The sequence below is a fragment of the Triticum dicoccoides genome, chromosome 6A (genome assembly GCF_002162155.2).
Source record: "Triticum dicoccoides isolate Atlit2015 ecotype Zavitan chromosome 6A, WEW_v2.0, whole genome shotgun sequence".
Taxonomy (NCBI): Eukaryota; Viridiplantae; Streptophyta; class Magnoliopsida; order Poales; family Poaceae; genus Triticum; species Triticum dicoccoides.
Window position 1 is genome coordinate 562,180,922 of NC_041390.1, and position 71,653 is coordinate 562,252,574.

A 71,653-nucleotide genomic window follows, 5' to 3' on the forward strand; every position below is an offset into this window, starting at 1 on the left:
AAGTACTTCTAGTTTCATACTTGTTCTAGGTAAAGCGAACGGCAAGCGTGCGTAGAGTTGTATCGGTGATCGATAGAACTTGAGGGAATATTTGTTCTACCTTTAGCTCCTCGTTGGGTTCGACACTCTTACTTATCGAAAACTGTTGCGATCCCCTATACTTGTGGGTTATCAAGACCTTTTTCTGGCGCCATTGCGATCCCCTATACTTGAGGGAATATTTTGCCATACTTAACTATTGTTATGAGAATTATTCTTCTAATGCCTATGTTAAACCATACATCGAGGTCTCCTCCGCTGTCCAAGAAGAGACTAATATTTTGCAGGAGTCTATGGAAGAAGAAATTGATGAAACTGTGAGCTCATTGGATGAAAAAGATGAGGAGGAGAGCGAAGAACAAAAGGAGGAGGAGCGGATTAGCTACCCGTGCCCACCTTCTAATGAGAGTAAGTCTTCAACTCATACATTGTTTAATTTCCCTTCGTGCTTACCGGAGGATGATTGCTATGATGATTGTTATGATCCCGTTGATTCTTTTGAAATATCCCTTTTTGATGATGCTTGCTATGCTTGTGTCCAAGATGCCAATATGAATTATGCTTATGGAGATGAACTTGCTATAGTTCCTTATGTTAAACATGAAGTTGTTGCTATTGCACCCACGCATGATAGTCCTATTATCTTTTTGAATTCTCCCAACTACACTATATCGGAGAAGTTTGCACCTATTAAGGATTATATTGATGGGTTGCCTTTTACTACTACACATGATGATTTTGATGAATATAATATGCATGTGCTTGCTGCTCCTACATGCAATTATTATGAGAGAGGAACTATATCTCCACCTCTCTATGTTTCCAATATGATAAAATTGCAATAAACTATTTATACTATGCATTGGCCTTTACTTTGTGTGCATGAATTGTTCTTTTATGACATGTCGATGCATAGGAAGAGAGTTAGACTTCGTCATTACATGATATATGTTACCTTGTGCTCACCACTAAATTACAAAACATTGTTAATTAAAATTGGCTTTGATATACCTTGGGATCCAGGTGGATCCATTACTTGAGCACTATATGCCTAGCTTAATGACTTTAAAGAAAGCGCTGCCAGGGAGACAACCCGGAAGTTTTAGAGAGTCATTTATTTCTGTTGAGTGCTTTCATATAGTTTAAAAACAACAAAAATAAAGAGGGGAACCCAAAACTTTTTCAAAAAGGAAAGCAAAAGTGAGAAAGATAAGCATTGTTGAAGTGGGAGCTAGCCTTGAACTTTGTTCATGCTCACGAAAACTTTGTGAATCTTGATTACAGAAACTTTTCAATAAAAATAATTATCCCCTTGTACAATTCTATTGTATTATAAAAATAATGTGCCAAGGTTTTCCTTTAGGATGTTTACATTTGCTTGATGGTTTGTACGGTGCAGGACAGAAACTTTGGCTGTAGTGCGCGATTTTACATTTTTAGTTGGAACGTTAAATGGTTCTGATTCTTTTTGCAATGTCTTCCTATACAATTGTTTATTTTTCCTAATTTTGGTAGAATTTTTCAAGTATCAGAAGTATGGTGAATGTTCAGATTATTACAGACTGTTCTGTTTTAGACAGATTCTGTTTTTGATGCATAGTTTGCTTGTTTTGATGAAACTATCGATTCATATCAGTGGATTTAGCCATGAAAAAGTTATATTACAGTAGACACAATGCAAAAACAAAATATGAATTGGTTTGCAACAGTACTTAGAGTAGTGATTTGCTTTATTATACTAACGGATCTTACCGAGTTTTCTGTTGAAGTTTTGTGTGGATGAAGTGTTCGATGATCGAGAAGGTCTCGATGTGAGAAGAAGGAAGAGAGGCAAGAGCTCAAGCTTGGGGATGCCCTAGGCACCCCCCAAGTAAATATTCAAGGAGACTCAAGCGTCTAAGCTTGGGGATGCCCCGGAAGGTATCCCCTCTTTCTTTGACAAGTATCGGTATGTTTTCGGATTCGTTTCATTCATGTGATATGTGCAGATCTTGGAGCGTATTTTGCATTTAGTTCTCATTTTTATTTTATGCACCATGCTGGTATGAGATAGTCCTTGGTTGATTTATAGAATTCTCATTGCACTTCACTTATATCTTTTGAGTATGGCTTTATAGAATGCTTCATGTGCTTCGCTTATATCATTTGAAGTTTAGATTGCCTGTTTCTCTTCACATAGAAAACCGCCATTTGTAGAATGCTCTTTTGCTTCACTTATATTTGTTAGAGCGTGGGCATATCTTTTGTAGAAAGAATTAAACTCTCTTGCTTCACTTATATCTATTTAGAGAGATGACAGGAACTGGTCATTCGCATGGTTAGTCATAAAATCCTACATAAAACTTGTAGATCACCGAATATGATGTGTTTGATTCCTTGCAATAGTTTTGCGATATAAAGATGGTGATATTAAAGTCATGCTAGTGGGTAGTTGTGGATTGTAGAAATACTTGTATTGAATTTTGTGATTCCCATAGCATGCACGTATGGTGAACCGTTATGTAACAAAGTCGGAGCATGATTTATTTATTGATCGTCTTCCTTATGAGTGGCGGTCGGGGACGAGCGATGGTCTTTTCCTACCAATCTATCCCCCTAGGAGCATGCGCGTAGTACTTTGTTTTGATGACTAATAAATTTTTGCAATAAGTATGTGAGTTCTTTATGACTAATGTCGAGTCCATGGATTATACGCACTCTCACCCTTCCACCATTGCTAGCCTCTCTAGTACCGCGCAACTTTCGCCGGTACCATAAACCCACCATATACCTTCCTCAAAACAGCCACCATACCTACCTATCATGGCATTTCCATAGCCATTCCGAGATATATTGCCATGCAACTTACACCATCATCATAGACATGACTCGAGCATTCATTATCATATTGCTTTGCATGATCGTAAGATAGCTAGCATGATGTTTTCATGGCTTGTCCGTTTTTTGATGTCATTGCTACGCTAGATCATTGCACATCCCGGTACACCGCTGGAGGCATTCATATAGAGTCATATCTTTGTTCTAGTATCGAGTTGTAATATTGAGTTGTAAGTAAATAAAAGTGTGATGATCATCATTATTAGAGCATTGCCCCCGTGAGGAAAGGATGATGGAGACTATGATTCCCCCATAAGTCGGGATGAGACTCCGGACTTTACAAAAAAATAAAATAGGCCAAAGAAGCCCAAATAAAAAAAGAGGCCAAAGAAGCCCACCAAAAAAATGAGAGAAAAGAGAGAAGGGGCAGTGCTACTATCCTTTTTCCACACTTGTGCTTCAAAGTAGCACCATGTTCTTCATATAGAGAGTTTCTTGAGTTATCACTTTCATATACTAGTGGGAATTTTCATTATAGAACTTGGCTTGTATATTCCGATGATGGGCTTCCTCAAATGCCCGAGGTCTTCATGAGCAAGCAAGTTGGATGCACACTCACTTAGTTTCAGTTGGAGCTTTCATACACTTATAGCTCTAGTGCATCCATTGCATGGCAATCCCTACTCACTCACATTGATATCTATTGATGGGCATCTCCATAGCCCGTTGATACGCCTAGTTGATGTGAGACTATCTTCTCCTTTTTGTCTTCTCCACAACCACCATTCTATTCCACCCATAGTGCTATATCCATGGCTCACTCTCATGTATTGCGTGAAAGTTGAAAAGGTTTGAGAACGTCAAAAGTATGAAACAATTGCTTGGCTTGTCATCGGGGTTGTGCATGATGTGAATATTTTGTGTGGTGAAGATGGAGCATAGCCAGACTATATCATTTTGTAGGGATAACTTTCTTTGGCCTTGTTATTTTGAAAAGACATGATTGCTTTATTAGTGGGCTTGAAGTATTATTGTTTTTATGTCAAATGATAGACTATTGCTTTGAATCACTCGTATCTTAATATTCATGCCATGATTAGATATGTGATCAAAATTATGCTAGGTAGCATTCCACATCAATTTTTTAATCATTTACCTACTCGAGGACGAGCAGGAATTAAGCTTGGGGATGCTGATACGTCTCTGTCGTATCTATAATTTTTGATTGTTCCATGCCAATATTCTACAACTTTCATATACTTTTGACAACTTTTTATACTATTTTTGGGACTAACATATTGATCCAGTGCCCAGTGTCAGTTCCTGTTTGTTGCATGTTTTTTGTTTCGCAGAATATCCATATCAAATGAAGTCCAAATAGGATAAAAACTAACGGATATTTTTTTGGAATATATATGATTTTTGGGAAGAAAAATCCACGCGAGACGGTGCCCGAGGTTGCCACGAGGCAGGGGGGCGCGCCTGCCCCCTGGGCGCGCCCCTGACCCTTGTGGGCCAACCATAAGGCAGTTGGTGCCCTTCTTTCGCCGAAGAAAGCTAATATCTAGATAGAGATCGTGCTAAAATTTCAGCCCAATCGGAGTTACGGATCTCCGGGAATATAAGAAACGGTGAAAGGGAAGAATCTGGGAACGTAGAAACAGAGAGAGACAGAGAGACAGATCCAATCTCGGAGGGGCTCTCGCCCCTCCCATGCCATGGAGGCCAAGGACCAGAGGGGAAACCCTTCTCCCATCTAGGGAGGAGGTCAAGGAAGAAGAAGACGAAGGGGCCCCCTCTCCCCTTCTCTTCCGGTGGCGCCGGAACGCTGCCGTGGCCATCATCATCATCACCGCAATCTACACCAACACCTCCGCCATCTTCACCAACATCTCCATCACCTTCCCCCCTCTATCTACAGCGGTCCACTCTCCCGCAACCCGTTGTACTCTCTACTTGAACATGGTTCTTTATGCTTCATATTATTATCCAATGATGTGTTGCCATCCTATGATGTCTGAGTAGATTTTCGTTGTCCTATCGGTGGTTGATGAATTGCTATGATTGATTTAATTTGCTTGTGGTTATGTTGCTGTCCTTTGGTGCCCATCATATGATTGCGCGCGTGGATCACACCCTAGGGTTAGTTGTATGTTGATAGGACTATGTATTGGAGGGCAAGAGTGACAGAAGCTTCAACCTAGCATATAAATTGATGCATACGGGATTGAAGGGGGACCAATATACCTTAATGCTATGGTTGGGTTTTACCTTAATGAACATTAGTAGTTGCAGACGCTTGCTAATAGTACCAATCATAAGTGCATAGAATTCCAAGTCAGGGATGACATGCTAGTAGTGGCCTCTCCCACATAATACTTGCTATCGGTCTAGTAAAGTAGTCGATTGCTTAGGGGCAATTTCACAACTCCTACCACCACTTTTCCACACTCGCTATATTTACTTTATTGTTTCTTAATCTAAATAGCCCCTACTTTTTATTTACGTGCTCTTTATTATCTTGCAAACCTATCCAACAACACCTACAAAGTACTTCTAGTTTCATACTTGTTCTAGGTAAAGCGAACGTCAAGCGTGCGTAGAGTTGTATCGGTGGTCGATAGAACTTGAGGGAATATTTGTTCTACCTTTAGCTCCTCATTGGGTTCGACACTCTTACTTATCGAAAACTATTGCGATCCCCTATACTTGTGGGTTATCAAACCGTTGTTCATATCTGACGAGTCCAAAGAGCCGCTCGACGAGGGTACATCGAGATGAGCTCGGGACGGACTGCATAATCATGTTCGGCATGAGGAAAGGCAGTACAATAAAACATACCATGAAGCAATATGGTGTTCGGACACTTACGACTTCGCCAGGGGCTTGTCCCTGGGTAGCCACTTGTCGCCGCTGTCGGCGGTCGTCGTGGCACAGTCCGGAGGGAGGGTCTTTCCCGTCTTGGACCCTTCGGCCTCCCAGGATGGGTCGGCCTTCCTTTTCTTGTCTCCCCCGGCTGGGGGGGAGAGCTTTTCTCCTCCTCCTCATTTCCGTGGGAGGAGTGCGTGTCGGAGTCATCGGACGATGAGCCTGATGTAACCTTGCGCCGGAGACCCTTTTGGGTCCCCGTGGCCTTCTTCTTGGCCTTCTTTTCCGGCACCTCGTAAGGTGCCGGAGTCAGCATCTTCGTTAGAAGAGCGTCTGCAGGATCTTCGGGCAGGGGGCTGGGCAATCAAGCTACTCCGCTGTCTCTGTCTTGTCCTGTTAATGACATGAAAGCTTAGATCCAGCACATAACTAAACCAGGGCGAATAAATACCCTGAGAGATATAAAAGCCTACCGGATGGGCGCGGCGCTTTGCGCTGAGTCCATAGTCCTCGGTATGGGAGGGAGACATCTCGGCGCCCTTGAACAGCACCCTCCAGACGTCCTCGTGCGTCATGTCGTAGAGCTCTCACAGCGTCTGGTGCTTGGCCGAGTCGAACTCCCACAAAACAAATGCCCGTCGTTGTCACGGGAGGATCCGGCGGAAGAGCATAACCTGGACCACGTTGACGAGCTTGATTTTCTTGTTCGTCATGTTCTGGATGCAGGTCTGGAGTCCAGTCAGCTCTTCCACGGAACCCTAGGACAGTCCCTTCTTTTTCCAGGAGGTGAGCCGCGTGGGGATTCCGGATCGAAATTTGGGGGCCGCCACCCAGTTGGAGTCGCGCGGCTTGGTGATGTAGAACCACCCCGATTGCCACCCCTTTATGGTATCCACGTAGGTGCCCTCGAGGCAGGTGACATTAGGCATCTTGCCCACCATGGCGCCTCCGCACTCTGCTTGCTATCCACCCACCACCTTCGGTTTGACATTGAAGGTTTTCAGCCATAGGCCGAAGTGGGGCCTGATGCGGAGGAAGGTCTCACACACGACGATAAACGTCGAGATGTTGAGGATGAAATTGGGGGCCAGATCATGAAAATCCAGCTCGTAGTAGAACATGAGCCCGCGGACAAACGGGTGGAGAGGAAATCCCAGTCCGCGGATGAAATGGGTAAGAAAAACTACCCTCTCATGGGGTTCGAGCGTGGGGACGATCTGCCCTGCATTTGGCAACCGATGCGTGATATCCGCAGCCAAGTATCCGGCTTCCCGTAACTTTTTGATGTTCTCCTCCGTCTTGCCTCCTGCTCCGGACATGATTGGAGTGGTTCGAGAAGAAGAATGCGAGCTTGGGCGCTAGAGATCAAGTGTGCGGGAATGGGTAAGCGAGAAGGAAGAAGGCGTGGGTGAAAAAGTAAATCTTTGTCCCTTTATAAGGGCGGAGGAGGCGATGAGTCTCCCCACTTGCCTGGCAAAAACCGCTTATTCCCCAGGCGCCGTAATTGATGGCGTGGTTGGGTTACCCACGCCCGTATTGATGAGAATCTCGTGATAAGGGGAACATGATCTCTGCTTTGACAAGACGTATCAAGAAAACCGCCTCGCGATATGTGCGGAGCTGGTTGAGAAAAGCGGTTCAAATAATAACCGGGCCATGGTGTGATGTCATGTTGTCAAAACGTGTCAGCAGATTAGATTTGTGGAAATATTATTCTCTCTACGGTGGTATGTGGAACTTATTTTGTAGGGTCGGACACTATCCTCATATTCAAACTCTTCCATGGTGTATTCGGAGGAGGAACTCGCCTTGCAATGCCGAAGACAATACTGCGCGCCGGACTCATCGTCATTGAAGCCTGGTTCATGGGCTACTGAGGGAGTCCTGGATTAGGGGGTCTCCGGACAGCCGGACTATATCCTTTGGCCGGACTGTTGGACTATGAAGATGCGAGATTGAAGACTTCATCCCGTGTCCGGATGGGACTCTACTTGGAGTGGAAGGCAAGCTAGGCAATACGGATATGTATATCTCCTCCTTTGTAACAGACCTTGTGTAACCCTAGCCCCCTCCGGTGTCTATATAAACCGGAGGGTTTTAGTCCGTAGGACAACATACAATCATACCATAGGCTAGCTTTTAGTGTTTAGCCTCTCTGATCTCGTGGTAGATCGACTCTTGTAATACTCATATCATCAAGAACAATCAAGCAGGACGTAGGGTATTACCTCCATCAAGAGGGCCCGAACCTGGGTAAACATCGTGTCCCCTGCCTCCTGTTACCATCCGCCTTGGACGCACAGTTCGGGACCCCCTACCCGAGATCCGCCGGTTTTGACACCGACAGTTACTATCTACAAAACTTGAATTGTCGCAAAGTGTTTTCGACAAGTTCAAGGTGTTGACTACGATGAGATTTTCTCACTCGTATCGATGCTTAAAAGTTTGTCCGAATCATGTTAGCAGTTGCCGCATTTTATGAAATCTGGCAAATGGATGTCAAAACTGTATTCTTCATGGATTTCTTAAAAATAAGAGTTGTATATGATGCAACCAGAAGGTTTTGTCGACCCTAAAGGTGCTAACAAAGTGAGCAAGCTCCAGTGATCCATCTATGGACTGGTGCAAGCATCTCGGAGTTGGAATATATGCTTTGATAAAGTGATCAAAGTATATGGTTTTGTACAGACTTGCGGTGAAGCCTGTATTTACAAGAAAGTGAGTGGGAGCACTACAACATTTCCGATATGTATGTGTGAATGACATATTGTTGATCGGAAAGAATGTAGAATTTTCTGGAATGCATAAAGGAGTTTTTGAAAGGAGTTTTTCAAAGAAAGACCTCGATGAAGCTGCTTACACATTGAGCATCAAGATCTATAGAGATAGATCAAGACGCTTGATAAGTTATTTCAATGAGTACATACCTTCACAAGATTTTGAAGTAGTTCAAAATGGAACAGTCAAAGAAGGAGTTCTTGCCTGTGTTGCAAGGTGTGAAGTTGAGTAAAGACTCAAAACCTGACCACAACAGAAAATAGAAAGAGAATTATAAGTCATTCCCTATGCCTCAGTCATAGGTTCTATAAAGTATGCTATGCTGTTTACCAGTCCTATTGTATACCTTAGCATCTTTTTGGCAAGGGAGTACAATAGTGATCTAGGAGTAGATCAGTGGACAACGGTCAAAATTATCCTTATAAGACTAAGGAAATATTTCTCGGTTATGGAGGTGATAAAAGAGTTTGTCGTAAAGATTTACGTCGATGCAAGCATTTTACATCGATCTAGATGACTCTAAGTCTCAATCTGGATACATATTAAAAGTGGGAGCAATTAGCTAGAGTAGCTACGTTTAGAGCATTGTAGACATAGAAATTTGCAAAATACATATAGATCTGAATGTTGCAGACCCGTAGACTAAACTTCTCTCACAAGCAAAACATGATCACTCTTTGGGTGTTAATCACATAGCGATGTGAACTAGATTATAGACTCTAGTAAACCCTTTGGGTATTAGTCACATGGAGATGTGAACTAATCACATAAAGATGTGAACTAGATTATTTACTTTGGTGCAAGTGGGAGACTGAAGGAAATATGCCCTAGAGGCAATAATAAAGTTATTATTTATTTCCTTATATCATGATAAATGTTTATTATTCATGCTAGAATTGTATTAACCGGAAACATGATACATGTGTGTATACATAGACAAACAGAGTGTCACTAGTATGCCTCTACTTGACTAGCTCGTTGATCAAAGATGGTTATGTTTCCTAGCCATAGACAAAGAGTTGTCATTTGATTAATGGGATCACATCATTAGGAGAATGATGTGATTAATTTGACCCATTCCGTTAGCTTAGCACTTGATCGTTTAGTTTGTTGCTATTGCTTTCTTAATGACTTATACATGTTCCTATGACTATGAGATTATGCAACTCCCGTTTACCGGAGGAACACTTTGTGTGCTACCAAACGTCACAACGTAACTGAGTGATTATAAAGGTTCTCTACAGGTGTATCCGAAGGTACTTGTTGGGTTGGCGTATTTCGAGATTAGGATTTGTCACTCCGATTGTCAAAGAGGTATCTCTGGGCCCACTCGGTAATACACATCACTTAAGCCTTGCAAGCATTGCAACTAATGAGTTAGTTGCAGGATGATGTATTACGGAACGAGTAAAGAGACTTGCCGGTAAAGAGATTTAACTAGGTATTGAGATACCGACGATCGAATCTCGGGCAAGTAACATACCGATGACAAAGGGAACTACGTATGTTGTTATGCGGTTTGACCGATAAAGATCTTCGTAGAATATGTAGGAGCCAATATGAGCATCCAGGTTCCGCTATTGGTTATTGACCGGAGACATGTCTCGGTCATGTCTACATAGTTCTTGAACCCGTAGGGTCCGCACGCTTAAAGTTCGATGCTAGTTATATTATGAGTTTATGTGTTTTGATATACCGAAGGTAGTTCGGAGTCCCGGATGAGATCGGGGACATGAAGAGGAGTCTCGAAATGGTCGAGACGTAAAGATCGATATATTGGACGACTATATTCAGACATCGGAAAGGTTTCGAGTAATTCTGGTATTTTTTGGAGTACCGGAGAGTTACGGGAATTCGCCGGGGAGTAGATGGGCCTTATTGGGCTTTAGGGGAAAGAGAGAGGAGAGGCTGCCCCCCCAAGGCCTAGTCCGAATTAGACTAGGGGGAAGGGCGGCGCCCCCTCCTTCATTCTCTTCTCTTTTTCCCTTTCCTTGTCTACTACTCCTACTACTTGGAAGGACTCCTAGTTCTACTAGGAAAGGGGAATCCTACTCCCGGTGGGAGTATGACTCCCCTAGGGTACGCCATAGAGAGGGCCGGCCCTCTCCCACCTCCACTCCTTTATATACGGGGAGAGGGGCACCCCTTGAAGACACAACAATTGATCTCTTGATCTCTTAGCCGTGTGCGGTGCCCCCCTCCACCATAATCCACCTCGATAATATCATAGCGGTGCTTAGGCGAAGCCCTGCGTCGGTAGAACATCATCATCGTCACCACGCCGTCGTGCTGATGAAACTCTCCCTCAACACTCGGTTGAATCGGAGTTCGAGGGACGTCATCGAGTTGAACATGTGCAGAACTCGGAGGTGACGTGCGTTCGGTACTTGATCGGTCGGATCATGAAGACGTACGACTACATCAACTGCGTTGTGCTAACGCTTCCGCTTTCGGTCACTCTCCCCTTTCGTTGCTATGCATCATCATGATCTTGCATGTGCGTATGAAATTTTTAAAATTACTACGTTCTCCAACACATTTGTGCCCCTATTTTGTTTGGTCGTAGTTGAGACTGTCTTCTCGCCCTCCTTGGTAGCGATTTGTCCCGATCGTGGGTCACTATCTTCTTTTGGTCTTAATCATTGACTTCTCGACCGCTGATTCTTAAAGCTTGTGGGTTACAACAAGATTGCTCCAGTGAGACATGGGCCCATAGATGCAACGATTGGTCGCAATGCGCCAATGGTGGAAGCATAAGGAAGGCAACAATGATTTCTTAAAAGACTTGCCTATAATTTATTATTTTTAGAAAACTCATGTAAAGGCTGATTTTATCTACTCCCTCCATTTTTCAATACAAGGTCATTCCGCTTTTCGTGTCAAAATTTGACTTGTAATTTTGGTCAACAAATATGGGTTTATGTCAAAAAACATCATTAGAAAAGTACTTTGAAATGTGCATCCAATGACATACTTTTTATGGCACATAACTCACATTTTGTTGTTGTCGGATGAGATAAACAGTTTCCCTCCATGCGACCTCCGAGTTAGGGTTTCCTTGCCTCTTGTCGGCCGCGCCACCGGTCCGCTTCTTCTCCTATGGTCCTTGGATCTGCGGTGGATTTCGGGCCTTGCCGGCGGGAAGGCTCCGTTTTTAGTTTTGCTAGAGTTTGTGCCATGCTCAGGAAGACGAGGCGGCGGGGGCTTCTTGAAAATGAAATAAGGTCCTCCCCGTCTAGCCCCCGCCCTGACAATGCTTCTAGCATCGTTGGAGGGCATGTGGTGGTTTATCTCCAACGGATCTCGTGGGATCGGTTGGCCTTCTTCTTCGGTGGATTCCGCCTTCGTTCGTCTACGTATATGTGTTTGCAGGTTGGACCATTTCGATCTAGGCTTCTCTTCATCGGCGGCGGCGGTTGTTGTTCTAGTGCGCTGTTTCTATGGGGTCTCAGCACAACAACTTTTCGACTGTCTACTACAACAAAATTTGCCCTGCTCCAATGAGGGAGGGGCGATGACGGCGGCGCATCTTCGGCTCGTTCGAGTACTTGTAGTCGTTGCTAGGTGGTCTACGGACCTAGATGTAATTCTTACTTCTGGTGTTCTAGGTACTACCTTGACAATTGATGAATAGACCGGAAATTTCTCAAAAAAATCACATTTTGCCGGTGAAAACAATGGTCAAAATTAGACATAAAAATATGACACACCGTGCTTTTCTTTTGAGGGGTTACACACCATGCTGCTTTGGATATGGGCTCAATCACATGGGTGATGACTTGTATCCACACGCCATGCTAGGCCCGCCAAGGCCCAACTAACTTCTGGCGAGCCACGTCGGGCGTGTCAAATTCTGCTCCAGTCTTCCCTACGAAAATAGACGGCGAAAAGAAAAGAAAAAAAAATCTAGAACCTTCCCTGGCTGCGGCGAGCCCACGAAATCCAACGACTGCCAGACCGCCACGGCCCTCCCCGGAAGGAAGGAAGGAAGGAACCAGGGAATCCACACCCGCGGCGAAGGTAATCCCCGCGAGGGCGGCGAGGGGAGGCGAGGGAATGTTGTGGGAGTGGGAGGACGGCGACGAGGCGGCGCGGACGGGCGAGGAGGTCCCCGTCGATTTCGACTTCTTCTCCTTCTTCGCCAAGCCCAAGGTGAGGAATCGCCTCTGCCCCTTCGATTCATCGCCGGCTTGGTTTCCCCTAGGGCAGGCCGCGCGAACCCCCGCCGCTTTTCGGGTTGTTGGATTATGCGTTTTTATTTAGGGGGGCGGATCGTGTTCATGGAATGCTGTTGCTGCCAATCGAGTCCCTAATCTTTTTCTGTTGGATGAGGTTGCTGACGGCGAAATTTTCGCGTGCAGGATTACTACAAGATACTGGAAGTTGATTATGATGCGTCGGAGGAGACAATAAGGTCGAGCTACATCCGTCTTGCGCTGGTCAGTGTTTGCCCCAGCACGCCATTCTACATGTTTTCCCCTTCGTAAAGCGTGCGGTCTGAAATCCTGCGACGGAAATCGCTTACCTGAAACTGTATTGATGTCAATAGTTACAATCTCAATAAGGAAACCTTAACCTAGAAACACTGCTTTAATTTTTTTGCTCATCATGCAACTACTTCTAGGTTTCTATTATAGAATTTTTACTTTTGTATTTCGCATTGACGCCTTCACCGTAGTGACCAATCTACTATTTTCTCCTGTAGAAATGGCACCCTGACAAGAAACAAGATGAAGAAAAGGCAACATCCAGATTTCAGGACATTAATGAGGCATACCAAGGTGCGCTTTGGTAGTTGATAAGTTATTCAGTATCCTCATGTTCAACTCGGAGAATCTACATAATATTTTAACCGTTTTATCATGATGTGCAAGCAGCATATCATCTAATCACTTGCAGTTTGCCCCCTTCTTTTCTGCTTGCTTCTAATATCCAAATTTATTAGGAACATAGCAAATGTGATAGTGTACTAATGCGCAAGAGTTCATCTACGAGTAATCCTAAACATTGCATTAGATTACATGGGAAGTTCATTTGGTCCCTTTATAATTTAGACGCTGCTGAATTACCTGGATTTTGCAGTACCTGGTGGAGTTTTACGATATGACTGCCATAAGACTAAGAATAATTTTGGTACCATTCGTGAGTTAGAAGATGTCAAGCGTGGTTTCAAATTGCGATAAATTTGTTTAGGGACTAAATAGTTCTGTGTTGTACAGTTTGCACTTGCTTGGGGGCACATCATCCTGTGTTAAATCAGTGAAAGATATCCCCAGTTAGCCAACCTCTTGGAACTCATCTACGTCCATTTAGGGCAAGTCAGTCATTGCCTCACGCAAACAGGCCATCAAACTATGCATTTAGATCATACTAAGAAACTAGTGGAAACGATTTATTTGGTCATGACATTTGAGCCAGACTTGTTGCACACCTTGGAGGGTGGTCGCATGCATTAGTAGTAAAAGCTGGCCATCATTTGTTGATCACTGCGCAATGTAATTATTTGCGGTTTTGCACTGACTGTCAAAATACGTTTCTTATATAACCATTTTTTTCGCTAAAGAATGTTCTTCCACGATGCATCTGCTTTAGCCTTCTATCTAGAAACCGAGATAAACAAGGATGATACATCAGGTGCTTCATTCATGACATCTCTTGTTTTTGACAGTTCTTAGCAATCCAGTAAAACGGCAGGAGTATGACAAGAAAGGTGTTTTATACGTTCAGGATCAGAATGCAGCGGTGAGTACCCCCCACCCCACCCCACCCCACCCACCCCTGACCATCACCACCACACGCAAATCTTCTTGTGACATTTTTTTTTTACTTTCAGGATTACCTGAACCGACACAAGGGTTTAATACTTACATGCAATGGCCTTGGTGTAAGGTACTCGGTGTGGTGAGCTTTTTCAGGGGTACAAGGGTCTGCGTCTATGTGCTTTCGTGGCTGATGTGTGTAGTTGTAAAATCCCACCTACTTCACAAAGTTTAGCACAGTACTACCATCTGGTGGGGGCTTAGCGTTTCATCCTACGACAGACATGATTTATATTTGTTGATTGTCTGTTGTAGGTTGCAGGAGGCATAGATGCCCTATGTTGCACATTTGCTCCTGAAACACTGTTCCCATCCTATGAAATGAAAGCATCTGTGTTCATGAATGCCTTGCCATTTTACTCATAGCATTGAGTGTGGTTGGATGTCAGAAAATGCTTACTGTTTACCGCTGTGTTCTTTACTCCCCAAATTTCTTCCCTTACAAGGGAAAAATAGATATGGTTATAGTCCTGGCATTGTATTTTCCTTTTCACTTACTCCCTCTGTAAACAAATATAAGACGTTTTAGGTCACTAGTGAACTAAAACGTCTTTATTTGTTTATGGAGTGAGTATCTTATAGGAGTGATAATTGGTCACCAAGTAACTTATCTTTTACTTGGAGAAATGCTCAGTGAAATGAATCAGTTTTCTCTTACCTTATACTCCCTCCGTTCCCAAATGTAAGTCTTTTTAGAGATTTCAATAAGTGACTACATATGGAGCAAAATAAATGAATCTACACTCTAAAGTATGTCTACATACATTCGTATGTTGTAGTCCATTTGAAATGTCTAAAAAGTCTTATATTTAGGAACGGAGGGAGTAGTACATTGGTGCTTATTATTCTGAAGCTCGAGTGCTTGATTGGGCACCAATGCTCAAGAAGTGGTTATATTATTATTATTTTTGCGGCAAAGAAGTGGTTATATTTAACCTGTACTGTTGTACATAAGCACATCTTAAGAGTATGAATGCATGTGATAAATTATCTAAGCACCAACGATGAGAGGGCTCACATTGGAGCAGATAAAATTTACAAGGTGGTTGATCATGTGGCTATATTCTCGCACACATCTAGACACGTAGTGTACAGGCCCTCCAGCCCCAGAAATCATGAGGCCCTCAAACTTTGTCGCCCTGCCTCATTTTCAGCTCAGAACTTTGCCAACAAATTTGGAGGGTTTAACATTGTAGATGGTTCTGAGTGACTGTAAATCTTGCCAACAAGACTTAGGAGAAACGGGTGAAAAGGTTGCTGTGCTGAAGCAAATAATCCATCCGACATTTTAACATTTTGGCGCTTCTAGTCAGGATCATGAACGCTGGGTGAGCAAACACAATTGGGAGTTTCGAGCAAGCACACTAGTAAAACTCAGATCTCTCATTACAGTTGATTGATGAGAGGAAACAGCTTACAACACAACTTGTTTCTTTCTTTCAGCAATAGTTGAAAAAAGAAGACGGCCTAAAATAATAAGCTGGCTGTGAAGCCTAAACGTATGCTAAAGCATCATCACTCTTCCCCTGCTCAAATGATATTGTTTTTCAGATCTTCAAATTTCGCAAACAGTTCGTCTCTGCTTTCCTGCGCATAGTGAAAGCCGATCATTAAGCGCGCGCACCAGGCATGACTGACACTGGTTCTGTAATGATATAATTGGAAACATACCTTAAAGAGGAGGTACCGTGTGATGAACCAGACTGAGTAGCCAGTTCCTACGATTTCCAGCACATTTGGAAGCTGCAACAGGTAATTCGCATGGTTTATCATACGTGGAGCAGTAAGTTTTTGAGTACACACAGATCTATCCAGCGATGGCATAACCACGTACCAGGGGAACAGAATCAATTCCAGAAATGATTTTAGATAGGATCAACAGAGCAATCAAAGCACCGCCTCCGAGGATGACAGTAGTGGGTGTCACTTGGATGTCCAACTGAAATGAGCAGGCCCAAAGTAAGTGTGACTGTGTGAGCAACAAATAGCAATCAACTGGTTCCAAGACTGCAGAATGTATTCAGGAACATACAAAGGTACATAATATCTTTATCAAGTTCAATCTGGAAAGTAGAAAACTGAGGTTAATGTATTTCAGCAACAGAATATAAGTTATTTTGCGTGGCGTCTGATTAGTACAGTGCAACTTCATAACAGTTTGTGCAAATGGAGCTCTAGATCTCGGCATATCTTGCATTAGATCCTAGCCACCCAGCTTAGCGATTCTCAAATCACATTTGCATGTTGGCGGCATAGCCATTTTCGCACAGCCATGTTGTACTTTTGTGTGCTCCTGAATACTAGATTGCAATCCAAGGGAGGCGTCTAATTGCAGTTGTTAATATGGCGGTCGATATTGAATTCTGTCCATGTTTCCAAACGTAGGAGTGGCCCTGAAGCTTGCATATCCTCTACTCTCTTTTTTTTTTTTTTGCGGGGATATCCTCTACTCTCTAATAAATACTCCCTCCGTCCCGAAATACTTGTCATTGAAATTGATGTATCTAGATGTATTTTAGTTCTAGATACATTCATTTTCATCCATTTTGATGACAAGTAATTTCGGACGGAGGGAGTACTAATAAACAGATATATAGAAGCAAAGCAGCAAAGGAGGAGTAAACCTTGCCGAGTAGGTCGTCCACGCCGCCATCCGCCTCGGGCGACGACACCGGCGCATCTTCCATCGTCACCTCCACAAATCCACCGGAGACCTCCCCGTCCGGCGCGTCGGGCTTGTCCGTGACGACGGTAGTGGTGGCGGACCCCGACGCCGACGCGGGCTCCTCGGACGGCACCGGGTCAGGCCTGGTCGGCGCGGCGGAGCGGCAGCGCCAGCCTCGTCGGGCCGGGGCGCGGAAGGTCACGGAGGCAGGGAGCGGCCGGCGGTGGACGCGGGCCGAGGATAAGGGAGCGGAGGCCGCGGTTGTGGAGACGAGGACCTCCATGCTTTCCTCTCTCTCTCTCACTCAACACTGCTTTTTTCTTTTTCTTTTCTGTGGAGGGCGACCAGCTGGTTTCTGGGGTTTGAGGTTTCGGCGAGCTCCCGGGGAGGATGAGGGGTGGTGGGCTGGCTGCCTCGCTGACGCACAGCCGTGTGCTCCACGGTCCACACTGAGAGTGTGTAGTGCAGTGCCGGTGCTGGTTTGTCTTTGCCGCTGGAAACACAGCAGGCGCCGCTTTCCTCGGCCCCGCGCCCGTGCTTCTCGTTGCGCTCTTTGGCTTTGGCCGGACCCCCGGCTCTCCTTTTCTCCGTCTTTGCTTTTGGAAATTAATGATGTTGGTTTTGGGATCTGTATAAATCAGCGTACGGTTCGATTGGCCTCTCGAATATGCTGGAATTCATTCATTCATTCATTGTGCCAGAATACAATGGCGTGAATAGTGGTTGTGGTGGTAGTACAGGTGGAGCGTCATGGTTCCTCTGTTTTGAAAATGACTTGTCTGGCTTTACCAGAATTCGTAGAAACCAGATACACAACAACCATACAATGCAAAATGAACATTTCGATCTGAATTTAATTGAGGCGACCTCCTCTATACAATGCAAAATGGACACTGTATGTAGGCTGCGTCGTTTAATTGGAACCGGAGGGAGTAGCTTTTTCTTTATGTAATATCTTGTGTACTTGCGCCGACGCATGTACCTCGTCGGGCAGTATGAAATTCATGTCATTGGCGGGCCTGACTGCCAACATTAACAGAAAAATTCATGTCCCTTGAGGCGACTCTTGGAGATCCATAAATATGGGCGATCGTCACACATGCAGGCTACCAAACAATATGTACAACATTGTTTTTGGCCTGTATTTACTCGCCCAACTAAGTCATAGACGCAGAGACTCCAAAATACAACCTATCAAACACGCCCTTAGGCCATGTTTGGTTCAGAAGTCCTAGGACTTTTTTTAGTCTCAACTTATAAGTCTCAAATCCCTAAAAAGCCCCTACCTGTTTGATTCCTGAGACTTAACATGGACTAAAAGACCACATTACAACTATAAGTCCCTTCTTGAGAGTCTTATTTCATAAGTCCCAAATGCCCTTTTAAGTCCCTAGGGGTTGTTTGGATACGGGATTTATGCCAAACCTGTTTTCACTATTCACGTTCAGGATTCTAACCGCCTAAAACTATGTTTGGTTGATCCAACAAATCTCAGGATAAGGAAAACTTGGTTTCCCATAAACCAGGAAAACGAGTATTTGGAAAAACGACTAATACTCGTTTTTCTACAAACCAGTTTAGCTTATCGTTCGTTTCAATCAGACTCTAGCTTCCATGAGACATGCGCCGGTGGGTAGCGTTCAAGTACGTCTACTAGGGCAAGGTTAGCCCCGTTCCAGGTGCCCTGACTGCTCCTCAGCGAGGACGACGACCGCGTTTCTCCTGTGACCGTGGGAGTGCTCGGCGCCGCTGCGGTCGTCGTGTGTGTGACGAGACGAGATGTACATGGCTTTGCTGGAAACGACGGCGTGCAGCGTCCAGTACAACAAGGTCGCATTCCGATTCCAGGTGCTGGTGTGAGTGCCCCGGCTGCTGCTCGCTCGACCGTCATCCGTCAACGAGGTGAGCAAATCCAGCAAGTTGGTGCCGCCGGCGAGCCCACCATTCTTACCGTCAGTGAAGCAGCAGGTGGGGCAAGCGACGGCCTGGGACCTCCTCAAGGAGCGGCTACTCGAGCAGTCCAGCTCTGTCCCGTGCCCACGCCGTTCAGCCTTGAGAACACCTACCTCGCGCGCTCTTTTGCGTCGCGTAGATCAGCTGAAGACGAGGCCGACAGAGAGCAGCACGGTAGGGTTGATGGCGGTGGTGACGCCGCCGAAGACCAGCTTGTCGCCACCGGCGTCCCGGCCTGGTCAAACGCAAGGAACAGTGCAACCTTCGTCACGTCGCCCGCGCGGCGCGCGCAGCACCTTCCCACGCAGCACGTTGTGCGTCTCTGTCATGGCCTCCGTCTCCTCGGCGCTCACGGCCACCACGGCGCAGCTCAATGACGTAGCGCCTGAGTTCCCCGGCGGTCACATGCACCAGGCCCTGCATCGGCCAGCAATTTGATGGACATGACGTGATCAAGCACGCCCAACTCCATGTTCGTGATAGGCATGTCGAGAGCTGCGGAATGTGTCGTGGTCGACGTGCTGGGCATGGTGCCTCCCATGTGAACAGCTTGAAATCTTTCTCAAGGTTGAGGATGACCCAAAAGAGACAGTCCAAACAAAGTATTCTATAAACTAGTTTTAATAAAACAACAACTTAAAACTGGTTTTCCTAAAAATACTCCTAAAACTGATTTAGCTAAAACTGGTTCCAAATACTAGTTATCCAAACAATCACTGTAAGTCCTTCCTGTTTGGTTTAGATGGAACTTATAGGGATTTTTTTAAGTCCCTAAACCAATAAGTCCCTGAAACAAATACCTTCTTAGACTCAGTCTTGCCTGTGGCGGCATCGACGTTGATATTAACCCAACCTCGGGGCGGAGGTATCCAATTAATAGTCGGTGCACTCTCTACCAGCCATATATTCGTCTTCTGTTGAACCTCTAGCTCTGCCATACAGCTTTCAGGAAAACCCATCATCCAGAAAGGGCTTTAGATTATATACTTATAATATACTCACTACCAGTGATCTAAAAGGTCTTAACTTTTTTTTTAGAGGGAGTACTCCAAAGGGTGTGACTAATGCCTCAATTAACTCACAGTGGGACAGTTTGTCAATTAGAGAGAGTATCCAATCCTCTGCTTTGATTTTCATAACTCATAGCAAGATCACAGTGGTGTAATGCACTTGGACATAGTACATTCCACCATAGAATGCCTGCATGATCTTGTATACCGTATACAAGGCAGCAGCGATCCTGCTCCCAACTCTTTAGATAACAAATTAGCTGGCCTGCGGGCTGTTGATCTGAACTCAAATTGAAGCGTTGCTGGTAGATGTCGATCCTGACTAACTTACTGAATTCTAGTCTAACATTTTTAAAATCAAGTTTAAGGAGTGCTGAAATTTGTAAATTTGCTTTTATTGATTCAAGAAAAAATCATTCCCCCCTCGTTTGCACAAAAAGAAGTTTTGAGAAGCATCAAATCATGACATTTGCACAGATGTATCCAACCACAGGTCTCTTTCATTTTTTTTGTTGCTACAATGCAAAACAAAGTTCACATAGAAATAAGGAAAAGAGAAGGGTTACTCCCAACCTCATTATCCATACTAAGGTAGAATGAAGTTAGTTCCTTCCTGGCGGTACGATTTCATGCTGCCCATTATTTTGAGCAACCTGCTTAGAAAACGGAGGTCTGTGCTCTTGTACTGAAGGACCTCTCTGCATAGTTTCTCTTCGCTCAACCTGCATAGTCTCTCGTCGCCTGTCATAGCGGGGACGAGGTCTGCTCCTTACCTGCTGCCTCTCAGTGAACTGAAATTGTGGCCTATGAATGACTTTGCCATCTACAAAGAGATCACCTGTTTGAAGTAGTAGCCTAATATAAGTAAGAGCGAATAATCACAACATATAATTTGGGTGGAGATGAAGATCAACGATAGGACGTTAGGTGCACAAGGAAGAACAACATACATGATAGAAAATGGATGTCCTCCACTTGTAGATGTATACGTAAGCACAAGTACTACCATCATCATCAAATATGCCTCAGAGATTAATTTAGACTTCCATAAAGACCACAATCCAATTTTTACCAAAAAAAAGCCCTTGCAAAACATCACTGTACATTTGGAGGGCTAAGTAGTACATGTACCACATATATAAGTGGTTTTGCATTTTCTACATAATATGATCAGAGCGTTTAAGCCAGGTGTGGAAGTTAGTACATGAGAATAAGTAATGACAAGTACTAACCTCCATAATCCTTGTTAGGCACATCCAAATATGAATCAGGTAATACCCAAAGAACTCCCGGCAATCCTGAATTAGCAACATTATAACAATACAAAATTCAGTTGAAACATGATTTGGCAACAATATCTTGCAGAAAAGTAGAGCCAAACAATTTTCACCTTTAACTTTGTATGATAACTCCTCCGAAATCAACGCACCAAACCCTGTGTAAGTTGTAGTGCATACTGAGTAGATCTTCTTCTTTGCCTCCTCCTCACTGCATAAAACAATTAAAATACATATCCATTCAGTTATTACTTATTAGAGCATTAAAATTCATTAAAAGAGCACACATCAACCTAAAAGAATGCACTAGAAGATACACATAGCTTAAAGTTAGTAGTTAGAGCATGACACATAAACCTAAGGAATGGATCGATAAGGGTAAACATGATATTACATTCAAACCCCAGAAACAGATCTTCAATGGTGGACAGCCTTGTTCACACAAAATTAACAAGCATTTTACTTCGCCATAGCCAAAAAAAAAAACTTTCAACTACCAGTAATCATGGAGAGATAGACATAAGCATTTAAATTGGATGGACTATTCTATTCTGGCCAACTCCAAGTAATAAGGTGATCAGGTGGTCCAGAAAAGAAAGGCTGTCCTGTTGAGGCAACTAGATTTCCTACATGATAATGATATCCCACAATTTGGGGACTAACAATCTTTGTAGTACAAGGCACGAAGAGATAGCTGTCTCTAAGTCCATATTCAGTTAATGGAAAGGGGTTATGCCCAGTTAAAAAAAAACTCTCTCTAAGTCCTCAGATAGGGCAGAAGAGAGTCATCTTTATTTATTTTTGCTAGAGCCACATAATCATGACAACAAATAAACCAAAGGGGTATTGTGTTGGATACTTTCCAAACAGAAAAACTGCTCCAACAGTCTTACAACTTGGATAGTGTCAAGCAGCCTTTGGACATACTTAGGTAACCTAAAGGGCAAGCTTTTCACGCTTATAGGCCTGACATGTTCTCCTATAAGCTGGTTAATCCTCGCCATAATTTATAGGAAATAACTACTTCCAAGGAAGGATGGCTAAGCGATTGCTTGACTTTAGATGAGCTTGTTTAGAATTTTATTTTGCGTATTCATCTCTAACTGATGACACTTAGATAACTAGGAAACCTGATTCTGAGGAAATAAACTAATGGGAAATGAACATACAGGAATACCACAATCTTAAGGATTGCGCAAGTACCATAGGGTGCTGTTCCTGTGAGCAATTGTTATGGCTAATGTGTGACAAGCCAATGCAAGCAGCACAGCCCAGACAGCTATTGGTAATCAGGAAACACATAATTGTATTCATAGGGAAAGAGTTATAATAATAGGAAAAAAGATGTCACTAATTAGAAAGTTGGAGATCAAGTGTGTTAGTTAAATTGTAAATCCCCAGGCTCCTAACCCCAACCCCTGGACATCAGAAGAATTCTCCCTGTCTCTCACGCCGTAAGCTCATCCGCCTTCCCCCTCCGCCCCCGTCCTTCATCTTGTCCTCCACCGTTCCACTCGCGAGCATCCCCTAGTCGATTTCATTCATCCACTGCTCGTCTCCATCTCTACATCTGCTCCCATGGTTTAACTAAGGTTCACTCAGATCTGGGCGACTAGGGTTCACGCTCTGAGGAAGGATCAGAGGTGACGGCTAATGCTCGTGAGGAGAGTGTAACATGAGGCTATTCCCGTTTCAGTTACATGCAAGATTGGTCTTTAAGAGTGCCGCCGACGGCGCCGGCAACTGTTGGTGATGGTGGATGTAAAGACGGCAAAGACCACTGTGACGGCAGGGATGCATGTCCACAGGGAGCTGGCCGGCGGCAAGATCTGGATGTGCCTCCCACTAGGGTGGTCGTGTGCCTATCCATGGCATGGGTACTGATGCGATAGAGAATGCTCCATTTCAGTGTTCAGTATGCTCTTTCTCTGTAGCATGAGATTATCCCTTGGAGCTAATCAGCCAAATGACGGTGCTAATTCTCCACAGGTTTTTCTATTTGGCCAAGAAATTTCAACCAGGGCATCTCTTTCCTGGGAATATCACCCCTAGCATCCAAATGAAGCCTAAGTGCAGGTCCCATATGAGCAAGCGAGGGCTCGCCCACGCAGCTCATATCGGGCACCACGTGCTCCACATCGCCTCGGCCGTCTGCCCTAGAGATATCTTCAAACACACCGATGTCGGGAAGGCGTTGTGGGCGAAGAGGGACTGTGCCATCTGGCTCCATTACGAGGAGAAACAGACAGACTTGGCGGCTGACGGGGAGTGCATCAGATGGCGCACAGTCGACATGAACATGGTGTCATTCACCGAGACAAAGCGCGCCATATTGGGGCTTGCCCATCTTAAAAAGGCCATCTCCGACCTCAGCAATCGCTGGCAGGAATGGGACGAAGACGAGGTCGCCGGACCGCACACCCCCGTGCGTAGAGGATGAGTTGACTCGTCACATATGCATGTGCACCGTGCACTGCATTCACCATTGTCTTGGTAGGTAGCAACTAGTGCTTCTCCCAAGATGTAGTAAAAAAATGTCGCTAATCAACTTTTCTACCTCCATGTAACCACTTTGTAATGCGATATTATCTCAAATTAGTGTTTTAATCCCTTAAACTGGGCGTGTATTTTGAGTTGATGCAACAACAAAAAAACAGAAAAGAGAAGATATGAAGGCTGCATTATGGCAACTCTGTGTTTGCGCACAGCAGCCGCAGGCACGGCCTCTATATGGATATGAAGCGCGCTTGATATCCCATATGAGACCGGGGATACCGCGACTCTGCTAGAGTTGGTCTAATATTGATTGGGACTATGAAAGATCCACCCTAGTCGTAAAAGATTAAATTCGATAGGGTTGACCAATAGTAAGACCAGAGAAGTGCGTATACCTTCCGAGCACAGCGGTGAGGGTCTTGACGTAGGCGGCCACCATATCTTCCTCGGAGGGCTTGGGGTCGGCGGGGAACTCCATGACAATGAGCCAGTGCTCGTAGTCGCAGCCATCCAGCAGGATGGTCTCCTTGGGTGGCCGGTTGCTCCAGTTCGGGGACGGGTCGTTGAGCGGAGAGTACCCGGGCCTTCCCGGCAGCGCCGTCTTTGCCCCTCGCGACGGCGGCGCCCACGGAGAGGGGTGGGCTGAGGGCGCAGAGGCGGCGGCGCCGGTGAGGAGGAGGAGGCGACGGGGAATCGCGCGGGAGGAGAGGAGGAGCGCCGAGAGCCTCCGGCGTGTGACGGCTACAGCCGCCATGGTTGGGGAATTTGGGAAGAATCGGGCGAGGAGGGTTTGCACTTTTTTTTTAGACAAATGAGGGTTTTGCGCTGGTGCGCGAGACCGACGCGTCTGGTTCGGGCCCAGAGTCCCTAGTGCCTTGTTGGGCTAAATCCATGTGGGTTGGCACGGGGCGTGGCCCAGTCCACGTAGGCCATCCTACCGGGGACTGTTACGCATGTTGAAATTTACGAATCACTAATTAAGGAGTACTATTTGCAAAGGTCACTCCCACCTTCCAACGCTCCGAGAAGTATCACACGGCACGTGCATCATTTGTCGCAACATGAGAATTTCCCCTTTTTCTCCTAGATTTGTTTATTCAAAATGTTTTATCTCTTAAACCGCGCGTCCAAATCTTGAATCATTTTCATCGTTGGATTCCTTACATCGAGATCTTAAAACTAGATCACATGTGATAGGTTTTGATGAATTTTTTTTGCAGGAAAAAATGAATGAACAAGCCCGAACCGGGAGCACTTTTTTCTCTTTTCGAGAGGCATGACTGTGCCTCTCACAGAAGCAAATCCATGCCTTCATGAGAAGTAAATCCGTGTCTCTCGCGAGAGGAAAAACATGCTTTATTTTACCTTTTCCGATGCCTCTTGCGGAAGCAAATCAGTGCCTCCACGAGAATAAGTCCGTGTCTCACGTGGTAAGAAAAAACATGTTTTTTTTCTTTTGCGAAATGCATGGTCGTGCCTCTCGCGTAAGCAAATCCGTGCCTCCACGAGAAGTAAATTACGTGGCTTTTGAGGAAGGAAACAAAGAAAACACATCTTTTTTCTTTTCCGAGAGGTATAGTCATGCATCAATTTTTTTCAAAAACATAAGAAAACCCAAAGGAAAATTGAAAAGCCAAAAAATCTAAAAAAATAATGCAAAGGCAAAAAACGCACACAGAAAAATAGAAAAAATCCGGAGGAAGCGCCCAAATCGCTACACATGGTGGCGGAAGCGAGCACGCCAAGTGGCACGTCTCCCAACCCCCCAACTGTCCCAACTGATCCTTGCGGGAGCTCCCGAAGGAGTACTACTTGATTAGTTACTCTCTGAAATTTGGTTGTTTGGTTTGGATCAGGGCGCGCGAGACATGGTGGCGGATGAGACCAGCTCATGGGAGGCACAACCTCCTTACTTTTCTATTTTTTTTCATTTTTGCCTTCCTTTTTTACTTTTGCTTATACTTCCAAATAGTCTAAATATATATATTACAAAAAACACTTTACATAAAATATTTACAATGTTAATCTAGCATTTGTAAAATATTAAATGTGTTTAGAATTATTATTTTTCATGTATAAAAAAAGTATACAAAATAATACTACGTGTATGAAAAACTTGGTGATGTATTTTAAAAAATTAACCAAGTATTTTAAAAAGCTAATTATCTATTTAAAAATGTTAAATGTGTATAAAAATGTTTTTGATGTATAAAAAAAGTAGAATGTGTATTAAAAAGTTGGAGATAAATAAAAATGTTGATCATGTATCATCAAAATGTTAATAATGTGAAAGAATGTTAACCATGTATAAAAAATTTACTGATATATACTATAAATATACAATGTATATGAAAAACTTGTCATCAATTTTTTTAAATGTGTCGTCTATTTAAAAAGTGTTAACGTGTATAATAAATATCCTGGTTTATACGAAAAATATTGAATGTGCATTAAACACTATGAGCATAAAAGCGTATTTTTTAAAAAATGTTGATCATATATAAAAAATGTTAATAATATGTTTAAATTGTATAAAAAAGAGTTTCTGATATATACCAAAATGTACTATGTGTATGAAAGGGTGGTCATCAAGCATAATTTTTAAAATGTTTCAGATGTATACGCAAAGGGTACAAATGTGTATGAAAAATGTAGAGGTGTGTTGAAAAAAAAATCTGTGAAAAACGAAGAAACAACAGAAATATGTTAGAAAACAAAGAAAAATTAAAACCCAAAGAAAACTGTAAAACCCATGAGGAAACGAAGAAAAACCCCAAAGAAATCTGATGAAAACTAAGAAAGAAACAAAAAACAGGATAAATATAAAGAAAAGGAAAAACAATAAACATTGAGAAAAGAACAAAAAAAGGAAAATTCATTAAAAGCTGGAATAAAACGAAGAAAATTGTGAAAAAACCAAAATAACCGAAGAAGAAAAACCCAGCGAAGAAATTGAGAAAACCACTGGAGTGATCAACAGAGGTGGAGGAACCCTGGTGATGCCGGAGTACGGGGCTCTTGCTCCCTCCTCTCTCGCTGTTTCACTTTGCCGACTAAGGTTTCGAGTCACTACGGGGAAGGGGAGGGTTGATGGGAATCTTCAAATGCATCCACTCGTTCTATTGCACGATTGAGCTTACAAATTCATATGTACCCCCTTCGTCCCATAATATAAGAGCGCTTTTGACACGTGTCAAAAGCACTCTTATATTATGGGATGGATACTACTTAAGTAATGAATCTCTTAAATAAGAAAAGATGCATCAACTTCCACTAAAAAGGTTGACTTTTTTTAAGGAAATGAAAAAAAGGTTGACCTTAAATATGCATCTCGATCTCAAAATTAAAAAATGCATCTCGATGTTCTTGTTTTCTCTTCCAATAATAATTTGCAGGAAAATGTTTTACTAATTTTTTCTAAGAACTGAAAACAGTTTGTCTAATTCACATTAGATGTTTTTTAAGGATGTCACAACTAAACTCTCACGAATAACGCAGCAACAAGGAAAAAAAAAGCTGGGACAAAAAAAAATAGACCACAAACATTCGGCCGAGACCCTGGTCAAACCGCCCGTAAAAAAAAAAAGACCCTGGTCGAACCGAACCAAGTAGAACGGGCCGTGCGTGCCTGCCCGTCTCACGCTCTCTTCCCCCACCCGACCCGGCGGCGACCCCCATCCCATTCGGCCGACCATGGCGACACGGCCGGAGCTGATGGACGACCTCCTCGGCGAGGTCCTCCTCCGCCTCCCGCCGGACGAGCCCGAGCACCTCTTCCGCGCCGCCATCGTCTGCAAGTCGTGGCTCCGCATCGTCTGCGACCCCGCCTTCCGCCGCCGCTACCGCGCCTTCCACGGAGCCCCTCCCCTCCTCGGCCTCCTCCACCTGCTCCAGGTCCTCCAAGGAAGCCCCGCGCACCGCTTCGCCTCCACCACGTCGATGCCGGACTTCCCCTACCCGGGCTCCGACGGCGAGGGCGAGCACCCCACCCCCCTCGACTGCCGCCACGGCCGCGTGCTCTACCACTTGGTGCAGGGCGACAGCCTGGTTCTCGTCGTCTCAGACCCCGTCACGGGCGACCGGCGCGTTCTGCCCGCGCCGGGCGTCGATTGGTTCATCTGGACCGCCGCGGTGTTCTGCGCCGCCGATGGCTGCCGACATCTCGACTGCCAAGGCGGCCCCTTCCGCGTGGCCTTCCTGGGCACCGGCAACGACGACCGTGTCGTTAAGGCGAACGTGTACTCATCGGTGACAGGTGCGTGGAGTGCGCCAGTATGCCTCGACGATGGCTGTGAAGGCTATGCCCAGCTCAAGCGAGATGACATTGCAAAAAACTTCTACCACCTACCCTATGTCATGCCTCGGCGAGTAGCCGTCATTGGAGATGCAGTCTACTTCACACTTCGGTCGGTTGACAAAATCCTCAAGTACAACTTGCCAAACAAGTGCTTCTCCATGATCAGCCAGCCGCCACACGATTTGGCCCCAATGGCTCTCATGGTGATGGAGGACAGTTCGCTGGGGTTTGCCTGCATCAACAATTCTAGCCTTTGTTTGTGGTCAAGGAAGGTGGATCCAGAAGCGGCTGCAGAATGGGTGCAATGCAGGGTCATCGAGCTGGAGAAAATTATACCAGATGTCGATCTCGATTGGGAACCATTTGTGGTTGGTTCCGCAGAGGGTGTGGGTGTCATCTTCATAAGCACAGATGCTGGCTTATTCGCCACAGAGCTAAAGTCAGGGCGAGTCAGGAAGGTTGACGAGCCGGGAGAGTACTTTAGCGTCCTACCCTACATGAGCTTCTACACTCCAGGTATAGGTGATAGCCCTTGCTTCTTGTCTGTTGACTGTTGTCTTGCATTTTCATTACAGCTTCTGTATGTTTGCTTAATTAGTTGTTTGTTGTTTGTGAATAGTTAGTTAGTCATGATGCAAGTAATATGTGTTAGTTATATGCACATATGGAGCTTGCGAAAGACAATTCTCTGCGCCAGAGAAAACTTAATATATGGCACTGGAAAACATAATGTTGTTTATGTTATGAGATTTGACATGTTAAGGATCATGACCATGCATTGCTCGAATATGCACACAAACATGTTGATCTGAATCCTGTTACCTTGTTTCAGCCTTTCTTATAAAATATATCTGTTACTTTGTGGCTTAGCTGAAGGTTACATCTCAAACTCTCAGTCTTGTAACCACTGGAATTGGTACTAGCACATAACTCACCAAAGTGGAATGCTGACTTGGAGTTAGTTATGAGTTTTGTGCATGCCATATTTTAGATCATGGCACATTGTCATCGCTAACAAGGATTAACTAAACAAAGTGCACTGCTAGTTTCTTTCCGAGCTGCTACTAATAAGTATGAAATCGTATATTCTCTGTTCAGCAGTTTACATACAAATTGTGCAAGTCCTTACGATCAATTGTTGCTGTCTTGTTGAATTCATCCTGATCGTAATGTCAAAAGGTTTTATGTCAGATTAATATGTGAGGCATATTTCAGTTACTGTTTGCCTAATGCTCGGCCCAGCTACTTGGAACAATTTTTGTGTGTAATCTATGTTGTTTCCCTTTCATGACATTTTAATATGACTTCAATGTTGATCTCGTCTTCAAAAGATCTGTCAAGTAGCAGTACCAGACTTTTTGGACAAACAATTGGTGATACAAGGATCCAACTCATAACTTAGTTTCACCACAAAACATTTATCATTTGTACATAGATTCTGACAGGTGTGGGACTCGGATGTTTCTTACTTTTGCTAGAAACTTGGAAACTGATGTCAGGGTTTGATGTCATAAAATAGAAGTCACCTCTTGTTTCTGTGGCCATTTCTGAATTCTGGACTCAGGTCCGGTTTTTCTTCTACCTGAAAACCTTTTGCTATTATATGGAGCGATCCATGGGATGAAATGTCTCCTTTTTGCTGCTGCTGTCGATTGGTCAAATAGTTGAAAGCATGAAGTGCCTGCTAGCTTAAAATGGAGATTGCTAAATATGTAGTCAACCTTGTTGATATTGTATTATCACTTTACCTTGCTTCAAATTTTTTCCGTTAAGATGCTTCAAGTTACTTTCTGGCACAGCTGAAGCTCACATATCACATGCAGTCTTATAACCTTTGGGACTAGTTATAAGTACAATGGCACATCAAATTATAAGTTCTGAGATGGACAGTTGGTTAAGAGTTTTGTGCTTGGTATTTTTTTTTTCAGATCGTGGCAGATTGTTGGCGCTAGCGAAGACTCATTGATCTCTGACGTACCGCTCAATAGTGATGCATTGCGAAATGGACAAACCCATCATCTTTAGTCTGCTGCCATTGGCTTCTTCCAATCTACTAACATCAGGTTGTTTAGTTTCTTTTGAGGAGTTTAAGCATGAAGGGTGCAAGTCAGCTGTGATCAGCCGTGGTTGTCCTCGTTCAGTTCATCATGATAATGTGGCTAGAGAGCTGTATTTTGGTTTCTAAAGCCGGTTTCTTGTCTGTTATGCAGTTTAAGTGTCAATCATGCAAGTCACCATGTTCGGATGTGGTTGTCGTGTCGAATTCGTCCTGATCATGCCGAGCGCGAACTGTATCTCTGTTCAGCATATCAGGCGTACCTCTGTTACTGTTTGGTTAAATTGCTCGAGTCGGCTACATGAAACTTGGAATTATGTGGGTCCTACGCCATTTCCATTTTTCTGAAAGAAATATTGTCGTTCGGTGTTTTCCGTGTCTTGTAAAGCGGCATCGATTAGCACTGTAAGAGTTTCTGGACACAACTGGAAAGTTTTTTTTTTTGTTTTCTGCTCGAGTCTGAATTGCATATGTATTGCTCTTGCTCCCTCTTCATTCTTTTGGATAAACAGTGGTTCAGAATACGTTGAAATGTGTTGCGGGTTATACTGATCAGACGACCATCATGCGCTCCGATGATTTTTCAAACGGAGTTACTAGTTCACTAGGGAGTCAGTCATGTGTTGCTGTGTTTCCAGGACATAATGCTTGCTAATGATCCGCTACATGCATAGATGATGGCATGCAATACTGTAGAAGGCAAATAGTGTGATGGATTTGAATTCTGAAACAGATTTTGGTGGATGATCCCCTGCATCAGCGAAGAGATGCAAAACTGATCTCCAAGGAATCCATGCCGGAGACGGTGGACAGTTTGTGTCAGCTTGTACTCCAGCTTCTTACGGCGCCCATGCTAGCAAGAAGATGGCCGGGCCCCGGGCCTGGGTTTGGGTTTCCCCTACATCAACGCTGGAGCTGCATTTCCACACCCTGCTGATCGATGTGCCGGTGTCTCTTGCGCCTGATCGAGTCTGTACTGTAGAAATAGCTATCTGTCGAGCTGTTAGGTTTTGCTGCTGGCCCGTGGCGTGTTTTCCACACACACACAAAAGAAGAGGCCAAGAAAAAGAGGAGCCGGAGATCGCCGACAACGGAGAAAAGAACAGCACCCGGATGGGGATAGGATGCGAATTGGCTAGATGTCACGTGACCCAAAATCCAATTTGGGTCAGTCGATTCGCTGTGAGCCGTTGGATGCAAGATGATGGCCAGATCAACTTTTCAGCTTTCGAAACGCTTCACTGTTCATCTTCTCCAATCTCGAATTGCCGATCTACCACCGGCTTAACCCCATCACCCTACCGCCAACTGCCTCCCATCATTGTGCCGTCGCCGCCCCCGACCATCCCTCCAACCCGGCCATGAACCATTTTTTTCCGGCAAAGCTGCACCCTCCTCCCCAATACCTCTGAGATAGATAATGGAATCGTCTGCCACCCTAAGATAGACCCAGAGAGCTTCTCCGGCGAGCCGACGACTGCTTCTTTCTTCCATTTAAAATCGAGTGACCCAAAAACTATTTTCAGGCAACTTACAAGTAGCTATTTTTCTTTTGTGGATAGCTATTTGTGGGATGGGAAACCGACCGACGATGGGAAGTGAAGAAACAGAGCCACCCGGCCCCTTCTACACCCGCCCTGGATCCACAACAGCACCAGGCGGCAAGCGATAACGGGCGAAAATGCCCCGGCACATGATCATCGCGATCGGTCGGTCACGCGACCCGTCGGCGTGGGCTGCTGTCGCCGATTTTGAATCTTCCCTGCCCACGTCCCGAGGCCGATCGATGGCCACGCACCTCACGATCCGCGCACGCCTCCGCACCCACACATGACACGGTAGGCGTCGTACTCAGCACCCACACACGACGCGCGCGCGCGCCTTTTCTTTTGCGCCCGCGCCACGTACGCGCGCGAAAAGGAGTGCTACGCGCGCCATCGCACACGGTATCCGATCCGCGATCGTGCCGTACGAAGCGCTTCTTTTCTTTCGCCTTGGATCGATCGGAGTCGACGAGGAAGTAGAGCTGGTAGATTAGATGGCACTGGTGGTACACGCCGCGCGATCGGCGCGCGCGCGCCCGTGCGTTGGGATGCACGGCGGCGAGGCCGGGGGTGCATGCGCAGGTAGGATGGGCCGGAGCGCGCGCGCACGTAGGCGTGAGGCCGGTGACCACGCACCGATCGGCGGCGGCGGCGGCATGAAATTGGCGTGCAGCGGCCGCGACGCCACGCCTTTGGCCGCATCCGCGCCGCGCCGCGCATTTATAAAAGGCCTCGGCTCCGGCGCACATGCAAATGCACACGCGCCAACGACGCATGCGCACCGCTGCGTGCACGTCGCGCGCACCCAGCAGGGCACCGCGCCACGCACCGGCTCGAGCTCGTGAATCTGTGGGATTAGGATCTACTCCTATCTATGATTATCACTGCGCAATTCACATGCATGCGATGCGATCGATCGTCGATGGATACTGGTAGGATCGGTCTTGTCGATCGATCGAGCACGGCGCGGCACGGTCATGCTCTCGATCGAACCCGTCGCCCGTGTCCGGGGGTGGTCCAAAGTCCAGACCAGGCACCACAATTCCACCTCCACCCTAGCGCTCCCTCCTAGCGCAGCACGATCGGCTACTCCTGCTTTTACCATGTACGTACCATTTGCCGAACCCAAGTTACTTACCACTGATCGCTGCTACGCCACGAGCAGCATACGCAGCATGCATGCGAGCGTCGAGGGGTACAGCACGATTGAATTGCGTGGCGCCGCCTCCTCTCGACACTGTTCGGCCGTTGCTGCTGCCGGTGCAGCAGTGCAATACGGTTCTTTCTTTCTTTTCCCGTCTGCTAGCCACAGGCTACAGGCTACGTACGGCGCATTGTCTGGTCAGTTTGGAGGCCGGCGAGCTCTGTGAATCTCGAGGACACGCGTGCTCTTACTGCCGTCCTCGCCCAGCCATGGCTCGCCACAGGTTTTATGGCTGGATCCAGTGATCCACGCTTCAACCCTCTTCCCCGAGACAGAGCATGTCGATCGATCGACGCTACTCCTGCCGGCACGTACGTACGGGGTCGAGGCCGCAGTAACGCGGCCGCAGCAGAGAGACTGCGGCAGAGCAGGACGATCTTCATCAGATCGGAGGATCTCATCCATGTCTACCGGATGGATCCGCTTCCTCTCGTCCGGATCGATCATCACGGTAAAATGGCGCGAAAAATTCCAGGCTGAGCCAGCAGGCATGCACATACTGGGCGACGTGGCTGGGTGGGCTGCGCCTGCCTGCAGCACGATGCGTGCTGCGTGCATGATGGATGCAGTTCACATAGTGGGGGTTGGATTATATATCAATGATTCAGTGGGTTTTTGCTGCCGCGAAAAACTTATTACGAATAATATATCTGAGGCATGGCCTCGAGTTATGGCAGTGCCGATCGATCCATCGACCGACCGACAGGGGCATAGATGGAAGCCCGGCTGCAAATATTCTAGTAGCTGGACCCTAATAAGCTTTCTTCTAGATCTGCAAATTCTTTTGTGTCTTCTCGTTTTTCTTGAGAGGATCTGCTTGCGCTGCTCCGCCAGATATGCACGCACGTTGGCTGATGGGGGAGGACTCTTCTGTAGGGTTGATCAGTGATGATCGGCCATGCATGGTCCATCTGCTACTCAACACTAGATTTGAAACCCGATGTGATATACCCATAAATCCTGCATTTATGCATGCTACGTACGCATGATAGACCGAATGTCTGTGAGAAGTGCCGTGGTACGTGGATGGCGCAGAGCAGGTGATCTTGATGTCTGCTCCGTATATGCTGGGTACACTAGTGTTAAAAACTCTTATGTACTTATAAGACGGAAGAAGTAGCTTATTAACTGTTGTCCTTTAGACGAGTCTGTGAATCTTCGCTCTGTGTAGCAGTAGTTTTTATCCTCCGTTTTCACTTTCGCATATTAAGACCATAAATCTTATCCGTACCTTCGCTTATTGATTCGAGACTGCTCCTTTTGGGCCTTGAATGTTTATCTCCTTTATAAACATGTTCCAGATCCAAAGCTGTAGTATAATCTTGCGAAATCTGTTTTTGTGTACTTACTCATCTGCAGTCTTGACTGTTCAATGCTTAGACCAGGCGGTTTAACTTTGTAGAAAAATTTGACAAACCGGTATATACCATTAGTCCCCTTGTTGAACCGCCGGATGTTGGTTGCTTCATGAAACTCCGGTTCAGATAATTCTGTTTCCGGTTTAACAGTGCCCATACCAACGTACCTTGATTAAATGCATTTTTGAACCGGGATCTTCTGCCTTGTAGATTTCATCATGGCCAAGCAAGTATATGAGTGCAATTGGGTTCCTTCTCGTGTCACAGAGGATCAACTGGACGATCTAGTCCTGATTGGCGCTTTAGGCAGTAAAGATACCATCCATTGGAGGCCTCCTGGCAAAGAATGCCCTCCCACACCTCGAGAAGGAGAGGTTGTTGTTTTCGTAGATCACTTAGCCCGGGGCTTTAAGCCGCCCGGTTCTAAATTTTACCGGGATGTTTTAGCCGATTTCCAACTCCATCCGCAAGACACTGGCCCCAACTCTGTTACCAATATGTGCCACTTCCAAGTACTCTGTGAGGTGTTCTTTCAAGAGGAGCCCACAGTGGAATTATTCAGAGATCTTTTCCATCTAAACCGCCGTACCGAGTTTACTGATGGCTCTAATACGGAGTTGGGTGGCATGGCAATTCAGAAAAGGAAAGAGGTCACATACCCTCACGCCAAGCTGCACAGTCACCCCAAGGAGTGAAATCAGACATGGTTCTACTGCAAAGACACCTCCCCTGCTGGTGAGAATCCCTTGCCTGACTTTCGTCCGGAGCGGCTCAGCAATACACACCCTTTTCCTCAAAGATTGACTGCCCAGAAGAGAAGCAAATATGCTCCCCAGCTGTCAAAGCTCAGAGCCTTTATGGCCAACGGTTTAACCGGGGTTGATCTCGCTCGCTGTTGGATATCATGGAGCATACTGCCCCTTAGTCAGCGCTCCGGTTTGATGTGTGAGTATACTGATAGTGTTGATGACCCTCTGCGACATTCCAAACTCCAACTCTCTGGTGAAGAAATCACAGAGGCTGTGCGCAAGATACTGAATGAACCGGAACATGTCTGCGCTAGAACCGGCCTGCTTCCCTTCTGTGCCACCAACAAACCGCCAACTGTAAGACTTTGATTTTTCTCTTTGCTGAATCTGTTATTGATATGTCTGGTCATTGTTTGTAATATCAGTGTCTGCATAATCAGGGCGATGATCCGTTTTGGAGCAAAAAGCTGCCGCAGGAGAAATCAGAGAAACCAGACAGACCGGAAAGAGCAACCCGACAAAAGACTAAAGCTGTGAAAAAGACTGCCCACAGGAAAAGAACCACTGCATCTTCTAATCCGGCCCCTGATGATGAGGTGGATAATCCGGACTTTGAGGTAGAGCTTGACTCACTTGGTTTATTTTTCATGCGTCTTATTGATGATGATATTTGTCAGGATGATGTCGAAGCCAGCCACGCGGATGTTGCAGAGGTAATTATTCTCTCTTCCGATTCAGAAACTTTGCCTTCACAAAAAATCCGTCAGGCAAACCGGAAAGTTAAATTTTCTCATCCTCTTGCTTATTTGGATCCTAAACTTCTTATGAAGACTCAACAACACGAAGCTCGCCGCACCACCCGGCACAGCGGCCAGGTAGTTACCTCTGCCGGTTTACCGAACAGTTCGGTTCGGAAACGTCATTCGGAGGTCTCTAATTCGCTTGTTAGTGCTTGTCCTAAAGCGGGCTGCTTTCGTCAACCTCTTAATCCGTCTAACTCTGATTACTAGGTTATTTCCCACTCATCTTCTGGCGAGTCATCAGCTACTCAGCTCCCACCGCTCAAAACGGTGCTTGGGTAAGCTATATTTATTGTGATGTTTGCAGTATATTGCCTTAGAACATATGCTGTATTTAATTTTGTTATTCTTCTCAGGGCCAAACCTAGGCCAAGCAAGAAGGCCCGCCTGGACAAAGCGGCCGAAGAAGATGTCATTCTTGAACCGGGCAAAACACCCAATCTTGAAGCGGCTGTCCCTAAGGATATTCCCAATGATCCACCGCAGCCAGATGATGATCTTATTGTTGAAGAGATACCTACTGATACCTCAGGTCCTACCCATCAGCCCACAAGTTCCATCCGGATTGAACACTCCACCGGTCCAGCAAACCCTACTACAAGCCAACAGCTCCAGTGCAAACCGGCGGTACCAAGGATGATGAGGTTGTCATTACTGGTACTGGCCATACTGAGCCAAGCAACCCTGTCGCTTTGTCCAAACATTCTGCCAAGGAAGAGTTTGCTGCTTTTAGCAAAGGCAAGTGGAACGCCGATCTGACGACTTATGCTGCTTTGAACGCCCAAGATATCCATTCCGGTTATCTGAACCGGCTGTATACCAGCCGTGACTATGAAGCCGGTCTGGTTAACATGATGAAAGATAAATATGAGGTAACTTCCATATGTTCCTTCCTGCTTGTATGCTTTCATTCTTGCTGACTCTCCTAGCCCCTGAGGGTCGGTTTGAAATATTCTTTCAAACCGGGACTTAATAATATAAACCTTGATGCTTTGAAAATTTACTGATGTAGCCCCCAAGGGCCGGTTCTACTTAGTGTAGTTAAACCGGTACTTTAAGAAATTGAAACTGCCGCATCAGAATACATATGATCAAATAGCCATTAGCCCCCAAGTGCCAAGTTGAATGCTTGTATTGATCTTGGGACTTTGTAAACAATTGAAAGATGAAGATCGAATACGCATTAGCCCCCAAGTGCTAAGCGCATAACTTGTTATGTGGTTGGTACTTGAATCCTTCTACCGATTTGTTGAAACATATATCTGTATGCCTGCAGGCAGATCTGAAGGCGAAAGAAAACCAAGTCATCGATCTGCAAGAAAACCTGAAAACCCAACAGGCTGAAACCTCCAAAGCAAAAGAGGAATTGGCCAGTGCCTTAAGCGCCATGGAACAACTTAAGGAGAATTTCAAGAAGAAACGGGCGGATTGGGCCACTGAAAAGTCTGCTTTGATCAAACGAGCAGAGGATGCCGAGGCTGCACTAAAACCAGTGATGGATGAACTGACCAGCATAAAGCGGCACGTTCATGCCATGACCACTGCTATCTTTGGTAAGTCAGCTTGCCTTCTGAATTGGTTCTGCCTTCTTACAGAGTCGCCGGTTTATTAACCCTTTATGGTATTTCAGGGACACGCATTGGTCACTTGGGATCAGATGTGCGGAAGAAATTGAAAGCCGCCTATACCTTGGTTGAACAATTGTATACTGGTGCCCAGCGGATCATCTGTACCGCATCTCATAACAAACCGGCGCCCACTTTGATTCAAGATACTCTGATGAAACTGTCAGTGCTTCCTGCCCGGGTTGAAGAGCTGAAGAAATCTGCTGCTCGAACCGGTGCAATCAATGCCTTAATCCGAGCAAAAGCCTAGGTGCCAGATTTTGATCCTATTGAAGCGGCTCAGGGCTATCCCAGCTTGATGGAAGACGGGTCAGAATTTGGTGAAGCGGATTTGCGAGCAATAAACCGGGAAGTACGTCCGCTAGCTTGTCAACTGGCTGAGGAAGCAGACTTGTCTCATTATCAAGCCCAATATGACAGCCAGAACAAGCGAATAGCTGCACCAATCCATGAATCAGAAAATCTGATCCCTCCAATCCGTAAGCATACTTACGCTCCCGATATTGACCCGTCTTCGCTAATCCATGACGAAGCTGTATTTCAAGCATTAATGGGAATCGACTGAACAACTGTGGATTTCCATGAATCAGAAACTGAAGCTGAAGCGGCGCAGGATGACCCACAACCATCAGGCCAGGCTGGTGGCCAAGCTTAAACCGGAAGCCGGTTTTAAAACTGCCTCTCCTTTGTGAAAAACAATCATGTTATTATGGGCACCATGTTGCCTTGTAATAGGCTAGCTGATACCTTTGATGTTGATATGCCTTCATGCATAACTTGTTCTTCCTGTGGTAATGAACTTTCCAAAACACTTTCTGAAATAAGAAATTCGTCAAGTGCCACCGCGGTTGTACCGTCAAGCGGAATATGATGTCTGCGTATATAAAGTCAAAACATCCAAAACAAAATTTTAAGTATATGATCAAAATTTTGAGATACATAATACCTGCCACCGTTGAGTGTGAAGTTGGCTTGGCCAACCTTGAAGCGGAGTTTTGCAAACCCACACTGTTGGAGGAAATAACAACTCCTGTATATGTATATGACACTGGTTACCATGTAAACCGTGTCGGGTTATAATAAACACCGTGTTACTCCATAAGAGGATGTTAACAACAAGGATCAAACCGGACAAATAGTCTCCGGATTGACGTGAACTGTGTTTCGTCAATTGATTGGTTAAAAAACTTTGTTGGTTTAAAGAACACAATAAAAAGCAAAAAAAAACCCTTCAAAGAAAAATATGAAGCAAAAGCAACGACAAAAACGTTTGCCAAAAAAGATTTATTTAAACTGATCAAATGGCGTAACCATGGCCAAACACGACCAAGCTCCCGTTAGGTGTAACTATGGTTCTAGTTAGCCAGGTCCCCAAGTGATTCTTGTGGCATTTATGCCGACCAAATGGCGTGGTCATGGTTCGGGTTCGACCAAGCCCCCAAGTGATTCTGTGGCCTTAGGCCGATTAAGAGGCATGACTGGTTCAGACATGACCAAGTCCCAAGTGATCTGGTGGCTTTCGCCTATCAAGAGGCATGGTATTGGTTCGGACATGACCAATCCTCCAAGTGATATAACATGATGCTTTTAGCAAAGCGAACTCAAGGGGTAAACCGGAGGCCGCTTTAGAGCGACTCCGTGTAACTTCACATGATGTAAAAGAACAGATACCCCGCTTTAGCTGAGGTTCCGGTTTATTATACTTAATCATAATACATTGTCGTAATATGTACATAAGTATAGCTAATGGCTCAGGTATAGTAAGGCCGAAGATGAGCTATATTCCATGGCCTGCTAGTCTCCTCCTCTGATGTACGTGAGTCCTTATGCTCTCGAATATCGATCAGATAGTACGACCCGTTGTGCAGATTCTTGCTGACCACGAAAGGCCCCTCCCAAGGTGGGGATAGCTTATGCATACCGGTCTGATCTTGGATGAGCCGAAGCACCAAATCTCCTTCCTGAAAGGCTCTGGTTCTAACTCGGCGATTGTGATAACAACGAAGATCCTGCTGGTAAATCGCTGATCGGGCGGCTGCGATGTCACGCTCTTCATCCAACCGGTCCAAAGCATCTTGCCGTGCTGTCTCGTTGTCCGCTTCAATATAAGCCGTGACACGAGGTGAATCATGACGGATATCACTGGGGAGAACCGCCTCCGCTCCATAAACCATGAAGAACGGTGTGTATCCTGTTGATCTGTTGGGTGTTGTATTGATGCTCCATAACACAGATGGTAATTCTTCTACCCAACAACCCAGTGTTCTCTACAAAGGAACCATGAGCCGGGGCTTGATGCCTCTCAAGATCTCTTGATTAGCTCTTTCTGCTTGACCATTGGACTGTGGATGTGCCACTGATGAAACGTCGAGCCGGATGTGCTCCCGTTCGCAGAACTCCTTCATAGCACCTTTGGACAAATTGGTACCATTATCTGTGATAATACTGTGCGGAAAGCCAAACCGGAAAATCACCTTTTTGATGAACTGAACCGCCGTGGCCGCATCACACTTGCTAATAGGTTCTGCCTCCACCCACTTTGTAAACTTGTCAACCGCCACGAGGAGGTGGGTCTTCTTATCTTTGGACCTTTTGAAAGGCCCAACCATATCCAGCCCCTAAGTCGCAAACGGCCAAGTAATTGGAATCATTCTCAATTCTTGAGCCGGTACATGAGCACGTCTCGAAAACCTTTGGCAACCATCACATCGCCTGACCAGATCCTCCGCATTAGCATGAGCAGTTAACCAATAGAAACCATGGCGAAACGGTTTAGCCACCAGAGACTTTGAACCGGCGTTGTGACCACAATCTCCTTCGTGGATCTCACGCAAAATTTCACGACCTTCTTCAGGAGACACGCAACGTTGAAAAGCTCCTGATACACTGCAATGATGCAACTCACCGTTGATGACAGCCATGGACTTGGATCGCCGGATTATCTGCCGGGCCAGAATCTCATCTTCTGGCAACTCGTCCCGGTTCTTGTACACCAAGTAAGGAAGCGTCCAATCCGGAATAACATGAAGAACTGCCACCAATTGAGCCTCCAGATCAGGAATAGCCAAATCCTCTTCACCAGGGATCTTCACCGACGGGTTGTGCAGCACATCCAAAAAAACATTGGGCGGGACCGGTTTGCGCTGAGAGCCCAGCCGGCTTAAAGCGTCCGCCGCTTCATTTTTCCGCCGGTCCACGTGGTCCACCTGATAGCCTCTGAAATAACCTGCAACAATATCCACCTCACGACGATATGCTGCCATGAGTGGGTCCTTGGAGTCCCAAGTGCCAGACACTTGCTGAGCCACAAGGTCCGAGTCATCGAAGCACTTAACTCGACTTAGATTCATCTCCTTAGCCATCCGAAGACCATAGAGCAAGGCTTCATACTCAGCTGCATTGTTAGTACAAGGGAACATTAAACGGAGAACATAACAAAACTTATCACCTCGTGGGGAAGTTAATACGACTCCAGCCCCCGAGCCTTCGAACTGCCTGGATCCGTCAAAATGGATGGTCCAATACGTACAATCCGGCTTTTCTTCAGGTGCTTGCATTTCCCTCCAATCATTGATGAAACCAACAAGTGCTTGAGACTTAACCGCTATCCGAGGCACATACTTCAAACCGTACAGCCCCAGCTCTATGGCCCACTTTGCAATCCGGCCAGTCGCTTCCCGGTTCTGGATGATATCTCCCAAAGGAGCAGAACTGACTACCATGATTGAGTGCCCTTGGAAATATTGCTTAAGCTTCTGGCTTGCCATAAAAACTCCATACACCAGCTTCTGCCAATGCGGATACCTTTGTTTGGACTCAATGAGCACCTCACTGATATAATAGACCGGACGTTGAACCGGATGCTCCTTACCTGCCTCTTTTCGCTCCATCACAATAGCTACGCTGACCGCCCGAACATTAGCAGCAACATATAGCAGTAATGGCTCCTTGTCAACGGGATCAGCGAGCACAGGCGGATTGGCCAATTGCCGCTTTAAGTCCTCGAATGCTTCATCAGCAGCAGAACTCCAGATAAACTGATCCGTCTTTTTCAACATCTGATACAAAGGGATTGCCTTCTCACCCAGGCGACTGATATACCGGCTTAGCGCAGCAATCCGGCCTGCCAGGCGTTGAACATCGTTGATACACTTCGGTTTAGCCAGGGAGGTGATAGCCGTGATCTTCTCCGGATTAGCCTCAGTTCCCCTGTTGGACACTAGAAAACCCAATAGCTTGCCCGCCGGTACACCAAAGACACACTTTTCTGGATTAAGCATCATCTTGTATGTTCTGAGGTTATCAAAGGTTTCTCTCAAATCATCAATTAGAGTTTCCTTCTCCCTGGATTTAACCACGATATCATCCATGTAAGCATGTACATTACGGCCAATCTGCTTGTGAAGACAATTTTGTACACACCGTTGGTAAGTTGCCTGGGCACTCTTGAGCCCGAAGGGCATAGACACATAGCAGAAGGCTCCAAAGGGAGTTATAAATGTTGTCTTCTCCTGGTCCTTAACTTCCATTTTGATCTGATGATAGCCAGAATACACATCCAAAAAACTTAAATGCTCACAGCCCGCCGTAGCATCAATAATTTGATCAATACGGGGGAGAGCAAAAGGATCTACTGGACAAGCCTTATTAAGATCTGTGTAATCCACACACATGCGCCAGGTGCCGTTTTTCTTGAGGACCAGCACCGGATTGGCAAGCCACTCAGGGTGAAAAACTTCAACAATAAAGCCAGCTGCTAAGAGCCTGGCTACTTCTTCTCCAATTGCCTTGCGTCTTTCTTTGTTAAACCGGCGGAGGAACTGTTTCACCGGTTTATATTTAGGATCCACATTAAGTGTGTGCTCAGCGAGTTGCCTCGGTACACCTGGCATGTCAGAGGGCTTCCATGCAAAAATGTCCCGATTCTCACGGATGAACTCGATGAGCGTGCTTTCCTATTTCGGATCCAAGTTGGCACTGATGCTGAACTGCTTGGATGAATCACCAGGTACGAAGTCAACAAGCTTAGTTTCTGCTGCCGATTTGAACTTCAGGGCCGGATCATGCTCCGTAGTTGGCTTCTTCAACGGAGTCGTGTCCGCCGGATCAACATTGTCTTTATAGTACTTCAACTCCTCGGTGGCACAAACCGACTCTACATAAGCCGCATCTCCTTCTTCGCATTCCAAAGCGATTTTGCGGCTTCCGTGAACTGTTATTGTCCCCTTGTGACCCGGCATCTTGAGCTGCAAATACACATAACAGGGCCGAGCCATAAACTTGGCGTATGCCGGTCGCCCAAACAGGGCATGATATGGACTTTGGATTTTCACCACTTCAAACGTCAATGTCTCCGACCTGGAATCATGATCATCCCCAAAGGCCACTTCAAGAGCTATCTTACCAACAGGATATGCTGATCTACCAGGCACTACACCGTGGAATACTGTATTGGACGGTTTGAGACTCTTATCTGTTAGTCCCATACGACGGAAGGTTTCATAATATAGGATGTTAATGCTGCTCCCTCCATCCATGAGCACCTTGGTGAACTTATAACCTCCCACCTGAGACGCCACCACCAGAGCCAAATGACCCGGATTATCGACCTGGGGTGGATGATCCCCTCTGCTCCATATGATTGGCTGTTCAGACCAACGTAGATAACGGGGTGTGGCCGGTTCAACAGAGTTGACTGCCCTTCTCTGAACCTTCCGGTCTCGCTTGTCCAAGCTAGTGGTAAAGACATGGTACTGCCCACTACTCAACTTCTTTGGGTTGCTCTGGTAACCTGACTGTTGCTGCTGTTGGCTGTAACCACCCTGGTTGTTCTGACTGTTTTGACCATTATGTTCGCCTGGATTACCATTAAATCCTGAACCGGAACTTCCTCCACCGTAACCCGGCCCGGACCCTGAGCCACCGCCAGATCCGTGATCATACCGGAAATTACTAGAATTCTTGAACTCCTGCATAATAAAGCAATCCTTCCAAAGGTGGTTTGCTGGCTCCTCCTTCGTCCCATGTCTTGGACAGGGCTGGCTTAGCAGATAGTTCAGGCGGTTTGGGTTAGGGTTGGGTGCTCCACTACGATTTTTTGGCCTACCCTTGCGCCGCTGGCCATTGTCCTGTGCGTTGGTATTAGCCACAAAATCCATGTTACCATCCGCTTTACGCTTGCCTCCTCCTCCATTACCTACCCAGTGATGCTGCTGACCTTTGGAGCTGCTATTCTTCTTCCCCTTTCCTGTCTTGTCATCATCAGATTCGGGATCCTTGGTACTATCAGAATCAACATATTTTACCAAAGCGGCCATGAGGGTCCCCATGTCGGTGCAATGACGCTTCATCCGTCCCAATTTCAACTTGAGGGGCCCAAACCGACAGTTGCCTTCTAGGGTTAATACTGCGGTGTCAGTGTTGATGCGGTCTGAGGAGTGCAACACTTGTGAAACCCGGCGCACCCAATGAGTCACTGATTCTCCTTCCTCCTGGACGCATGCAGCTAAGTCCACTATCGACATAGGCTGTTTCCAGGTATCCTTGAAATTGTTGATAAACCGGGCTCGCAATTGGGCCCATGAACTGATAGAATTAGCTGGCAGGCTTTTTAACCAAGTACGGGCCGTTCCTTCAAGCATCATGGTGAAGTATTTCGCACACGCCGCGTCATCCACATCTAACATCTCCATGGCCATCTCATAGCTCTCCACCCAAGTCTCTGGAGGTTGATCCGCCGTGTAATTTGGTACCTTGCGCGGGCCCTTGAAATCCTTGGGCAGGTGCACATTGCGTAAAGCGGGGATAAGGCAAGGCACCCCCAAAGAACTGGAAGTAACACCAGGTTCGATCGAAATGGTTGGACGAACCGGCGTGAGCTGCCGAGCCTGATGCTGTGCGGCTAACTCGACCTCCCTGCGCGCTCGGGCCCGGTTCACCACCTCCTGAGCGTCATCAGCACCACCCGTCGGGTTGTTGCCACGGGGTGCTCCACGTCGTTCATTACTTGACACTGCTGGTTCCTCCATATGTCTACTATAGCTCCGGCTTGGACGGGGGGTCGAGTGGATCCGGTCGCGGCTGTACGAGTACGCTTCCTGTTGGGCCAAAGCTGTCCTCAGAAGTTCCTTGACCCGTCGCGTCTCTACTGCCTGTGGTGAGTCACCTTCAATTGGAATGGCCTCCAGCCGCGCAGCAGCGACAACAAGATTGTCCATTGGGTTGGAGTAATGACTCGGAGGTGTTAAAGCATCCTGAGGTATAACGGTGTTTTGACGAGGTAGGTCCATCTGACGGGGCTGAACCGGTGCACCGGTCCCAGGGGCTTCTGCCCGGTTCCCCTCCAGGGGATTGCCGGTTCTTGGTCCTGGAGTGTTGAAAAGGTCTCTGGCCTCGAAAACCGGAGGTAAGCGGGATCGGTGCTTCCTCCTCATGACTTCATGCGACGCGCTCTGGTCCAACATAAGCCTGTAGGCATGTGCGTCTAAAGCGACCCGCTCTGCGGCCATCCTGGTGTCCTCATCCGCCAGATCCGTCTTGGCCTGGGTGATTTGTTCCTTTACCTTTGCAATCTCCGTGTTATGAGCGTCCTGATCTGGCGGATTAACTTCTGCCATAAGCACAACCAACGCATCAAATAGTTCTGATAGAACCTGAGCCGGCGGGCGCACAGGGCCTCCTGCCCCGGCAGCCGTTGCCGCTGCTGAACCGGAGATCGTTGCCGCAGCTGTCGAAGAATGAAGCGCTGCTTGTGTTCCGGTCATGAATATTCCAGCCCGGTTAGGCAGATCAGAGGAGTCTGGAATACTGTCGCCATCGGAACAGCTCTCAATCCAGCCATCTTGTAGCTGATAAAGAGATTCGGTTTCTCCGGTCGAAGATTCGTCACCGGAACAAACGGCAGTCGCCCCGCGAAGCTCCGATCCGTCCTCATAACTCCCTCCATGGATCATTCCCACGAAGGCACGCTTCATGGCCGGTTTAACCCAGGCGGATCGCGCACGCTGGGCCGTCTCGACGAGGTCGGTGCAGATGTCCGGCTCAGGGCCCGGTTCACCGATCTTGCCAATGAAAACGTGAATGCTATCAAAGGGGACCCGGTACCCGTACTCAATTGAGCCGGCCTTGGGGCCCCAGCCTGCGTCGTCGATGTAGAGCTTGCCGCGATGACTCTTAGTCATCTGGCCTACAGCGTAGCCCTCGAGTCCTTCAAAGCGGCCCTCCAAGAACCGGAAACCATCGTGCGATAGCCCCACGGTGGGCGCCAACTGTCGTGGTTTTGTCACGGCAGATGTCCTAGAGAAAGGACTTAGTCGTGGAGCCATCGCGACGGGTTAGCTTGAAGGGGTTAAAGCGGATACAAGGACGCAAGAGGGTTTATACTAGTTCGGCCCCTTCGATGAAGGTAAAAGCCTACGTCTAGTTGTGATGGAATTGATGGGTGTTTCGATGACTAGGGAGCAAACAAGCTTCGCCTATGTCTCGAGTTGTGTCTGTCGTCCTTGAACCGTCGCCGGGTCGTCCCCTTATATACATGGGTGACGCCCGTCGGTTTACAGAGTCCCAACACCGGCTCATAGATGTGTCCGGTTTGGTCTCTACTTATTCCTAACTTACAATACAAGTTACATATTGACGCCGGTTTACGGCTACAGGCTCTCAACCGATTATGGGTCTTGAGCCCTCATCTATCTTCATGGGCTTTAACCTGCTTAACTACTGACGAAGTTAATCCGGCCCAGATAGGCCGGTTTACGCCCAGTAGTAATATCCCCGACACCATCTCTTAACCTTTTCTTTAAATAGTTTGGCATTTTCATAAGCTTGGGGTTCTCCATTCATCTAGTGAGCTATTATCAAATATCCTCTTTTCACCGACAAGTTTGAAATCATAACTGACTTCTTTAATTTCTCAGTATGCTTTATGTTCTAACTCAAGAGACAAACGACAAGATTTTCCATAAACCATTTTATATGGAGACATACCCATAGTATTTTTATAAGTTGTTCTATAGGCCCAAAGTGCATGATCAAGTTTCTTAGGCCAATTCTTTCGGAACCTATTGACAGTTTTTTGTAATATTAATTTTATTTCTCTATTTCTAAGTTCAACTTGATCACTGGATTGACGATGATAGGGTGATGCAATTCTATGGTTAACATCATATTTAGCAAGCATTTCATGGAAAGCACCATGAATAAAGTGTGAACCACCATCAATCATTAAATATCTTGGGACTCCAAACTTTGGGAAAATAACCTCTTTAAGCATTTTAATGGAGGTGTTATGATCAGCACTGCTAGTTGGAATAGCTTCTACCCACTTAGTGACACAATCAATAGCAACCAAAATATGTGTATACCAACTAGAGGAAGGAAGCGGTCCCATATAATCAAAGCCCCAAACATCAAAAGGTTCAACAACAAGTGAATAATTCATAGGCATGTCCTGACGCTTATCGATGTTACCTATTCTTCGACATGCATCACAAGACAGGACAAACTTACGGGCATCCTTGAAAAGAGTAGGCCAATAAAAACCAGATTGTAATACCTTATGCGCAGTTCTATCTCCTGCATGGTGTCCTCCATAGGCTTTGGAGTGACACTTCTGTAGGAATTGTTCGCGTTCATGCTCAGGTACATAACGTCTAATAATACCATCTACTCCTTTATAAAGATGTGGGTCATCCCAAAAGCAATGTCTTAAGTCATAGAAGAATGTTTTTCTGTTGGTATGTGAAACTAGGTGGTACAAATTTAGCAACGATAAAATTAGCATAGTCAGCATACCAAGGAGTATTATGAGAAGCATTTATTACAGCTAGTTGTTCATCAGGGAAGCTATAATCAATAGGTAGTGGGTCATCAATAATATTTTCTAACCTAGACAAGTTATCAGCTACGGGGTTCTCAGCTCCTTCCCTATCAGTGATATGTAAGTCAAATTCCTGTAGCAAGAGAACCCACCTAATAAGTCTAGGTTTAGCATCTTTCTTTTCCATAAGATATTTTATAGTAGCATGATCGGTGTGAACAATTCTTTGTAATCAACAATGTAAGATCTAAAATTTATCACAAGCAAACACAACTGCTAAAAATTCTTTTTCAGTAGTAGCATAATTTCTTTGGCCACTGTCTAGAGTTTTACTAGTATAATGGATAACATTTAATTTCTTATCAACTCTTTGTTCTAGAACAACACCAATAGCATAATCACTAGCATCACACGGAATTTCAAAAGGCAAGTTCTAATCAGGTGGTTGTACTATAGGTGCAGAAGTTAAGGCTTTCTTAAGTGTTTCAAAGGCTTCTCGACAATCATCATAAAAAACAAATGGAACGTCCTTTTGCAAAAGATTAGTATGAGGCCTAAAAATTTTAGAGAAGCCTTTAATAAACCTCCTATAGAAACCAGCATGACCAAGGAAACTACAAATACCTTTAATGTCTTTAGGACATGGCATTTTCTCAATTGCATCAACTTTAGCTTTATCCACCTCAATACCTCATTCAGAAATTTTATGCCCCAAGACAATGCCTTCATTAACCATAAAGTGACACTTCTCCCAATTCAAGACAAGATTAGTTTGTTCACATCTCTGCAAAACTCGATCAAGGTTGCTTAAGCTAATCATCAAAAGAAGTTCCATAAGCGGAAAAATCATCCATGAAAACCTAAACAAACTTTTCCCAAAAATCAGAGAATATAGCAGTCATAAATCTTTGAAAGGTAGTAGGTGCATTACATAAACCAAAAGGCATACATCTGTAAGCATAAATTCCAAAAGGGCAAGTAAAAGTGGTTTTCTCTTGCTTAGGTTGTGCTACTTCTTGAGCTTGTGTTGGTTTTTCCCTTGAAGAGGAAAGGGTGATGCAGCAAAGTAGAGATAAGTATTTCCCTCAGTTAAGAACCAATGTATCAATCCAGTAGGAGAAACACACAAGTCCCCAATATATGCACCTACACAAACAATCAAACACTTGCACCCCAAAGCGAAAAAGGGGTTGTCAATCCCTTCACAGTCACTTGCAAAGGTGAGATCCGATAGAGATAGATATAAAAGATTACTAAAACGTAAAAGTAAATAAATTGCAGCAAGGTATTTTTGGTATATAGATCTGAAAATATATGAAGGAAAATAGACCCGGGGGCCATAGGTTTCACTAGAGGCTTCTCTCTTGAAGGCAAATAATACGATGGGTGAACAAATTTCTATCAAGCAATTGATAGAAAAGCACAAAGTTATGACGATATCCATGGCAATGATTATGAATATAGGCATCACGTCCATGTCAAGTAGACTGACTCCTGCCTGCATCTACTACTATTACTCCACACATCGACCGCTATCCAGCATGCATCTAGAGTATTAAGTTCATAAAGAACGGAGTAATGCCTTAAGTAAGATGACATGCTGTAGAGGGATGAACTCAAGCAATATGATGAAAACCCCATGTTTTTAATCCTTGATGGCAACAATACAATACGTGTCTCACTACCCCTACTTTGTCACTAGGTGAAATCACGCAAGATTGAACTCAAAACTAAGAACCTCTCCCATTGCAAGAAAACCAATCTAGTTGGCAAACGAAACCGATAATTCGAAGAGAAATACAAAGATATCAAATCATGCATATAATAATTCAGAGAAGATCTAATTAATATTCATAGATAAGCTGATCATAAATCCACAATTCATCGATCTCGACAGACACACCGCAAAAGAAGATTACATCGGATAGATCTCGAAGAACATCGAGGAGAACATGGTATTGATAATCAAAGAGAGAGAAGAATCCATCTAGCTACTAGCTATGGACCTGTAGGTCTGTGGCAAACTACTCACGCTTCAACGGAAGGGCAATAGGGTTGATGTAGATGCCCTCCGTGATCGAACCCCCCCGGAAGATCATCGGAAAAGGCCCCAAGATGGGATCTCGACGGCGGAAAAGTATTTTCATGGACGTGCAACGAAGAATCACTCCAAAGTTCCTATCTAGCGGAGAACATAAGACATAATTGTTTGTAGGGTACGAAACCACCTCAAAGCTATTCTTTCTGATCAATCTATCCTAGAGTTCGTAGCTACTAAAATAACACAAAGCTATTCTTTCTGATTGATCTAACCAAGAGTTCATACTAAAATAACACCAAAGCAAATTCAGATTCATAATATTCAATCCAACACAAAGAACTTCAAAGAGTGCCCCAAGATTTCTACCAGAGAAACAAAGACAAGAACGTGCATCAACCCCTATGCATAGATTACCCCAATGTCACCTCGGGAATTCGCGAGTTGAGTGCCAAAACATATATTAAGTGAATCAATACGATACCCCATTGCCACCACGAGTATTCCATTGCAAGACATATATCAAGTGTTCTCAAATACATGAAAGTATTCAATCTGATAACAACGAAATATCAAAGGGAAAAACTCAATTCATCATAACAAGATAAAGAGGGGAAAACACCATATGATCCGACTATATTAACAAAGCCCACGATACATCAAGATCATGACATCTCAAGAACACGAGAGAGAGAGAGAGAGAGATTAAACACATAGCTACTGGTACAAACCCTCAGCCCTGAGGGTGGACTACTCCCTCCTCATCGTGGTGGCCGCCGGGATGATGAAGATGGCCACCGATGATGATTCCCCCCTCCGGAAGGGTGTCTAAAAGGGTCTAGATTGGTTTTCGGTGGCTACAAAGCCTTGCGGCAGCATAACTTATGATCTAGGTTAACCCCGAGGGTTTTTGGAATATTTGTGAAATTATAGGGTAAAGAGGGGGTGCGGGAGGCTGCCGAGGTGGGCACAACCCACCTGGGCGCGCCTGGGGCGCCTGGGCCCCCAGGCGTGCCATGGTGGGTTGTGCCCCCTCGAGGCACCCCCAGGTGCTGCTCTGGCCCATTGGCGGTCTTCTGGTCCATAAAAAATCCACAAAAAGTTTCACGGTGTTTGCACTCCATTTGATATTGATTTCCTCTGATGTAAAAAACATGCGAAAAACAACAACTGGCACTTGGCACTATGTCAATAGGTTAGTCCCAAAAAATGATATAAAATGATATAAAACATCCAAGAATGATAATATAACAGCATGGAGCAATCAAAAATTATAGATACGTTGGAGACGTATCAGCATCCCCAAGCTTAATTCTTGCTCGTCCTCGAGTAGGTAAATGGTAAAAAACATATTTTTTGATGTGGAATGCTTCCTAACATGTCATCTCATATTATTTTCTTTATAGCATGGACATTTGGACTTTTATATGGTTCAAAGCAATAGTCTAGTGATACCTGCATTTTGCATCATGCTTTTATATCGATATTTATTGCATCATGGGCTTTTATTAAACATTATATCACAATACTTATGCCTTTTCTCTCTTATTTTACAAGGTTTACAAGAAGAGGGAGAATGCCGGCAGCTGGAATTCTGGGCCGGAAAAGGAGCAAATATTAGAGACCTATTCTGCACAACTCCAAAAGTCCTGAAACTCCACGAAAGTCAGTTTTGGAATATATAAAAAATATTGGGCGAAGGAAGCACCAGAGGGGGGCCACCCACTGTCCACGAGGGTGGAGGGCGCGCCCCCTGCCTCGTGGGCCACCTGGAAGCCCCCCGATGCCCATCTTCTGGTATAAGGTGTCTTTTGCCCTAGAAAAAAATCAAAAGGAAGCTTTCGGGACGAGGCACCACCGTCTCAAGGCGGAACCTTGGCGGAACCAATCTAGGGCTCCGACGGAGCTGTTCTGCCGGGAAACATCCCTCCGAGAGGGGGAAATCGTCGCCATCGTCATCACCATCAATCCTCTCATAGGGAGGGGTCAATCTCCATCAACATCTTCACCAACACCATCTTCTCTCAAACCCTAGTTCATCTCTTGTATCTGATCTTTGTCTCAAAACCTCAGATTGGTACCTGTGGGTTGCTAGTAGTGTTGATTACTCCTTGTAGTTGATGCTAGTTGGTTTATTCGGTGGAAGATTATATGTTCAGATCCTTTACGCATATTAATACCCCTCTGATTATGAACATGAATATGATTTGTGAGTAGTTACGTTTGTTCCTGAGGACATGGGAGAAGTCTTGTTATAAGTAGTCATGTGAATTTGGTACTCGTTCGATATCTTGATGAGATGTATGTTGTCTTTCCTCCAGTGGTGTCATGTGAACATCGACTACATGACACTTCACCATTGTTTGGGCCTAGGGGAAGGCATTGGGAAGTAATAAGTAGATGATGGGTTGCTAGAGTGACAGAAGCTTAAACCCTAGTTTAAGCATTGCTTCGCAAGGGGCTGATTTGGATCCATATGTTTCATGCTATGGTTAGGTTTACCTTAATACTTCTTTTGTAGTTGCGGATGCTTGCAAGAGGGGTTAATCATAAGTGGGATGCTTGTCAGGGTAAGGGCATTACCCAAGCACCGCTCCACCCACATATCAAATTATGAAAGTAACGAACGCGAATCATATGAGCATGATGAAAACTAGCTTGACGATAATTCCCATGTGTCATCGGGAGCGCTTTCCTTTATATAAGAGTTTGTCCAGGCTTGTCCTTTGCTATAAAAAGGATTGGGCCACCTTGCTGCACCTTATTTACTTTGTTACTTGTTACTCGTTACAAATTACCTTATTACAAAACTATCTGTTACCGATAATTTCAGTGCTTGCAAAGAATACCTTACCGAAAACTGCTTGTCATTTCCTTCTACTCCTCGTTGGGTTCGACACTCTTACTTATCGAAAGGACTACGATAGATCCCCAATACTTTTGGGCCATCAAGACTCTTTTCTGGCGCCGTTGCCGGGGAGTGAAGCGCCTTTGGTAGGTGGAATTTGGTAAGGAAAAATTTATATATTGTGCTGAAATTTACTGTCACTTGTTACTATGGAAAATAATCATTTGAGGGGCTTGTTCGGGGTATCTTCATCCCGACCAGTAGAGCAAAGAGTTGCTCCTCAACCTACTGAACCTACTAAAAATGTTTAATTTGAAATTCCCTCGGGTATGATAGAGAAATTGCTAGCTAATCCTTTTACAGGAGATGGAACATTGCATCCCGATATGCACCTAATCTATGTGGATAAAGTTTGTGGATTATTTAAGCTTGTAGCTATTCCCGAGGATGTTATCAAGAATAAGGTCTTCCCTTTATCTTTGAAGGGAAAGACATTGACATGGTTTAGGCTATGTGATGATATTGGATCATGGAACTACAACCGATTGAAATTGGAATTTCATCAGAAGTTTTATCCTATGCATTTGGTTCATCGTGATCATAATTATATATATAATTTTTGGCCTCGCGAAGGAGAAAGTATCGCTCAAGCTTGGGGGAGGCTTAAGTCAATGTTATATTCATGCCCCAATCATGATCTCTCAAGAGAAATTATTATTCAAAAATTTTATGCTCGGCTTTCTCTCAATAATCGCTTCATGCTCGATACTTCTTGTACTGGTTCTTTTATGATGAAGACTATTGAATTCATATGGGATTAATCTGAAATAATTAAACGCAACTCTAAATATTGGGAACTCGACAAAGGTAAGGAGTCAGGTACAACACCTAAGTTTGATTGTGTTAAATCTTTTATGGATACCAATGTTTTTCGTGAATTTAGCACTAAATATGGACTTGACTCTGAGATAGTAGCTTATTTTTGTGAATCATTTGCTACTCATGTTGATCTCCCTAAGGATAAGTGGTTTCAATATCATCCTCCCATTGAAGTAAAAGTAGTTGAATCTATTAAAGTTGAAGAAAATAATATCACTTATAATGTTGACCTATTGTTCCTACCGCTTATATTGAGAAACCACCTTTCCCTATTAGAATAAAGGATCATGCTAAAGCTTCGACTATGGTTTGTAAGAGTAATGCTAGAACACCTACACCCCCTAAGCAAATTAAAGTTGAACCTAGTATTGCTATGTTTAAAGATCTCTTGGTTGATAATCTTGATGGGCATGTTATTTACTTTTGTGATGAAGCTGCTAGAATTGCTAAACCCGATACTAAAGATAAACATGGACCTGTTGTAGGCATGCCTGCTGTTGTTTACATTAAAATAGGAGATCATTGCTATCATGGTTTATGTGACATGGGTGCTAGTGCGAGTGCAATACCTCATTCTTTATACGAAGAAATTATGCATGATACTGCACCTGCTGAGATAGAAGGTATTGATGTTACAATTAAGCTTGCCAATAGAGATACTGTTTCACCAGTTGGGATTGTTAGAGATGTTGAAGTCTTGTGTGGCAAAGTTAAATATCCTACTGATTTTCTTGTTCTTGGTTCCCCACAAGATGACTTTTGTCCCATTATATTTGGTAGACCCTTCTTGAATACTGTTAATGCTAAGATAGACTACTAAAAGGATATTGTTACTGTTGGTTTAGGGGATATGTCTCATGATTTTAATTTTGCTAAATTTCGTAGACAACCTAATGATAAAGAATTGCCTAGTAAAGATGAAATTATTGGTCTTGTTTCTATTGTCGTGCCTCCTAATGATCCTTTAGAACAATATTTGCTAGACCATGAAAATGATATGTTTATGAATGAAAGAAGGGAAATAGGTGAAGTATTCTTTAAACAGGGACCTATTTTGAAACACAACTTACCTGTTGAAATTCTAGGGGATCCTCCTCCACCCAAGGGTGATCCCGTGTTTGAGCTTAAACCGTCACCTGATACTCTTAAATATGCTTATCTTGATGAAAAGAAGATATATCTTGTTATAATTAGTGCTAACCTTTCAGAGCAGGAAGAAGAGAAATTATTGAAAACTCTAAAGAAGCACTGTGCTGCTATTGTATATACTCTTGATGATCTTAAGGGCATTAGTCCCACTCTCTGCCAGCAAAAAATAAAATTGGAGAAAGACGCTAAGCCGGTTGTTGATCACCAACGACGGTTAAATCCTAAGATGAAAGAAGTGGTAAGAAATGAAATACTAAAGCTTCTAGAGGCAGGTATAATTTATACTGTTGCTGATAGTCAGTGGGTAAGTCCTGTCCATTGTGTCCCTAAGAAGGGAGGTATTACTATTGTTCCTAATGATAAAAATGAATTGATCCCATAAAGAATTGTTACAGGTTATAGAATGGTAATTGATTTCCGCAAATTAAATAAAGCTACTAGAAATGATCACTACCTTTACCTTTTATTGATCAAATGCTAGAAGATTATCCAAACATACACATTTTTGCTTTCTAGATGGTTATTCTGGTTTCTCTCAAATACTTGTGTCAAAAGAGGATCAGGAAAATACCACTTTTACTTGCCCTTTCGGTACCTTTGCTTATAGACACATGCCTTTTGGTTTATGTAATGCACCCGCTACCTTTCAAAGATGTATGACTGCTATATTCTCTGACTTTTGTGAAAAGATTGTTGAGGTTTTCATGGATGATTTCTCCGTGTATGGATCTTCTTTTGATGATTGCTTAAGCAACCTTGATCGAGTTTTGCAGAGATGTGAAGAAACTAATCTTGTCTTGAATTGGGAGAAGTGCCACTTTATGGTTAATGAAGGTATTGTCTTGGGGCATAAAGTTTTTGAAAGAGGTATTGAAGTTGATAAATCTAAAGTTGATGCTATTGAAAAGATGCCGTTTCCTAAGGACATTAAAGGTATAAGAAGTTTCCTTGGTCATGCCGGTTTTTATAGGAGGTTCATTAAAGACTTCTCAAAAATTTCCAGGCCTCTGACTAATCTCTTACAAAAATATGTTCCTTTTGTCTTTGATGATGATTCTGTAGAAGCATTTGAAATACTTAAGAAAGCCTTGATTTCTGCACCTATTGTTCAGCCACCTGATTGGAATTTACCCTTTGAAATTATGTGTGATGCTAGTGATTATGCTATAGGTGCTGTTCTAGGACAAAGAGTTGATAAGAAATTAAATGTTATCCAATATTCTAGTAAAACTCTAGACACTGCCCAAAGAAATTATGCTACTACTGAAAAAGAATTTTAGCAGTTGTATTTGCTTGTGATAAGTTCATACATTATATTGTTGATTCTAAAGTAACTGTTCACACTGATCATGCTGCTATTAAATATCTTATGGAAAAGAAAGATGCTAAACCTAGACTTATTAGATGGGTTATCTTGCTACAAGAATTTGATTTGCATATTATTGATAGAAAGGGAGTTGAGAACCCCGTTGCGGACAACTTTTCTCGGTTAGAGAATGTTCTTGATGACCCACTACCTATAGATGATAGCTTTCCTGATGAACAATTAGCTGTCATAAATGCTTGTCATACTGCTCCATGGTATGCTGACTATGCTAATTACATTATTGCTAAATTTATACCACCTAGTTTCACTTACGAGCAAAAGAAAAAGTTTTTCTATGATTTAAGACATTACTTCTGGGATGACCCACACCTTTATAAAGGAGTAGATGGTGTTATTAGACGTTGTGTACCTGAGCATGAACAGGAACATATCCTACACAAGTGTCACTCTGAGGCTTATGGAGGACACCACGCTGGAGATAGAACTGCACATAAGGTATTGCAATCCGGTTTTTATTGGCCTACTCTTTTCAAAGATGCCCATAAGTTTGTCTTGTCTTGTGATGAATGTCAAAGAATTGGTAATATTAGTAGACGTCAAGAAATGCCTATGAACTATTCACTTGTTATTGAACCATTTGATGTTTGGGGCTTTGATTATATGGGACCGTTTCCTTCCTCTAATGGGTATACACATATTTTAGTTGCTGTTCATTATGTTACTAAGTGGGTAGAAGCTATTCCAACTAGTAGTGTTGATCATAACACTTCTATTAAGATGCTTAAATAAGTTATTTTTTCGAGGTTTGGAGTCCCTAGATACTTAATGACTGATGGTGGTTCATATTTTATTCATGGTGCCTTCGTAAAATGCTTGCTAAGTATGATGTTAATAATAGAATTGCATCTCCATACCACCCACAGTCTAGTGGTCAAGTAAAACTGAGTAATAGAGAGCTTAAATTAATTTTGCAAAAGACTGTTAATAGATCTAGAAAGAATTGGTCCAAGAAACTTGATGATGCATTATGGGCCTATAAAACTGCATATAAAAATCCTATGGGTATGTCTCCGTATAAAATGCTTTATGGAAAAGCATGTCACTTACCTCTCGAACTAGAACATACGGCATATTGGGCCATTAAAGAGCTCAATTATGATTTAAAACTTGCCGGTGAGAAGAGACTATTTGACATCAGCTCTCTTGATGAGTGGAGAACCCAGGGCTATGAGAATGCCAAACTATTTAAAGAAAAAGTTAAAATATGGCATGATAAAAGGATACAAAAGCATGAGTTTAATGTAGGTGATTATGTTCTGTTATACAATCTCATTTAAGTTTTTTGCAGGAAAACTCCTCTCTAAATGGGAAGGTCCTTACGTTATCGAGGAGGTCTATCGTTCCGATGCCATAAAAATCAACAACTTCAAAGGCACAAATCCAAGGGTGGTGAACGGTCAAAGAATCAAACATTATATCTCAGGTAATCCCATAAATGTTAAAACCAATGTTATTAATACCGTAACCCCGAAGGAGTACATAAGGGACACTTTCCAGAACATTTTAGACTCCGAAAAGGAATAGGTATGTGGTACAGTAAGTAAACCGACTCCAAAACAGTTCTAATGGCAATTTTTCACCGTTTTGGAATATTTAAGAAAATAGGAAAATAAGAAGTAGTCCGAAAGGACACGAGGCATCCACGAGGGTGGAGGGCGCGTCCCCTGCCTCGTGGGCCACCTGGAAGCCCCCCGATGCCCATCTTCTGGTATAAGGTGTCTTTTGCCCTGGACAAAAATCAGAAGGAAGCTTTCGGGACGAAGCACCGCCCTCTTGAGGCAGAACCTTGGCGGAACCAATCTAGGGCTCCGGCGGAGCTGTTCTGTCGGGGAAACATCCCTCCAGGAGGGGGAAATCGTTGGCATCGTCATCACCATCGATCCTCTCATCGGGAGGGGGTCAATCTCCATCAACATCTTCACCAACACCATCTTCTCTCAAACCCTAGTTCATCTATTGTATCCGATCTTTGTCTCAAAACCTCAGATTGGTACCTGTGGGTTGCTAGTAGTGTTGATTACTCCTTGTAGTTGATGCTAGTTGGTTTATTCGGTGGTATATTATATGTTCAGATCCTTTATGCATATTAATACCCCTCTGATTATGAACATGAATATGATCTATGAGTAGTTACGTTTGTTCCTGAGGACATGGGAGAAGTCTTGTTATAAGTAGTCATGTGAATTTGGTATTCGTTCGATATTTTGATGAGATGCATGTTGTCTTTCCTCTAGTGGTGTTATGTGAACGTCGACTACATGACACTTCACCATTGTTTGGGCCTAGGGGAAGGCATTGGGAAGTAATAAGTAGATGATGGGTTGCTAGAGTGACAGAAGCTTAAACCCTAGTTTATGCGTTGCTTCGTAAGGGGCGAATTTGGATCCATATGTTTCATGCTATGGTTAGGTTTACCTTAATTCTTCTTTCATAGTTGCGGATGCTTGTGATGGGGGTTAATCATAAGTGGGATGCTTGTCCAAGGAAGGGCAGTACCCAAGCACCGGTCCACCCACATATCAAATTATCAAAGTAACGAACGCGAATCATATGAGCATGATGAAAACTAGCTTGACGATAACTCCCATGTGTCCTCGGGAGCGCTTTCCTTTATATAAGAGTTTGTCCAGGCTTGTCCTTTGCTACAAAAAGGATTGGGCCACCTTGCTACACCTTGTTTACTTTTGTTACTTGTTACTCGTTACAAATTACCTTATCACAAAACTATCTGTTACCGATAATTTCAGTGCTTGCAGAGAATACCTTATTGAAAACTGCTTGTCATTTCCTTCTGCTCCTCGTTGGGTTCGGCACTCTTACTTATCGCAAGGACTATGATAGATCCCCTATACTTGTGGGTCATCATCTAGTTTTGACATGAGACTTAAATATTCAAGCATATCAACAAGCAACCATGTATTTAAAAATATCAACACTAAAATAAGTTATCCCTGGCCCATCATGCTCAGTCATTGATCCATTCATGAAACATACTCGCATATTAGCTACACCCAATGCTCAAGTACGATCATAGTGCCTCCTAGTTGGTGCTTTATAAGAGAAGATGGAGACTCAAATTTAAAATAAAAATTGCATAAAGTAAAAGAAAGGCCCTTCGCGGAGGGAAGTAGGGATTTGTAGAGGTGCCAGAGCTCAAAGTGAAAATTGAGAGATAAAAACATTTTGAGAGGGATACTTTTCCCACCAATGAAAATGACTTAGAGCTCCCAACACTTTCCATGCTAGATATATCATAGGCGGTTCCCAAACAAAAAATAAAGTTTATTCCTTTTTCAACCATACTTCCACTTTCCATGGCTAACTGTATCCACGGGTGCCCTCCATACCAACACTTTCCAAGGAATTTATTATTTGACAACATAAAGTAAATTCATTTTTCATTTCAGGACTGGGCATCCCTAATATCTTTGCCTTACTCGCGTGCAATGACAAGTGAATAAACACTCATCGCGAGAACAACACATCTAGCATGGAAAATATTGGCCACCCCTTACTGCCTCGCGAGCGGCACTAGCACACAAAAGAGAAATTTATTTTGAAAATTAGAGATGGCACATACAAATTTGCTTTGTACGACAAAAGAATGCCGCATATAGGTAGGTATAGTGGACTCATGTGGCAAAACTGGTTTAAAGGATTTTGGATGCACAAGTAGTGATCATACTTAGTGCAAAATGAAGGGTAGCAAAATATTGAGAAGCGACCGACCAAGAAACGAATATTCTCATAAGCAAGCATTGAGCATAATTAACACCGAATAATGCACCCCAAGTAGGATGTAATTTCATTGCACAACCACTAACTTTCGTGCTTGCATAGGGAATCACAAACCTCAACACCAGTATTCTTACTAAAGCATAATTACTCATCAACATGACTCACATATCACATCACTATCTCAAAACTATTACGAGGAATCAAGTTTATTTTGTCCAATGATCTTCATGAAAGTTTTTATTATATCCTTCTTGGATATCTATCACTTTGGAACTAATTTTCATGTGTTGCTTTTGATAAGCTCAATCAAATATAAGTGAAGATCATGAGCATAATATTTTTTTCTTAGATTAATTTAGGTGAAGCAAGAGAGAATTTCTTCAAAAATACTAAAGCACACCGTGCTCAAAAAGATATAAGTGAAGCACTAGAGCAAATGACAAGCTACTCCAAAAAGATATAAGTGAAGATCAAGCGAGTAGTTAAGGAAATAGGTAACTATTTGAGGACTCTCTCTTATTCAAATTGTTTTTCAGATCTAAGAATTTTATTAAAACAACAAGCAAAACAAAACAAAATGACATTCCAAGAATAGCACACATCATGTGAAGAAGCAAAAACTTAGGCTCAACCGATACTAACCGATAATTGTTGAAGAAGAAAGGTGGGATGCCTACCGGGGCATCCCCAAGATTAGATGCTTGAGACTTATTGACATATTGTCTTGAGATGCCTTGGGCATCCCCAAGCTTGAGCTTTTGTGTCTCCTTAATTTCTCTCATGTCACAGTTTTCCTAAATCTCAAAAACTTCATCCACACAAAACTCAATAAGAACTCGTGAGATAAGTTAGTATAAACCAATGCAAAAACCTTATCATTATCTACTGTAAAAAATCACTAAAATTATTATTCAACATTGCATAATAAATGCCTCTGCATATTTAATACTCCTATCTGCAAATAGAATCATTGAACAAGCAAATATATGCAAACAATGCAAACATAACAGCAATCTGCCAAAACAGTACAGTCTGTAAAGAATGCAAGAGTATCAACACTTCCCTAACTCCAAAAGTTATGAAAATTTGCCACACTATAGAAAATTTATCATATCTCATTTTTCAAAAAGTTTCAACATTTTATTACATTCTTATCTTTCTAGGGAATTTTTGCAACAGCGGTAAACTTTCTGTTTTCAAACAGCAACATGTATACTTGCAAAATAAGCATGACAAAGGCTATCATTGCCACTTTTATTGAAATAAAAGATGAAAAAAATTATTATAAATAACATCAATCAAATCCTAACAAAATAAAATGATGCTCCAAGTAAAACTCATATCATGTGACGAATAAAGACATAGCTCCGAGTGAGGTTACCGATAATGTTGAAGACAAAAGAGGGGATGCCTTCCGGGGCATCCCCAAGCTTAGTTGCTTGGATATTACTTGGATATTAACTTGGGGTGCCTTGGGAATCCCCAATATTAGGGTCTTGTCACTCTTCATTCTCCTCATATCGATGTCTCACCCAAAACTCGAAAACTTCAATCACACAAAACTTAACGGAACTTTGTGAGATAGGTTAGTATGATAAAGAGCAAACCATTTCACTTTTGGTACTGTCAAAGACAAGATTAATAATTGTTCTCACACAATTCCTATGGTAGCATATCATTTCCACAATTTATATTGAGCTATATAAGCCATGGAAATTAGAAAACAAGCAAACTATGCATTGAAAACAGAATCTGTCAAAAACAGAATAGTCTGTAGTAATTTGTACTCCAACCATACTTCTGCTACTCCAAAAATTCTGAAAAATAAGAAAACCTGGGTAATTTTTCTATTAATATTATGCAAAATAATCATCATTTTATCACGCTTTTGTTAAAAATGAGAATTGTTTTCCTGAGCACAAAAGTTTCTGTTTTTCATCAAGATCAAATCAACTAACATCGTAAGCCATCCCAATGGTCTTACTTGGCACTGTATTGAAACGAAAGCAATAAAACATGAATACTAAAATAGCCTAATCATGTTCACATGCAAAAACAGTAAGGGTACATGTTGGGTTGTCTCCCAACAATCATTTTTCTTTAATGCCTTTTAGCTAGGCATGATGATTTCAATGATGCTCACATAAAAGATAAGAATTGAAACACAAAGAGAGCATCATGAATCACATGGCAAGCACATTTAAGTCTAACCCACTTCCTATGCATAGGGATTTTGTGAGCAAATAACTTTTGAGAGCAAGAATCAATTAGCATAGGAAGGCAAAACAAGTGCAACTTCAAGATTTTCAACACATAGAGGGGAAACTTGATATTGTTGAAATATGTAGAAGCATATATTCCTCTCTCATAATAATTTCAGTTGCATCATGAATGAATTCCACAATATAACTATCACATAATTCATTATTTTCATGATCCACAAGCATAGAATTTTTATTACTCTCCACATAAAGAAATTTATTCTCATGAATAGTAGCGGGAGCAAACTCAACAAAATAACTATCATGGGATTGAAAAAAAGAATCATGATGACAAGTTTCATGCTTATAATTATTCTCGATAACATATATGTCATCACCATAATCATCATATATAGGAACTTTGTTGTCATAATCAATTGTACCCTCTTCCAAAATAGTAGATTCATCATTAAATAAAGTCATGACCTCTCCAAATCCACTTTCATCAATAAAATCATCATAAATAGGAGGCATTCTATCATTATAAAGAATTTGCACATCAAATCTTGGGGGACTAAAAATATCATTTTCATCAAACATAGCATCCCCAAGCTTATGGCTTTGCATATCGTTAGCATCATGGATATTCAAACAGTTCATACCAACAACATTGCAATCATGCTCATCGTTCATGGATCATATGCCAAACATTTTATAGCATTCTTATTCTAATAATTGAGCACAATTTTCCTTTCCATCATTTTCACAAAATACATTATAAAGATGAACAATATGATGCAACCTCAATTCCATTTATTTTTGTAGTTTTATTTTTATAAACCAAACTAGTGATAAAACAACAAACTAAAAGATTCGATTGCAAGATCTAAAGGTATACCTTCAAGCACTCACCTCTCCGGAAACGGCGTCAGAAAAGAGCTTCGTTGACGGGGTGTGAGTGCCGTTTACCTAACCTCCCCGGCAACGGCGCCAGTAAAGAGCTTGATGTCTACTATGCAACTTTATTCTTGTAGGCACGTGTTGGGCCTCCAAGCGCAGAGTTTTGTAGGACAGTAGCAATTTTCCCTCAAGTGGATGACCTAAGGTTTATCAATCCATGAGAGGTGTAGGATGAAGATGGTCTCTCTCAAACGACCCTGCAACCAAATACAAGAAATCTCTTGTGTCCCCAACACACCCAATACAATGGCAAATTATATAGGTGCACTAGTTCGGCGAAGAGATGGTGATAAAAGTGTAATATTGATGGTAGAAATATATTTTTATAATCTGAATAAATAAAAACATCAAGATTGCAAATAGTAAACAGGCACAAACGGTATTTCAATGCTTGAAAATGAGGCCTAGGGTTCGTACTTTCGCTAGTGCAATCTCTCAACAGTGCTAATATAATTGGATCATATAACCGTCCCTCAACGTGCAATGAAGAATCACTCCAAAGTTCCTATCTAGCGGAGAACATAAGACGGAATTGTTTGTAGGGTACGAAACCACCTCAAAGCTATTCTTTCCGATCAATCTATCCTAGAGTTTGTACTAAAATAACACGAAGCTATTCTTTCCGATCGATCTAACCAAGAGTTTGTACTAAAATAACACCAAAGGAAATTCAGATTCATAATATTCAATCCAACACAAAGAAAAACTCAATTCATCACAACAAGATAGAGAGGGGAAAACACCATATGATCTGACTATATTAACAAAGCCCACGATACATCAAGATCGTGACATCTCAAGAACACGAGAGAGACAGATTAAACACATAGCTACTAGTACAAACCCTCAGCCCCGAGGGTGGACTACTCCCTCCTCATCGTGGTGGCCGCCGGGATGATGAAGATGGCCACCGGTGATGATTCCCCCCTCAGGCAGGGTGCCGGAAAGGGTCTAGACTGGTTTTTGGTGGCTACAAAGCCTTGCGGTGGCAGAACTTCTGATCTAGGTTAACCCCGAGGGTTTTCGGAATATTTGTGAATTTATAGGGTAAAGAGGGGGTGCGGGAGGCCACCAAGGTGGGCACAACCCACCTGGGTGCGCCTGGGCCCCCAGGCGCGCCCTGGTGGGTTGTGCCCCCCTCGGGGCACCCCCAGGTGCTGCTCTGGCCCATTAGTGGTCTTCTGGTCCATAAAAAATCCACAAAAAGTTTCGCAGTGTTTGGACTCCATTTGATATTGATTTCCTGCGATGTAAAAAAATGCAAAAAACTGCAACTGGCACTTGGCACTATGTCAATAGGTTAGTCCCAAAAATGATATAAAAGGACTATAAAATGATTATAAAACATCCAGGAATGATAATATAACAGCACGGAGCAATAAAAAATTGTAGATACGTTGGAGACGTATCAACAACCCTGGTGATAAGCCAAGCAATTGTTTCATACTTTTGATGTTCTCAAACCTTTTCAACTTTCACGCAATACATGAGCATGAGCCATGGATATAGCACTGTAGGTGGAATAGAATATAGTGGTTGTGGAGAAGACAAAAAGGAGATAGTCCCACATCAACTAGGCGTATCAACGGGCTATGGAGATGCCCATCAATAGATATCAATGTGAGTGAGTAGGGATTGGCATGCAACGGATGCACTAGAGCTATAAGTTTATAAAAGCTCAAAAGAAACTAAGTGGGTGTGCTCCAACTCGCTTGCTAATACGTCTCCAATGTATCTATAACTTTTTTATTGTTCCATGCTGTTATATTATCATTCTTGGATGTTTTACAATCATTTTATAGAAACTTTATATCATTTTTGGGACTAACCTATTGACATAGTGCCCAGTGCCAGTTGCTGTTTTTTGCTTGGTTTTTAATTCGAATAAAATCAATAATAAATGGATTCCAAAAGTAGCGAAACTTTTGGGAGATTTTTCTGGACCACAAGACACCTGTTGGGCCAAAGAAGTACCAGAGGAGGGCTCCGAGGGGAGCACAACCCACCAGGGCGCGCCTGGGGGCCCAGGCGCGCACAAGTGGGTTGTGCCCACCTCGGTGGCCTCCCGCACCGCCTCTTTGTTCTACAAATACCCCAATATTCTAGAAACCCTATGGGAGTCGACGAAAATCAATTCCAGCCGCCGCAAGTTCTAGAACCACCAGATCCAATCTAGACACCATCACGGAGGGGTTCAGCATTCTCATTGGTGCCTCTTCGATGATGCGTGAGTAGTTCATTGTAGACCTACGGGTCCATAGTTAGTAGCTAGATGGCTTACTCTCTCTCTTTTAATTCTCAATACAATGATCTCTTGGAGATCTATTTGATGTAACTCTTTTTGCAGTGTGTTTGTTGGGATCCGATGAACTTTGAGTTTATGATCAGATCTATGTTTTTATCCATGAAAGTTATTTGAGTCTTTTGATATATTATATGCATAATTTCTTATAGCCTCTATTTATTCTTCGAATCTTTGGTTTAGTTAGGCCAACTAGATCAATTTTTCTTGCCATGGGAAGAGGTGCTTTGTGATGGGTTCGATCTTATGGTGCTTGATCCCACTGATTGAAGGGGAACCGACATGTATGTATCGTTGCTATTAAGGATAACAAGATGGGGTCTATTTCTACATAAATAGATCTTATCTACATCATGTCATCGTTCTTATTGCATTACTCTATTTCTCCATGAACTTAATACACTAGATGCATGCTGGATAGCGGTCGATGTGTGGAGTAATAGTAGTAGATGCATGCAGGAGTCGGTCTACTAATCTTGGACGTGATGCCTATATAATGATCATTGCCTGGATATCGTCATGATTATTTGAAGTTCTATCAATTGCCCAAAAGTAATTTTTTTACCCGCCGTATGCTATTTTTCTTGAGAGAAGCCACCAGTGAAATCTACGCCCCCCGGGTCAGTTCTTTATTATATTTGCATTCGCGATCTATTTTTATTTGCTTTTATTTTCAGATATATTAATCTAAAAATACAAAAATACCTTGCTGCAATTTATTAGTATTTATTTTATCTCGCGTTCCTGCGAGATTTATTTATCCAATCTACTACTATTTTACCTATCCTTTTACTTGTGAGGGATTGACAACCCCTCTCTTACGTCGGCTTGCAAGTATTTGTTCTTTGTGTGCAGGAGCTCTTTATGTGGTGTTGTGTGGTTCTCCTACTAGTTCGATAACCTTGGTCTCATCACTGAGGGAAATACCTACCATAGCTATGTTGCATCATCCCTTCCTCTTTGGGGAAATACCGACGTAGTTCAAGCCGCACTAAAAGGAATTTCTGGCGCCGTTGCCGGGGATACATCATCAACATCTACCAGGTTCCTAATCACAAATATCATATCCTTGCAATTTACATTATTTGCCATTTGCCTCTCGATTTCATCTCCCCCACTTCACAAAAATTTGCCGTTTTATTCGCCCTCTTTTTCATCCGCCTTTTTCTCGTCAGATCTCTTGTTTGCTATCTCTACTTGTGTTGCCATGTGTCTTTTATTTGCTTGCATATTTTCTTGCTAAAAATCTATTGATATGGATCCTCATCGACTTGCTAATCTTTTCAAAAGACCCAATTATGTTGAACCAATTGCTAGTGAATTGAATTCACTAGATTATCTTTATGAAATTTTGCTTGAGATTTATGAATCTGGAAATTGTGATGAAATGTTAAATGAAGAAGTTTATGAAGAGATTCATGATAGCTCCTTGAATGAAAAGCATGATTGCAATGATGTTATTACAAATTCTATTAATGTCAGTTGTGTTAGTGATATGCAAAACCCCAAGCTTGGGGATGCTTGTTTTGTTATGTCCACTACTTGTTGCAATGATCATGATTGGGGTGATAATGATTCTTATGGTCTTGAAAATTTATTTAAATCTCATGATGAATATGCTTGCGATAATATTAAAACTGGGTTTGGAAGAGTGTCAACTTTAGCTAAAAATAATCCCACGTATTTGGAGAATGGTCAATCTTATGAAATTTGTGATAAAAGTGGGCTTAAAGAGGTCATGACTTTATTTTATGATGATCCCACTATTTTGGAAGAGTGTCAACTTTGCATGCATGTGGATTATGAAGAGAATATTTTATGTGATAGTTATATTGTTGAATTTTATTATGATCCTACATGCAATTATTATGAGAGAGGAAAATATGGTTTTTGAAATTTTTGTGTTACTAAATTACCTCTCGTTATGTTGAGATCGTCAATGTTTTATTCTTCTTCTTTGCATATGTTAGATGTTTCTTGTCTGGATAATTCGTTGGCTTATAAATTCCTATGCATAGGAAGTATGCTAGACTTAAATGTGTTTTTCATATGTTTCATGATGCTCTCTTTGTGTTTCAATTCTTATATTTCGTGTGAGCATCGTTGAAATATGATGCCTAGCTAGGGGCATAAAACAACATCGCTTGTTGGGAGGCAACCCAATGAATAAAATTTATTTTTGTCTTTTTGTTTCTGTTCTTGGGTGTTTGGACAATTAGGCTACTATTATGATTGTGTTTTTTATGTTTTAATTAGTGTTTGTGCCAAGTAAAGCCTTTGGATCATGTTGGGTGATAGTTTATTTGATCTTGCTGAAAAACAGAAACTTTTGCGCTCACAAAAATAATTCTCATTTTTAACAGAAGCGCGATAAAATACTGATTCTTTTGCAGAAGATTAATATATAAATTGCCCAATGTTTCCTTATTTTTTAGAATGTTTAGAGTTACAAAAGTATTATAAGTATTCAGTTTGCTATAGACTGTTATGTTTTTGACAAATTCTATTTTCTTTGTGTTGCGTTCTTATTTTGATGAATATATGGTTTGTATTGGAGGGTGTAAGCTTTAGCAAAGTTGGAATACAGTAGAATGCAAAAATAAAATATGAATGGGTTTGCAACAATACTTATAGTAGTGATTTGCTTTGTTATACTAACGGATCTCACAAAGGTTTTGTTAAGTTTTGTGTGGTTGAAGTTTTCAATTTCTGGGTGATATTATATATGATGGATGAAGGAATAAGGAGTAAGAAGAGCATAAGCTTGGGGCTGCCCATGGCATCCCAAGCTATTATCTAAAGAGAAGAAAGCAACTAAGCTTGGGGATGCCCGAGTGGCATCCCCTCTTTCTTCTAACGACCATCGGTATTTTACTTGGAGCTATATTTTTATTTGTCAAATATCATGAGTTTTGCTTTGAGCGTCTTGTATGATATGAGTCTTTGCTTGTTTTCTTTCTATTTTTAGTCATCTATCCTTACTGGACACACCTATTTTGGGAGAGCCAAAATTATGCTATGCCTTGTTAGAATTGCTCTCTATGCTTCACTTAAATCTTTTATGAGCTATGGAATTTCTCTAGTGCTTCACTTATATCTTTTTGAGCATGGTGTGCTTTATTAGTTTTGAAGAAATGCGCTCATACTTCACTTAGATTTATTTGAGAGTTAGTAAAAAATTTAAGAAATTCTCTCATGCTTCACTTAAATTATTTTGAGAAAGAAAATTTTTATGCTCATGTTCTTCACTTAGATTTGTTTGAGCTATCAAAAGCAACATATGAAATTAGTCCCAAAGTGATAGACATTCAAGAGGGATATAATAAAAACTTTCATGAAGACCATTGGACAAAATAAACTTGATTCCTTGTAATATTTTTGCGATATGATGATATAATACGTGAGTCATGTTGATGAGTAATTATGCTTTAGTTAGAATATTGGTGTTAAGGTTTGTGATTCCCTATGCAAGCACGAAAGCCAATAGTTATCCAATGAAATTACATCCTACTTGTGGTGCATTATTCGGTGTTAGTTATGCTTAATGCTCGCTTATGAGATTTTTCGTTTCTTGGTTGGATGCTTCTCAATCTTTTGCTAGCCTTAATTTGCACTAAGTATGATCACTACTTGTGCATCCAAAATCCTTTAAACCATTTTTGCCATATGAGTCCACTATACCTACCTATATGCGGTATTCTTTTGCCGTTCTAAGCAAATTTGTATGCGCCATCTCTAATTTTCATAGTAAATTTCTCTTTTGGGTGCTCGTACCGCTCATGAAACGGTAGGAGGTGGTTGATATATTTCCATGCTAGATGTGTTATTCTCAAGATGAGTGTTCATTCACTTGTCATTGCATGAGAGTACGGCAAAGGCATCAGGGATGCCCAGTCCCAAAATGAAAAATGAATTTACTTTATGTTGTTGATGACCCAAAAGTATAGGGGATCAATTGTAGCTCTTTTTTATAAGTAAGAGCGTCGAACTCAATGAGGAGCAGAAGGAAATGACAAGTGGTTTTCAGCAAGGTAATGTCTCCAAGTGCTGCAATTGTAAGTAACAGAGTAGTTTGATAGCAAGATAATTTGTAACGAGCAAGTAACGATAGTAGTAGAAAAAGTGTAGCAAGGTAGCCCAATACATTTGATGCAAAGGACAGGCCAAAACGGTTTCTTATGATAAGCAAAACGTTCTTGAGGGTACACAGGATTTTCATCTAGTCACTTTCACCATGTTGGTTTGATTTGTGTTCGCTACTTTGATAATTTGATATGTGGGTGGACCGCTACTTAGGTGTTTTTATTACTTGAACAAGACTCATACTTATGATTAACCCTCCCTCAAGCATCCGCAACTACGAGAAAAGTATTAAGAATAAATTCTAACCATAGCATTAAACTTTTGGATCCAATCGGTCCCTTAGGGAATAGTGCATAAACTGGGGTTTAAGATTTTGTCACTCTTGCAACCCATCATCTAATTGCTACTCCACAATGCATTCCCTTAGGCCCAAATATGGTGAAGTGTCATGTAGTCGATGTTCACATGACACCACCAAGGGAATCACAACATACATACTATCAAAATATCGAACACATATCAAGTTCACAAGATTACTTGCAACATGATTTCTCCCGTGACCTCAAGAACAAAAGTAACTACTCACAAATGATAATCATTCTCAAGAGAAGAGGGGTATTAAATAGCATATTGGATCTGAACATATAATCTTCCACCAAATAAACCATATAGTAATCAACTACAAGATGTAATCAACACTACTAGTCATCCACAAGCACCAATCTATAGTTCCAGTAACGAGATTGAACACAAGAGATGAACTAGGGTTTGAGATGAGATGGTGTTGTTGAAGATGTTGATGGGGATTGCCCTCCCCAAGATGGGAGAGTTGTTGGTGATGATGATGACGATGATTTCCCCCTCCGGGAGGGAAGTTCCCCCGGCGGAATCGCTCCGCCGGAGGGCAAAAGTGCTCTTGCCCAAGTTCTGCCTCGAGACGGCGGCACTCCGTCCTAAAAGTCCTCTCCTTATTTTTTATAGGTCAAAATGACTTATATACCAGAAGATGGGCACCGGAGGTGGGCCTGGGTGAGCACAACCCACCAGGGCACGCATGGTGTCCCTGGTGCGCCCAGGTGGGTTGTGCCCACCTGGTGGGCCCCCTCTGGTACTTATTTGCTCCAATGTTCTTCATATATTCCATAAAAATCCTCCATGAAGTTTCAGCTTGTTTGGAGTTGTGCAGAATAGGTAGCCTGATGTAGCTTTTCCAGGTCCAGATTTCCAGCTGCCGGGATTCTCCCTCTTTGTGTATACCTTGCATAATTAGAGAAAAGGCATTAGAATTACTCCAAAAAGCATTATTATGGATAAAAACATCATAAATAACAATAGGAAAACATGATGCAAAATGGACGTTTCAGTTGTCAAATAATAAATTCCTTGGAAACTGTTGGTATGGAAGGCACCCGTGGATACGGTTAGCCATGGAAAGTGAAAGTATGGTGGAAAAAGGAATAAACTTTATTTTCTATTTGGGAACCACCCATGATATATCTAGCATGGAAAGTATTGGGAACTACTCGATCGTTTTCGTTGACAGGAAAAACATGCCAACCAAAATGTTTTATCTCTATCTTTTTCGCTTTGAGCTCTGGCACCTCTACAAATCCCTACTTCCCTTTGCGAATGGCCTTTCTATTCATGCAATTTTTTTATTTGGGTCTCCATCTTCTCTTATAAAGCACCAACTAAGGGGCACTATGATCATACTTGAGCATTGGGTGTAGCTAATATGCGAGTGTGTTTCATGAATGGATCAATGATTGAGCATAATGGGCTAGGGACAACTAGATTTAGTGTTGATATTTTGAAAGACATGGTTGCTTGTTGATAGGCTTGAGTATTGAAATCTTCATGTCAAAACTAGACTATTGCTTTGAATCATATAAAAGTCCAAATGTCCATGCTACAAAGAAAAGAATATGCGATGAACTTGTTAGGCAGCATTCCACATCAAAAATTCTGTTTTTATCATTTACCTACTCGAGGATGAGCAACAATTAAGCTTGGGGGTGCTGATACGTCTCCAACGTATCTATAATTTTTTATTGTTCCATGCTGTTATATTATCATTCTTGGATGTCTTACAATCATTTTATAGCAACTTTATATCATTTTTTGGGACTAACCTATTGACATAGTGCCAGTTGCTGTTTTTGCTTGTTTTTACTTCACCTCCCAACGTTTCAATCAAGTACCCAGTTATGTGACACTCACCACGTACACATGAGCAAAACATTTCAACCGGACACGTATAAATATAGGGGCTTGTAGTTTCACCTCCCAACCTATTCTGCTCAAGGGTGATGTCAACAATAATAACTCATGTTATCTATATTCAACTGGACATATGTGCCTAGATCTTTCCTCACCACATGATGCTTGCCAAAGGATAAAGTAAAAAGGAATAGAGAGAAAACTTTGACTCTTTGCATAAAAGTAAATACATAAAAGTAAAAGAGAGGCCTTCGCTGAGGGAAGCAGTGGTTGCCATGTGCTTATTTGTTTATATGTTCAACCCCTTAATGCAAAAGAACGCCACGTTGCATTGCCCCTTGTGATAGCGACCTTTATTATGTAGTCTGTCGCTTTTATTCTTCACCATCACAAGTTCCTGCAATGCTTAGTTTTCTCTTACACTAAATGATCTCACACTTTTAGAAGCATTTTTATTGCCTTTTTGCACCGATGACAACTTACTTGAGGGATCTTGCTCAATCCCTAGGTAGGTATGGTGGACTCTTGAAAATAAGATTTGGGTTTAAGGGTTTTTGGATGCACAAGTAGTATCTCTACTTAGTGCGGAATTTTTAGCTAGCAAAGATAGGGGGCAAGCACCACATGCTAAAGGATCTATGAAAATATGACTTCTATGTGAATATAAACAAACATG

General features: G+C 43.2%; 4 protein-coding genes across 6 annotated transcripts; 2 read left to right on the plus strand and 2 right to left on the minus strand.

The window, feature by feature from the left end:
* Window positions 1-12,421: 12,421 nt before the first annotated feature.
* Window positions 12,422-14,870, plus strand: LOC119317926 (dnaJ homolog subfamily C member 5-like). Its single transcript, XM_037592431.1, has 6 exons — window positions 12,422-12,654; window positions 12,864-12,941; window positions 13,208-13,283; window positions 14,171-14,244; window positions 14,336-14,386; window positions 14,577-14,870. The coding sequence occupies exons 1-6, from the start codon at window positions 12,559-12,561 to the stop codon at window positions 14,685-14,687; spliced, it is 486 nt and encodes a 161-aa protein (XP_037448328.1). The 5' UTR covers window positions 12,422-12,558; the 3' UTR covers window positions 14,688-14,870.
* Window positions 14,871-15,663: 793 nt separating this feature from the next.
* Window positions 15,664-17,403, minus strand: LOC119317927 (protein CURVATURE THYLAKOID 1A, chloroplastic-like). Its single transcript, XM_037592432.1, has 4 exons — window positions 16,946-17,403; window positions 16,156-16,260; window positions 15,993-16,064; window positions 15,664-15,908 (listed from the first exon to the last, which is right to left on the minus strand). Exons 1-4 carry the CDS (start codon window positions 17,267-17,269, stop codon window positions 15,852-15,854), a joined length of 558 nt encoding a protein of 185 aa, XP_037448329.1. The 5' UTR covers window positions 17,270-17,403; the 3' UTR covers window positions 15,664-15,851.
* Window positions 17,404-20,392: 2,989 nt separating this feature from the next.
* On the minus strand, window positions 20,393-24,530 carry LOC119317928 (multiple organellar RNA editing factor 3, mitochondrial-like). Its single transcript, XM_037592433.1, has 4 exons — window positions 24,118-24,530; window positions 21,340-21,437; window positions 21,182-21,247; window positions 20,393-20,787 (listed from the first exon to the last, which is right to left on the minus strand). The coding sequence occupies exons 1-4, from the start codon at window positions 24,474-24,476 to the stop codon at window positions 20,552-20,554; spliced, it is 759 nt and encodes a 252-aa protein (XP_037448330.1). The 5' UTR covers window positions 24,477-24,530; the 3' UTR covers window positions 20,393-20,551.
* A 2,821-nt stretch (window positions 24,531-27,351) lies between these two features.
* On the plus strand, window positions 27,352-30,606 carry LOC119317929. Of its 3 annotated transcripts, XR_005153840.1 has the most exons (3): window positions 27,352-28,541; window positions 29,948-30,082; window positions 30,230-30,606. XR_005153840.1 is itself a non-coding variant. In XM_037592434.1 (2 exons), the coding sequence occupies exons 1-2, from the start codon at window positions 27,416-27,418 to the stop codon at window positions 29,983-29,985; spliced, it is 1,164 nt and encodes a 387-aa protein (XP_037448331.1). In that variant the 5' UTR covers window positions 27,352-27,415; the 3' UTR covers window positions 29,986-30,605. The 3 variants fall into 3 exon arrangements, 2 of the variants coding, with proteins under 2 accessions (XP_037448331.1, XP_037448332.1); XM_037592434.1 differs by having other exon boundaries at window positions 29,948-30,605; XM_037592435.1 differs by having other exon boundaries at window positions 27,352-28,535; window positions 29,948-30,603.
* The last annotated feature ends 41,047 nt before the right edge of the window (window positions 30,607-71,653 follow it).

Excerpts from the sequence above, each read along its gene's own strand:
- LOC119317927 (XM_037592432.1), bottom strand. The coding sequence starts at position 17,269 with ATGGAGGTCCTCGTCTCCACAACCGCGGCCTCCGCTCCCTTATCCTCG. Across the intron at positions 16,261-16,945 it reads TGGACGACCTACTCGGCAAG|TTGGACATCCAAGTGACACC; the intron begins GTTTACTCCTCC and ends TGCTCATTTCAG. Across the intron at positions 15,909-15,992 it reads CACGGTACCTCCTCTTTAAG|GAAAGCAGAGACGAACTGTT; the intron begins GTATGTTTCCAA and ends CACTATGCGCAG.
- LOC119317929 (XM_037592434.1), top strand. The coding sequence starts at position 27,416 with ATGGCGACACGGCCGGAGCTGATGGACGACCTCCTCGGCGAGGTCCTC. Across the intron at positions 28,542-29,947 it reads CTTCTACACTCCAGGTATAG|ATCGTGGCAGATTGTTGGCG; the intron begins GTGATAGCCCTT and ends TTTTTTTTTCAG.
- LOC119317928 (XM_037592433.1), bottom strand. The coding sequence starts at position 24,476 with ATGGCGGCTGTAGCCGTCACACGCCGGAGGCTCTCGGCGCTCCTCCTC. Across the intron at positions 21,248-21,339 it reads GTTATCATACAAAGTTAAAG|GATTGCCGGGAGTTCTTTGG; the intron begins GTGAAAATTGTT and ends TTGCTAATTCAG. Across the intron at positions 20,788-21,181 it reads GCCTAACAAGGATTATGGAG|GTGATCTCTTTGTAGATGGC; the intron begins GTTAGTACTTGT and ends TACTTCAAACAG.
- LOC119317926 (XM_037592431.1), top strand. The coding sequence starts at position 12,559 with ATGTTGTGGGAGTGGGAGGACGGCGACGAGGCGGCGCGGACGGGCGAG. Across the intron at positions 14,245-14,335 it reads TTCAGGATCAGAATGCAGCG|GATTACCTGAACCGACACAA; the intron begins GTGAGTACCCCC and ends TTTTACTTTCAG. Across the intron at positions 14,387-14,576 it reads TTACATGCAATGGCCTTGGT|GTTGCAGGAGGCATAGATGC; the intron begins GTAAGGTACTCG and ends TGTCTGTTGTAG.